Source organism: Euphorbia lathyris, chromosome 6 (genome assembly GCF_963576675.1).
Source record: "Euphorbia lathyris chromosome 6, ddEupLath1.1, whole genome shotgun sequence".
Taxonomy (NCBI): Eukaryota; Viridiplantae; Streptophyta; class Magnoliopsida; order Malpighiales; family Euphorbiaceae; genus Euphorbia; species Euphorbia lathyris.
Window position 1 is genome coordinate 72597006 of NC_088915.1, and position 72089 is coordinate 72669094.

The following is a 72089-nucleotide window of genomic DNA, read 5'->3' on the forward strand; positions in this document are numbered from 1 at the left end:
ATTGGAAGAACATCCATGTCTAATTGTGAGTGCTTCAGTTGATCTAACTGACACTCATATAATTCAGAAAAAAAGAATTGATATTCTAGCAATGATCAATGATTGCACAATGTCGCCAGAGATTAAACTCTGTAAGTTTAGTTTTAAAATAACAAATCCCTTGTTATATATTGTTTATTTGTTGCTCTGATACCAAATGTCACGTGGGTAACTCTGAATCGAGTCAAGGCCCCGTGTGGCGCCTCGACTTCCCCATGTCTCGGCCAGCCAACTCCTACCGAAGGGTCCCGTCAATGCCTCTGTCGGTATTCCATCCCGAAAGGGTCTCCCCATGGGGCAAGCCTCGCCCTAGAATGGGCTCGCACTATGGGGCACTCGCCGGCCCCCATAATGTCCATAGAGCTTGCACTCTATGGAGACATCCGCCTTCCTTCCCGAAGGATGCATGTCCGACTCTCATAGTCTCTAGTAGACTAGGGTGGATCACTTAAGCCAGTACCTACTACTGACCCTGGCGTTGAGGTGTCTTATTCAAATGCTATTTCTTTTGTCAACATTTTACAATCAGTCTACTGTCTTCTTTCAAATTTCATATAAACACACATGGAATAAAATAACAACATCTGCATTGATTTGATTAGAGAGCATTCTGCTTATTTGTTGCATTTATTTGAGAGCAGAGATGTTATTACCCTAGGAAGCAGTTACTACATTCCATAAGGAATTTTATGGATTCCTATCAGGGCTTCTCAAAACCTTCTTCTAAACTGATTTGACAACCAACAAGCTTTTCATGTTGTTCCATATCTATTCTCTGATAAGGGACGTCTTGGTCAAGACTAACCAAATCTGATTTTGTAAATCTGTTAGCTTAATATCCTGTACTTAGTTAGTGCATATCTGTATTTAGATTAGATAATATTTTCTAGCTTTCAAATATTATTTAGCTGTATCTTTAGATCATGTAATCTCTATTTAAGAGAACACAAACTCTTAATACAAATCAACTGAGATAAAAAATCTTCATGGTATCAGAGCCTCTTGAGGTCTAACAACCCTGATTTTTTTTCCCCTTCTCTCAGTTCACGATCTGCATTTTTCAATGGCCACCAATGGAACAGTTTCGGCAAATACAAACACCACCACACCCGCTACTCCTCTTTCTCACACCATCTCTCACCAAATTTCTCACAAATTGACATCCAGCAATTTTTTGTTATGGAAAACACAGTTAATGCCGATTCTAAAAGGCCAGGGGTTGGCACATCATATTGACCGAAGCCTCACCAACAAAGGAGCTGCCCACCGGAGCTATTAATCTGGCCTTTAAGATCTGGGAACAACAAGACCAACAGGTCCTTAGCTTGATCATTCACTCCTTATCAGTAAGCGTTTTACCACAGGTTGTTGGTGCTGACACGGCCCTTGCAGCATGGAAAAAGCTTGTGAAAGCTTACTCCATAAGTTCGCGATCTCAAATTCGCGATCTCAAGCATCAGTTATATAATCTCAGACGTGAGAATCAATCCATTTCAGACTACTTGCAATCTGCAAAGCGTATTAGTGATCAACTATCAGCCCTTCAGAGCCCCATATCTGAAGACGATCTTGTTGAGGCTACACTCGACGGGCTTGGAGTTGCATATCGCCCCTTTGTCCGTGCCTTAGAGGCTCGCCTTGAGTCTGTGAATTTTGATGACCTTACTGGTCTGTTATTCAGTGAGGAAAGACAGCTCGCTAGGGAGATTCCCCTTCAATCATTCACACCTTCTGTGAACTATTCTACTCGCCACAATAACAGGGGTCGAACTCGTGGTCGTGGAAATTACTCCAATCAATACTCTGCCCGACCAAACACATCATTTACAACTCCACTTGATGTAAGTACTCTGACTTGCCACAATTGCAAAGGTACAGGGCATATTGCTAGACCATGTCCTTCCCCAAAAATGAATCGAAATTCTCGAATGAATTATAAACCTGCTTCCAATATGGCTACAACATCTCAACCAAGTTCAACTGATTGGTTTATGGACTCTGGAGCGACACACCATCTGACTGCAGACTTAGGGAATCTACATGTTCACTCTGAATATGACGGCCCTAAAGAAGTTACAGTAGGTAATGGAAACACTATTTCCATCTCCAACATTGGCAATTCTAAATTCAAAATTTCAAATTCTTCGATTCAGTTTCGTGATATTCTTCATGTTCCTAGAACAGTTAATAATTTATTATCTGTTTCATCTCTAACCCGTTCTAATCCTATTTCCATTGAGTTCTTTGCTAATCACTTTGTTTTGAAGGATTTGGCGACAAAGAAGGAGATACATCGAGGAATGAATAAAAATGGACTTTACACCATGTCAATTCCAAAGTCACTGCCTTTTCGAGTTCAAGCCTATAATATTTCTCTTCCATTATGGCATGCTAGATTAGGACATGCAAACATGCCAATTGTTAAGAAAACTCTATGTTTGAATAATATTCCATTCAATGATAATAAAATTCATGAGTTATGTGATGCCTATTGTCTAAGCAAATCTCATCGTCTCCCTTTTCCAAAATCTGATTTTAAAGCTTCTGGACCTTTGGATTTAATATGTTCTGATGTTTGGGGTCCAGCACCCGTTGTTTCTCATGATAAATTTCGATATTACGTGCTTTTCTTTGATCATTACAGTAAATTTTCATGGATTTACTTCGTGAAATATAAGTCTGAAGTCATGAGTATGTTCATCAAATTTCGAACTCTTGTTGAAAAACATTTTAAACGTCCAATTAAAACGTTTCAATCAGACTGGGGAGGTGAATTTCAATCCCTAACTACATATTTGTCTCAGAATGGAATTAATCATCGAGTTTCTTGTCCATACACACCCGAACAAAATGGGTGTGCTGAACGTAAACATCGACATGTTGTTGAAACAGGACTATCCCTGCTAAATCATGCTAAATTACCCAATTCATTTTGGACATACGCTTTTGATTGTGCTATGTATGTCATCAATTGTTTACATGTTGCTAGTCTTGACTATCACACTCCATATGATAAATTGTTCCAACGAATGCCTGATTATCATATGTTTAGACCCTTTGGGTGTTTATGCTATCCGTGGTTGCGTCCTTATAATTCTCACAAATTAATTCCACGTTCTAGAAAATGCATCTTTCTTGGCTATAGCAGAGTTCATAAAGGTTATAAGTGTTTTGATTTAATTACTGATAAAGTCTTTATCTCACGTCATGTTGTGTTTAATGAACAGGAGTTTCCCTATTCAGAGTTAGAATGTGAAGCTCGCTCAAAGTCCGTAAGCAATTAGTTGAATTCTTGTTCCACTATTACCTTTTCATCAGTTAAGGAGCCATTTGTTGGAATTCCACCAGCAACATCACATTTACCAAATACAAACACAGCAACCAATCCTCAAAATGCACCAACCTCAATCCAAGATGTTATACCATTTGTACCACATGAGCAATTTTTCCGCACAATCACAGCAGCCCCACATTCATTACCACTGCCCAGAAATTCATTTTTTCATGTTGAGGATTTGTCTCAATATGCAGCACCCTCTACACAGCCATCAGCCCCCAATACTTTAAACATGAACTCTACAAACACATCAGCCCCATTAGCAGCACAACCCGTTATAAAAACTCGCAAAATGGTCACTCGCTCTCAAACAGGACACTCGCGTCCAAAGGTACTGCAGGCTGTTGTTGAAACCGAAATTCCTACTTGTCACAGTAAAGCGTTACATAAGTCTGAGTGGCGTGAAGCTATGAGTACATAATATAATGCATTGATTGAAAATGGTACTTGGGAATTGGTGCCTTGTTCTAATGCCACAAATATCATTGGTTGTCGCTGGGTATTTCGAACCAAATTAAATGCTGATGGTTCCGTTGATCGTTACAAAGCTCGGTTAGTAGCTAAGGGGTTTCATAAACGCCCCGGTCTCGAATTTGAGCAAACATTCAGCCCAATAATTAAACCGACGACAATTCGTGTTATTTTATCAATTGCGGTTTCAAACGGATGGAATATACGTCAGTTGGACGTATCAAATGCCTTTCTTCACGGTACCACTGATGAAATAATTTTTATGGAGCAGCCCCCTGGATTTATACATAAATGTCTCACAGTTGCTCTCTGTGAACTCGGATTCTTATGTTCCAATGCTGATTCTTCACTTTATTATTTTCAAAATAAAGGTATCAAATTGTTTTGCCTTCTATATGTTGATGACATATTGATTACAGGTTCAAGTGCTGATGCAATTCAAAAGTTAGTTACCATGCTTCAGTCTCGGTTTGCTATTCGCGACCTTGGTCGACTGAGTTATTTTCTGGGTCTGTAAGCAACATGGACAGACACTACATTGCACCTCAATCAGCAAAAATATATCACAGATCTTCTCACACGATCACAAATGCTTGGTGCCAAGGGCATATCGACTCCTTCATGTACTTCGAGCAAACTTATGGCTGACAGCGGTGAACCTTTTGATGATCCAAGTTTATATCGTAGCATCGTTGGGGGACTTCAATATGCTACCATAACCCATCCAGATATCAGCTTTGCAGTCAATCGTGTTAGCCAATTTATGCACAACCCCACTCTTGATCATTGGAAAGCAGTTAATTACGCTACTTAGATTCGACTACAACGGATGGGCTTACTTTTCATCAGAGTCGTTTATGGACATTTCAGGATTTAGTGATGCAGATTGGGGTGGTGATTTAGACGATCGCAAATCAACATCCGGTTATGCGGTTTATATAGGACCAAACCTTGTCTAATGGAGGTCTAGAAAACAAAGGACTGTGTCACGGTCTTTAACGGAAGCAGAATATCGGGCTCTTGCTTCACTTGCGTCAGAAGTTCTATGCCTTCGTATGCTGTTAACTGAAATTGGATATTACTCAAACAAATCACCTGTATTATGGTGTGACAATCTTAGTGCAACATATCTCACGGCCAATCTAATTTTTCACGACCGCTCTAAACATTTGGAAATCGACTTCCATTTTGTTCGTGACAAGGTTGCACATAAAGAGCTTAAGGTATCATACATATCGACTATTGATCAGACAGCCGATATTTTTACCAAGTCACTGTCAAAATCCAGATTTCTTGAATTACGGAACAAGTTGAAGGTCTTCCCCCGTCAACTTGAGCGGGGATGATAAGGGACGTCTTGGTCAAGACTAACCAAATCTGATTTTATAAATCTGTTAGCTGAATATCCTGTACTTAGTTAGTGCATATCTGGATTTAGATTAGATAATATTTACTAGCTTTCAAATATTATTTAGCTGTATCTTTAGATAATGTAATCTCTATTTAAGAGAACACAAACTCTTAATACAAATCAACTGAGATAAAAAATCTTCATTCTCAACTCATCTTTTGCTATTTTTCGATACCGAACCAGTCACATGATTTTCCTTGAATCACTTGCTTAGAATGTTAACATCCAACATATTTGCTTCAATTTTGTGTCATTTATTGATTTCAGTTTGGATGTGATTTTTTTCCTCTAATCTGAATTTCACCGGCTCCCCTCAATCTGTGCAGCCAGAGGATGGATAGAAGAAAAAGCTACTCATTTTTAAGGATGTTTTGACCATGGTTGTTTCATCTGATGCTGCTGGAGAGGAAGTTCAAATAGATTTGGACCTATCACTACATCTCTAGATTTGCAATTGTTGAAGAATTAGAAAATATGGGTTTGGTAAATCTGCGCCCAAGTCATGCATTATGCTATTACTGGTTCTGCGCTGATGAAGATGGACATTAAATGGCTGGGTAACAGATAGGGGGAATTTGTGGAAGCTATTGAAGAATTGAAGGATAACAAAAAAAGAGTGGATAAAAGAGTTACTTCTAAGAAAAAAGTGATAAGATGGAAGAAAGAAGAGATTTTGAAGTTGGAAATTGAGAAAGAGAATTTGGAGACTGAAGTTCAAGATGCAAAAGAAGAGAAAGAAATACAGTGTAAGTTTCCATTTGACAAAGACTATTTTAAGTTGATCAAATTTATCTATACATCTATTTTACATTAGATGCAGATCATGTAACATTATGGTTCTGAGACTAGCAATAATATAGTTCATGTTGTCATTATAAGATTCTTATATTTTGAGTTAATAAATTATTTAGCTATTCCATTTCCATTTGTTTTTGTATATAAAAGTACAAAACTGATAAGGATAATAGAGTAAATAGATACATAATTAAGATAACTATAGACTTGATCTTTAGACTATGTCATTGTTTATACTTTCACAAGCAGTAGAAATTATTTATTGAGAATCAAATCATTCATTATGTATAAGAGCTTCTTGTAGTTTAATAACTTTGTTTCTCTCTGTTCTCCTTGTGGATCTGCTGTCTCTTTCTATTTTTTTAAGTAAGTTTTATCTATGTACTCTTAATTCTGAAACAACCATACGTGTCAACGGTGGTACCTCAAATTTTAACATTGCTTCCTCCAATTCTCTTCCATTCACAACTCTTACTTCTCAAATCTCTCAAAAACTCACTCCCACCAATTTACTCATATGAAAAATGCAAATTCTCCCAATTCCCGAAGGTTAGAAATTAGTCTGTTATATTGACTCTATACAAAGTGCTCCCTTAAAACAATTGTCATTTCGTGCTGATAATCCTTAATTTGATAATTGGCAACAAATGGATCAACAGGTCCTAAATCTAATAATTTCTTCTCTCTCACCTGTTGTATACCACAGATTGTTGGTGCAAAAACAAGATTATTGAAGCATCATACTCTAGATCCTTTAATATTTTAAAAGTTAAATGTTATTTTAAGAGCCTTTAATATTCAAAGAGTCAAATGATATTTAATAGCCTATAATTTTCAAGAGCTGATAACGACCTCACAATGAAAATTTTCAAGGGTCAAATGATATTTTTAGAGCCTTTAATTTTTCATTTAGGTATTGTTTTTTATTAGAGAAAAAATTAATATTTAGAGAGAGAAAACTCCAAATATGATGATTTTGAAAAATAAAAAAATGGTTTCATAGTAAATATAATACTAAATAACTTTAGTTTTTTTAAAAAATTTATTTTGAGGTCGTTATTGGCCAAATTTGGCAAAGTAAAACCAACAAATTTTGCAAACCACATATTTGTGTTTGTAAAGAAAAATGTTACAGATATATATATACAAATATGTGTAACCACAAGGCATCTACTTGTAATTAACCGTTAAATACTTATAAAAATATTGTGAAAATAATATCATTTTCCTAAAAATTGAATTTTATTATACTTATATTTAAAGTGCTATTCTCGTATCTCTCTTGTACATTTCCTTTGTGGTTGGCCTTCATCCGTTATGCTTTATTTTCAATTGTAAGAATGAGAAACTGAAACCTCAAAAGTAACAAATAATAATAACTAAGAGTACATTGGCTAATTCACATAGAATCTTAGGCGCCACAAAATCCAACCAATGTCGTAATCCATGAGTACATCCACCAAAAGTTCTAATGAATTGAACACAACAAAACTCTAGACTTCACTCTTTCCATGTTTTACTAAGACAAGACAAAACATATAATCTAGAAAGGCTATTCCAATAACTATGTTCCACCCCCTAATGATACAAGACTTTCAAAATAAACAATTGGACTATTCCAATAAGAATTAATGTAATCCAAGACTTTCAACTCTGCTCCAAAGCCTTTTCTTTTAATATCATACCAAACAATATAATCCCTATTAAAATGAAGGAGAATCTTATCTCTTCTCTTTGAATGTCCCAAGTAAACTTATCAAGTTCATCCTTATTCCTCATATAAAACTCAGCCTCAGAAGGCCATGCTGCCCAAAAATAGCTAATGCAAAAAGGCAGCCTTCTAAAACATGCAATTTTATTGAAACTTCTTCCATTGATTTGATTACCATTGAGTTGATTACGCAAAGAGGTTGAGGCATTACCAAGAACGTCTCTTTTCTCATATCAAATGCCACAATCTCCGGTTTCCATCCATTTTGGTTTAATGTGCATAACCAGTGCACACTACCATGTGTAAAGTGACTACTTCCAGGAACAAAACCATGTACATACATGTTGTAATCGAGGTAAGGGAAATCCCGAGGAGCCCTTCTCCAATTATTTGATTTCAATCTATAAATCCAAACTTGAAATGCTAATTTAGGTTCAAGTTTTCGCTGAACTTGTACAATATGAAAAGCCTTGTAGTCATCATAACCCAAACCCCAACGAGTTAGTCTCTTTAATTCAACAGCAGCATGCACTTCTAAATGACGATCAGGAAGATCCCGAAACTGGCGGGTGGATGGATTCCAGAGAGCAAATCTGAATGGATAACTTCGAGACAAGAGAAACAAGATGAGGTTGGTTTCGGGAGAAGAAGAATCTCTTCTTTCAAATCGAGATTCATATCACAAACATAAAATAAATGTAGGTGAGAAAATCAGTTTGTGAAGATTGAAGTTTCTAGAAGACCTGGTGAGATGACAATTGACAAAATCAGGAGTGTCCATCACTACATATAAAGATGTGGAAAGATATTTGAAACGCAATACTGACTTCACCGGCAACCATAGTAGAATTTCAACGATCAAATCTTGGGAGAGTTGTATCATGGCTGCCGCTCCACTCTCATCAGAGAGGAATTTTAAATATTTAAAGGGTTAAAGGATTAATTGCATGAATCACAATAGTTATTTGATTAGATTTCCATAATAAGATTGTGTGGGAACTCTACAAAAAAAAAAAAAAAAGGGATTTTGTGTATAACTAACTTGAAGATTTCAATATCTTGGTTTAGAATGACAGTTTTTTTTTTTTATTATTATATATATAAAAGGAAATATTTCGAACATGAAAAATCATGCTTTTAAGGCAAATTTTCAAAATTATAAAACACGATATCATTACTTACTTTTTATCATTTTTTTTTAATAAAAACCCGTAACTTTCTAGGTAAGGGAAATCTGAAATTATCCCAAATAGGTTGGTACAAAAACTTATAGAACACTGTGAACTAGGAAAACTGAAAAACAAGACTCCTAAAACAGAACTAACAAGGTACCAAAGACAAAGTAAAATAAAACCGAAACAGTTTGTACGAGAACAACCTTTAAAAACAAATAATGAACAAAATGCTTGGTAGGAAGTCCACCAATAAAGGTCATGAATCTGTATTTTTTTATTGTGCAAAGCATTAGCCAGCCTCACTCCGTGCCCTCCACACTATAAATCGGGAGATCCAAGCCTTCGCCAAGAACCCACGGTTAGCTCTCAACTTGGAATGGACGAGCCATATAAGTTTTATCTTAAAAAAAATCCAACTTCAAGTGTTAACTATCAATTATAAGTTTTGAACCAAAGCTATAAATTTTTAGCAAATCAGTGCCGTTGCTGCTACTGGAGAGGTCATACATCACCTATAATCTTTGATCCTGGCATTTATTACCATCTTGGGGAATGGTTAACCTGAGTCTGCTAATGAAGCTGAGGCAATTGAAATTGTGGCATATACTAACTCATCTGGAATTAACTGACCAAGCATTGTTAATATTGTGGAGTGAGCTTTGTCTTTACATTGTCACACTACTAGGACTTCCCGAAGCTATCAAAATTAGAAGTTACAGTCCTGTGTGTGAGTTCATTAACCACTGATGCCTGACTTGCATAACCTGTGTGTTAGTTTATTACTTCCAGAATGACTTCCATAACGGCTCATCTTCGACACTACTGGATTCACTCCAAATTAGCTATTACATCAGTCATACATGGTCTGTTTATTGCATCTTAGGAATGAATCTTTATGATCCTCTGTTAATACGGTGATATGTAGCTCTAAAAAGAGGATGTGCTTTCATAAAAAATACCACATATTTATATTTAATATGTTAGTGTATGTTATAGAAGTAGGTGCAGTCCAATATAATGTAAGGTTAATTAAATTGAGTCTGGAGTCACAACATTAAAATGCTACTACACAAATAAATCTTTATAACATGATTATAGCAGACAACTCGAATTTGACACCCGTAACTACATCTCTAACTCTAATATAGTAAGAAAATGCAGCTTCTTTGGAATATCATGATGTTATCACAAAATGGAAATTAGCTGATGTTATTACATATGAGAAATATGAGAACCTAAACCAAGAACGAGAAAAACTCAAAGACATAAGTTAAAACTAGCAAGAAGTGATACTAATCAGTCTAGTAGAAAACCACGTACTTTATGTTTGAAAATGACTCAAATCACAAAGTTGGATATGTTTCTAGTGTGGACACATAAGGTTGTTTAGCTGACACAAGATGTCTAAAAACTTAACATGTGAATGTTCAATATGTGACCAAGTCAAGACATTAATATCTAAAACCATAGACTCCAAAAATGAGAAGGAAAGTAAATTCGCACAACACAATCTTAAGCATTTGACTCATATTTGTAAGCTCATTTTTTGCATTTGAAGAATTTCATAGAACCAAAATAAGCACATATTTTTAAGAATTGGATAGATATACCTATAAAACTCAACTTAGTGCGTTATAAGAATATACCTATGAGAGAAAATAAGGCGATAACACTAGATCAAAAACTGCCTATAGAGGCAGTTTTAAATGCCCCTACAAGGTCTAGAGGTGGTCTTAACGATTGTCTCGGCAAAACCGACCGGAGATACGAATACGAAAATTATCACCGACGGAGTAGAGTAAAAATCAGCGACCCATTTGTAGTGGCGATTTAAACCACCCCTACACATAATTCTAGAATATCTCTTTTGATTCTAGGGACGTTTAAAACTGGCCCTACATAATTTATGTATTATTTATTATATATATTGCTTTTCATATTCCAATTTGCTACATATAAAATTAATCAAATTTAGATGTACCACTCCAATAAAAAAGGACATATAATATAAAAAAATTCAACTTTTGATTACTAAATTCAATACATGATTTTAAAATTTAACACATAATACTAAAGTGCACAGAAAAACTTACGTTCCATTTCCATTTTCATTGTTCTAAACAATGTGTCGTCATTTCCATTGTTCTAAACTGTGCATATCTCATGCACTACATATTAAACATGACCTTAAAAACTTGGTTTCAGTACCATTTACAAAGTTAAAGTTGTTGAAACATATATTTTACTCTTCAAGCCTTCATTGTGTCCAACAATGATTGCTCTCTTCGCATATCCTCAGCAATATTAAGTTGTTCCTGTTTTAATTTCCTGATATTATCTTCTTTTCAGTTGTACTGCAGTTGTTGGAAACTACTGGGAATATCACCTCCACAACCTTCATGTAAAGAAGATGAGCAATGAAAAATTGAAAACATTAACGCAATAAGAACAAACAGCAAAAGACTTACATGTCGCCAAGAGCAAGGACCCCGTTTTTCTTTCCAGTAGAAGATCCAAGGCCATGAACACCAGCAACATTGTTTACATTGTATTTTTCATAAATACCTAAGCCCTTCAAACTTTCAGAAGTTCTAAAGACTATCTCTAGCATTTTCCTATAATGCACGGGAACTCTTCATGACAAGCGTTTTCCCGTTTCCGGCAGATGTGGGAAAGGGAAACTCTTGGAAACTGATACGAAACGCTTCCGGGCACGTTTCCGTAATTACTAAAAATATGAAACGTGTCTCTCCGTTTTTAAATGGTTTTCCCTACATATTTCGATTAAAATTTTGAAAATTCAAACTTTCTATTTTGCAGTTCCTGTTTAATCTAAGATTAGGAAAATTGAAACTTTGTATTTGGGAGATAATTACTTCCTTGTATCCATCAATTTAGAAAACTTATCCATATTTCTTTCTCCTATAATCCTTGTCTCTTGAATCTTGATCGAGTTTGGACTTTCTTCATCTTGTTCTTCAATCTTGTTTTTATTTAATGTATTATTATATTTTTAATATTTATAAATATGCCCCTATGTTTTTAATATTTACACGTTTCCCCCACGTTTCCGTTTCCTAGTATCGTTTCCGTTTCAGTATCCGTTTCCGTTTCCGTTTTCATGCAACATAGGCATTTTCTCCAATCCCCAGTAATTTGACAAAAGCCTGTTGAAAATACAGATTAGAATAAAAACTATTATTAGGACTTAAGTATTGATGTAAGTTTTTAATTAAATTGGTTTATTAAAACGTTCAATAGGCCTTAAAGTGGCCAATTGGCCTGTTCAATCAAAGTGACACTTGTTTCATTTTATCCCAGTCAACACTTTGAGGTGCCACATAGAACTTATGGGATAAATTATGCCACTTTAAGCAAGTTGAAGTGCTAATGTTACATTTTCTAAAATCAAAAAGAAAGAAGGGAAAGCTAGTAACCTGTTGAGGATATGATTATCAACTCCACTAAGAATTGCAACTACACCAAGCAAATCTTTTGTCAATGGCATGATCTGAGCAAAGGTATTGGGGATGTGCTGCAAGAAAAACCCAAGAATCTATTGAGAACATTAAGGGCTCGCAAGTCCCCTATATACATAAGAAGACCACAGGGCGACCATTAAAAAGGGATTATCAGGCTTCAAAAAGGAATGCCTATGCACATAACAAGGCATCAACTCAATTTTTTAATTAGTTGTTAGCTCTTTTGCTTTTTAAAATTTATAAAACAACAAAGTGAATATATCGTGGATCCTTTAAAGACACTGGCATCAGGAATAGTAAGAATGTTGCATTATCCTTCTAAACTTGCTTAATGATGATTAAGCCTACATTGCTAGGTAGTACCATAAGAGGGGATCTGAGCAAATTCAAATATGGACCACTTAACCCAAATTTAAGAGGTTAAAAGATCACTTTAGGTCAAAAAGATATTATATTAAATAATAAAGAAAATGAACCAAAAAAATAAGAAATAAGTAATCAATTTTTTATATATTAACTTGTATAAATTTACAAATATTAGTATATATAAAAATTTAGGGTTGTAAATTTATCAGAAAACACAATGACCCATTCAATAAAGCAAACTCTTAGAAACAAAATAAAACCAACTACTCACTTGCAACCTCGTGTTAGTAGTAATCCTTTTCGCCGGCCACATTCTGCAATCACTAGAATATCCTTGTTTACTTCCGAAGATGTTGACTTCTGTTTCTTCATCATTATTTTTCCTGCATCCATTCTCAAGTATAAGTTGTGACTATCAAAGAAGTTTTGCACAATTCCATTACTCTTTTCCTAAATACAGTTTTCTGGTTTGAAGAAAGTAGGTAGAAATCACGGTTTCTTTTTCTGATACAATCAAAATTAAACAAACAAAAAAAACATGAAAATATTGGTTCATTTTAAAACTGGAAGATCCCTCAACGTGGAATACCCAAATTAAAAAGGAGGGGAAAGCAAAGAGCTAAATGAAAAATGAATTAGAGATACTAAAGCCCTACTCTTCAAGCAGCCAGAGTGAGAGTGGCGGCATTTTCATCTTCTTCGCATTTTCCTCTCTCTCTTTCTAATCACAAGTAATATGTTTATTATATATGCTTGAAAAAAGTAACCCTAGAGAGCACAAGGTAAGAAGATCGCTATTGATGCCGGATCTTTAGTCATTTAAACCAAGCCCATTACTTAACTAAACAAGCTAGAAACCCTTTTTTGGTTCACCTTTTTTCGTAACTAAATTAAGCTTAATATATGTCCCAAAAATAAATAGTTACCGCTCAATTTATTTAAATAATCCAATTGACTCTATAAAAAATACTTATGGGGCCATTGGTTCGCGCAGAGATAAAGTATGCGTCTTTAGGCATTTCAAGCAAGCCCAATGCTCAAATAAACAATCTAGAAGCCCTTTTTGGGTTCGGTTTTTTCGCAATTAAATTAATCTTAATAAATGTCACAAAAATTATTGTTATCCCTCAACTTATTTAAATGGGCTAATTGACTCTATAAAAAATAGGGCAAAGTACGAAAAAAAATGTTCGTGGTTTACCTTATTTGCAAATAGAGGTCTGTGGTTTAAAAGTTTATAAATAGGGGTATGTGGTATGCTTATTTTACAAAACAAAGTATTTAAAATTAAACTTTTAAGCAAATTGATGACAATAAGCGTATTTTTTAATTTTTTTTTTCAATTATATTTATATATTGACAAAACACGGATCCCAAAATCAAATTGAACGGTGTAAAATGAATTTAAATATCAATTTAGTTCATAAACTGCCAGATTAGAAAAAAAACGTAAAATTCTACCATATTATTTATTGTTTCGATTTAGAAAGTTATTTTTTTCGGGGGTTATGTTTTGCTGATATGTAAGAATAAAGTTTTTTAAGATGAAAATGTCTTTAGTTGTAATCAGAACTTAACTGTTTAATTATAATACTTTGTTTTGTAAATAAAACATACCACATACATTTATTTGTAAACTTTTAAATCATATACCTCTGTTTGCAAAATGGGCAAACCACATGCATTTTTTGCGTACTTTTCCCTAAAAAATACTTGGGGGCCGATTGGTTCGTACAGAGGAAACTGAATGGAATCAAGAAAGGGAAATAAGGAGAAAAGAATGTAATGACTCTGAATTCTCTTGTTTGTTTGTTTCAGTTTCATAAACACAATGATATAAAAAAAATTGAGAGTTGTGCTTTTAACAATAATTTCTATACATATATATGTGTGCGCATTAATAAATTAATCTCATGCAAATATAAGAATGAAAATCAATTTTTTTTATTTTTTTTGGTAGAAAAGGAAAAGAAAAACGAATAACAACAAACTACCCAGGAATTAGCCTAGGGAAGCTAACCCCAATCCTATCTTCTAAGAGAAGATGAGAGATGAAACTAGGGGAAACAGAAAGGGTAGTAACGCCTAACGTCCCTTCATGGCCCGCCGCCGCCAAGCGATCAGCAACACGATTCTGCTCTCTAAAAATGTGTCTGAACTCTACGAACTCAAAGGAGGAGCAAAGCCTTATAATAGCTTTGATGAGGTTGCGATTGTTAAGACCCATAGAATGATTCTCAGAAATCATTTTGATTGCTTCCAAATTATCAGACTCCACAGAGAGCCTCTTAACACCCAGCCTTTTAGCAAGATTGATTCCAGTAAGAATAGCCCAGAGCTCCGCAGAAAAGGAAGAACCCAACCCTAACCATTAAAAGAAAAAGACGATGAAAAACAGAGGAAACTGAAATAAAATAAACGAAAGAAAATGCATAATATTTTAAAAAGAAAATAATCATTTTAAAATAATAAAAAATAAATACTAAAACTAAATAATATGAGAAAAGAAAAATATTTATCAAAATTATTTTTTAAGGTAAAAAAGTAAAAACAAATAAGTACGATGATTAAAAGTAAAATTAGTCTAAGAAAAAATATATAAATAAATAAATATAAGGGTTAGAACAAATATAAAAAAAGTAAAATATACTCAAAAATATACTTTTAGAAAAAAATAATAAAATATATAAGTATAAAAATATATGGAGTAAAATAAAATTAAAAACAAAATATAGTAAAGTAGATTATAGGTTCAAATTAGTAAGAGAGATGAAATGTAATGAAAAAACTTAGGGACATTTGGTTTAAACTTCGGAGTCAAAAATATAATCAGAATCTGGACGTCGTGTAATCGTAATCGAAATGACTATGTACTTATTATGTTTGGTTCATTCTGGATTTGGAAATTGATTTCCTTTAGAGGTATTTGGGTTTTTAATGAATAATAATACAATATTGTATAAACTTTTCATCAAATAGATCAAAATTTATTAAAATTATTAATACGTCAAAACTCAACATTAGCTTAATATATATATATATATATGCGAGCCAAAATACTAGTTGATAGCTACTGATTTTATCCTAAAATTGCAAGAAAACACTTTAAAACCGCAAATCTGCCTCACAATCCTTGGAGTCAGAAGTTGCTCCTATATATCTAGAGTCTACCGTCAAAATCCGAAAACGGTAGAGCTGCCTGTTTTAGTGTTGGATGGAAGATGGAGGAAAAAGGAGAGAAAATGGAGGAAGATGGGTGGGGGTTTTATTTTTGATTCCCAATGAACAAAATTGTGATTAAGGTCTGAATTCGTGCCTTATATAGGCAAATAATGAATTTGAATAATATCTATCTTTGTCCCCCAAAATCTAATTTCTTGTAAAACTTATCATAAACCTATAATTATTCCTAAAAACTTGCAAGTACCCTCTCCCATAACAACCCATTAATCCAACGAGTTTAAAACGAATATAATATAACCTAAGGTTCAAGGTATAATAGTAAAAAATTAAGGACATGATATCTACTTTCAAGTGAATGTGCATTTTCATACCATGACCCAGAACTTGTTATTCATTGTTAAACACAAAAATTAATACTTTCTGGGTTAGTTTGCCCAACACGTATAACCACCAAGCTTACATTTTAGGTAAATTACAGACCCCACAAAGTTCCTCTATCAAACTGGTATTATCAAATCCAATTGCTCCTCCAAGCTTTAACTTCCTAAGGCTTTCACAATTAACATGACCCAACCTCTTGTGCCAAACATGTAGATTGTTTGAAGCAGTAATTGACACATGACACTGCACCAGATTCCAATTTATAGGAAAATTTCTATTTCTCATTTTCACAGTGAGAAACTCACCACCGGAAGGATCAAGTATGACACAAGTTTTATCTTTGAATGCAAAGAGTAATTTTTCTCAAGCATTTGCCCAACACTAAGCAAGTTGTGACTGATCTCAGGAACTAAAAGTACATCTGAAATTATTTTTGTACCTTCAGATGTATGTACAGCAACACTTCCTTGCCCCTTTACTTTCAACATCTTGCCATCTCCAATTTGCACATTCCTGACGCTTGAACTTTCCAAATCAAGAAAGTTTTCTGCATTTGAAGACATATGATGTGAACAACCACTATCCACTAGCCATTCATCTTTGCAATTTGCTGCAACATAACAAGTAGCCACAAACAACTTCCCTTCTTGAACTGCCTCCACTTGCTCCTCTGCTACCTGAGCTTGTAAAATTGTTTGATTAGATTTGTTTTTGCAGATCCTCTCCACATGTCCATATTGTTTGCAGGCCCTACATTGAACTCCTAGCCTGACCCAACAATATTTCTCTAGGTGGTCAGTCCTCTTGCAATGAGAACATGGAGGAAAAACTCGTCTTTTGCTGGTGGATGTTGTCTTCTCCTTATCCTTCTTATCATTAGAAAATTTCTTCTTGAAGTTTCCTTGAGCTTTACCCTTTTGCTTAGCAAAGAAAGCTGCCTCTGTACTTTCTTCTTCACGAATCATTCTTCTTTGCTCTTGAGCTTGCAACGAACTCACAAGCTCTGCTAAGGAAATTTTGCTGAGATCCTTGGAGTCTTCAAGAGAAGAAATCTTAGCTTCAAATTTCTCTGGAAGACTTACAAGAACTTTCTCAACAACTCTTGTATCAGGTAAGTCTTCTCCTAGTAACCTGATCTGATTGACAGTGTTGGATATCCTATCAGCATAGTCTTTGATAGTTTCCACTTCTTTCATTTTCAGATTCTCAAACTCCCTTCTTAAGTTGAGAACATTAATTTGCTTAGTTTTCTCACTCCCTTGAAACTCATCTCTCAATCTATCCCAAGCTTCTTTTGCTGTTTCACAAGCCATAATTCTTGTGAATACAACGTCGGTTACAGCAGAGTGAAAAGCAGACAATGCTTTAAACTTTTTCGCAACCTCCTCTTTATGAAGTTTGATTTGAGCTATGGTAGGATCCCTACCCATAGGTGTAGGATCTGTTCCTGTTTCCACAGCTTCCCAAATATCGAAAGCCCTTAAATAAGCTTTCATTTTCACTGCCGAGATCTGATAGTTTTCACTAGAAAATGGTGGAGGAGAAGGAGCTGAATAGTTATTTGAAGCCATGCAGAGAACAAAAGAACTCACACAAATTTTGGTTTAGTGAAGGGATCCCTTTTTTGTTTTCTCTCACCAAACTCACATTCACTCACAGTCCCATTAAATCAGAAGCTCTGATACCATTTGTAAACCAAAGGATTATGGAAAAACAAAAATGGAGAGCAGGCTGAATAAACTGAAGAGCTTAACATTCATTACAAGGAACAAAAAATATATAAAGCTTACAAAAGATTGCTGTCACAGCAATAGCCAAAAAAGACAAAAAAAAAAAAACAGGTCACAGCTACAATTAAGGTCCCCATACCTCAAGTCCTTATAAAGCTGATTAACTACAGAAAATAAGAAATCACATGAAGAATAAAGACAAAAGCTCACATGCTAAACATTAAAAGTAATAACTTAAATATTAGAGACAGCCAGTGTGTCAACTCTTAACACACAATATCCAATAAGTTCAACAAGATGCTTATGTTGAACTGAAGCTATCTGATAGATCATTTAAGAGATATTGATGGCATTGTGGTTTTTTATCTATCAATATTGTCTTGTATATCATATCAGCATTATTAAACAAACCACGAGCTTCCTGGTATACACATTTGTCTTCATTTTTCTCTGCACAGTAATATGTATTATTATTATTATTTGTAGACAAATCACATCAATTGATCTCAACTTTGCAGGTTTACGGTATTTCATGGCTTGTGATCCTTGTAGTACTGCTATTAATGAAGGTAAATCGCAAAAATATTTCCAGTCCCATTTCTAATCATTTTCCTTCACAAGTTTAATCATTTTTAGTTAGCATACTTGGTTGTCAAAATCTAAAGTTTGGTTGCTTTTCTATTGTGGAGTGTTAGTGGATATAGTTGTAATTAGATTGTTTAGTGAACTTGTGATTCTTTTATTAGTTACTCTGTGTCAAGAAATTGTGATGTTTGTTTGTGTGTGGTTTACATGTAAAGTGCATGAATCAAGTAGTGAAAGTGCATTGAATTTATAGGTGGAATACAATTTCAACATTAATTTACATGTGGAATACAATTTTCATTTTTTTTTTAATTATATACAATTATCATCTTTAATATTTTATACATAGACCCTGAATTAGTACATCTTAGTAATGGTAATTAGTACATCTTAGTAATGGTTAACATGAGTCATTTTTTGAAATCTGCGTGCTTTTACTTTTTCTCTTTTTTTCCAATTCTTTTTATGATAAGTGATTGCTTGTTTCATTACATTAAACTGCAATTGATCCACTCATTATGTTCAAATGTATACCATAAAGGCTTCTAATGTTGTTATTTGTTCTTATTTTTCAGTAGACAATAGTTTGCTCTTCACAACTGTGAGATATATTCTCAATGTATAAGAAATATCATAGTCATTTAGAGCTTTCAATTTCTGACACTGCTATACAATTATCATTTTTGTATCATTTATATCTTATATAATCATGTGGAATAATGTACACAATTATGACACAGTAACCATTTGGACACCCTTATAGGCACCACAATTAGATATTTTTTGGTGTAGAGGCCGGAAAGAATTGAGGGATAAGAAGGTCGACAAAGACATTGTCATACAATTGAAAAGCTCAATCCAGACCAACAGAATCAGCTTGCTACCAGTTGTCCAACTCTCTTGGCGACCAAGGTCAGGTATATGGATTAACTGTTTTTAATCAACTTCTTTATGCTTCACGGATTGCTACCAGTTGTCCAACTCTCTTGAACCCAGTTTGAAAATTTTCACGTGCAGTCTGGTTACTAGTAGTTGTTATCAATTGACTGATTTTTGCTTATACATTTTGCATGGTAATCTTTGTTATGTAATTTTATGGTTTGTGTCTGTTCTGTATATATTAATATCTGACTCCTGCTATCTCTTATTTGAAGTTTGAACATATCTATTAGTTGTCAGCCATGGTTTTCTGCTAAGGCATTATCTAACAGTATCACAATGGACTTTGTCGTGTACTCTTTTTAGCTCTGTCTCCCAACTTTATTATTCATGTGATCCTTTTGCAATTTGCCTATATAGTTGAATTTTCATATTCTGGGTAGCCATTATTTTTGCATCTTCATATTTCTGATGTGTGTTGGGATCTTATATTCATTTACATCCATTCAGTCAATGATCTGCTTGCTTTGAGGTCGTTAGTTTCCCTCTTAGTAATACCTCAAGGTAGACTTTTGGTGCATTTCTTTAAGATCACTCCTTTCTTTAGCTTGAGTAAAAATGAAGCCTTTATTTTTTGCGAGCAACAAAGAGAGGGACACATTTCTAATCGAACTCAATTCTTGAGACTGCAGAGTTAATTAAAAATGAGCACTAAATTTCTATTCCACAAGAAAGGTAAACAAGAAAGAAAAATGCCCAAGTTTGGGTCACTAGCTGATTTGAAGATGCAGGGTCCTACAACTAGATCCAGATCAATGGCTGGTAACACAACCATAATTTTAAAGTTACCCTAGATTGATAGGGTTATTTTTGTTGAATGTATACTCTTGTTGGGAAGATTAGAGGTATCATGGACTTCCCATTTTAAGTAAGGTTTTCTGTTTATATGATAGTGAGTGAATATTGTTTAGAGAATCATGCTAATCATAAGAATAGGTATGTGTTCGATTTTAATTGGTTAGATGTGTTTTGATTGGATTTTACTCGGTTATAAGAACTCAAATGCTTCTGTAAATGTCTGCACTTTATTTAAATCATATTTTTTTTTGTTTTCTTGTGTCCATGATATTTGTTGGTTGTCTTCTGTTTGTTTTTTATGTTTTTATTTTACAGTTAAGGATTGAAGAGTTGACATCTACCGGGGAAAACATTGAGCAGATTGATGAAATACTTGGAGGCTCGTCATCTCATGGTAGGATAGGCCTCATGAAGAAAACAAAAGGTTATAGGAGAGTTGAATCTTTAACTACTATGAGTAAGAATCCCATGTTCGAAGATGCAAAAAAGCAATTCAAAATGGAAATTCGAGAGGAAATCAGAGACGAAGTGAAGAATGAGATTAGAGAGGAAGTGAAGAATGAACTATCAGCTCATCTTGAATTTTTTGTACAGAAGTTGAGCCTTATGAACCCATCACTCAATCTAAATTTGGATGGTGTTCTTTCTACAGTTCGTTCAAATAAACGTGACGATTGATTTATTTATGCCTGTGATGATACTTTAGGATTTGGGATTTTATTATTTAGGTACTGTTGGATGTTGATATTTAGGTACTTATGGATTTTGTCGCTTGTGGATGTTTATTTAAACAGGCGGTGCCTTTTGGATTCTAAATATCATCGTTGCCTTTATGTTACAAACATTGTTGCCTTCTACTCTAAACATCGTTGCATTCTAAACATAACATCATTGCATTTGTAAATGAAAATCGTTGCCATATTGTTACAAAATGTTGCATTATAAGAGAAATATCGTTGCTATAAATTAAATTCGTTGCCTTAGCTATAAACTTGTGTTGCTTTAGCTAACCAAAAACCATTGATAAAGAAAAACAATTGTTGCCTTTGACAAAAAAGTCGTTGCATTTGTATAACATTAGGAGTTGTGAATGGTTAAAAAGTCGTTGCCACCCCTATAAAATACCGTTGCTTTTGGACCCGAAATAGTGTTGCCATGCTTACTTAAGGCAACGACTAGTAATTGTAAAATCGTTGCATTTAGGTTCATGTTTCGTTGCCTTGAGTTGTATCCTTTAACTGTTGCACATGCTCAAAACTATAAGCAACGATATCTTCATTGTTGCATTTGAGAATATTTTCGTTGCCTTTGAGAGAAAAAGCAACCGTGAATTAACCAACAAAAATAAATTGACCAAAATCGTTGCCTTAGGCCATTTTTGGCCTCAACGCAACAGTTTTCAGTGCCTAACGTAACGAATCAGCATCGTTGCAATATGCATATGGTGTAGTGTATTGGTGCATTCTCAGAGGAGCTGGATGGTTTCCGCTATTTAGATGGAATAAAAAACCTTCCATGCCTCGAGAAGTTAGAAATATGGGGATCTGATTTTTTCGGTCCTAAAATGAGTTGTCTACCAAGCCAACTTCAACACCTCACTGTCCTGAAATCATTGAAGATAATGGGATTCACAACAATGGAAACATTCCCAGAATGGTTGACAAATCTTCAGTCTCTTCAGTTCATTTCTCTAGATTACTGTAGGCTTCTTGGGTGTTCATCAACAGCTACATTCATACAAGGCCTCTGCAATTTAACGCATCTCAGCATTAACTGCTGCCCCATTCTAGAGGAAAGTAAATCTGAATGGTTGCAGTCTTTGGACACCACAAGAATCAATGTTGAGTTTTCACATGTCTCAAGCGTGAGAGTCCGTTTGGGATATTAGATTGATGCATTTGATTCTGTTTGACAGTTCTTGTTTAAGGCTTTGAAATGTAATTATAGGAATACATTTTTGTTGTTCATAGTTTGATAAGGAAAATTTTGTATGATAAAACATTTTTCTTAGTTCATATTCATTATAGGAACTTGTAATTAAATGTCCAGAAAAAATATATGTGAATCAGATATAATTATGGTTCTTTCACTTGTTTGCAGTGAACTATAAAATATGAACAATTGTTTGCCAAAAAAATTAGATGAAATGTTTTCATATTGTTAGCGATATTTTCGAAATATACTAATTTTCAACCTTGTCACGTGTGGTTAGGGTGCGGGCGTGCCAGAGAAGATGATTTCTCAATTAAAAATGCTTAAGTTTATGGAATTTGCGCGCCAAAACTTGAAATCTAATCTAAGCGATTGACGAGGGACGCAAGGATTGGAAAAGTCCCTCTTGGGTCTCTCGCGCCGTTATAGAAACTTTGCGAGATAAATTATTTTTATTTAAGCTAAGTTGGATAAATTAAAGACGGAAAAATAAAGGAAATTAAAGTGCGAAATTGACACGAGATTTGGGAAAATTGGTATTTATTGATATGAATAAGTGTTTGAATACATATGTGCAAAGTAAGCATTAAAATGAAATGAATTACAATTGAGAAATCTTTATATTAAACATATAGGTAATCAATTGTATTAGAATAAACAAATCAATACAAAGAATTGAAATGCGATAAAATAAATTGAAATTCAACAACAAACTCGGAGCCACAATAGCTATCTCGGATTGACGTTGAATTTTGGCGTTGGTGCGAGGTTCTCGGAGAGCTGCAGCCGGTCGGGCCCGTACAGTATGTGCTATTGGCAATGACTAAACGTATAGTAGGCAAATGGGGCAGATTCAACCTTCAACTTCGGTAGGCTCGTTTGGATGCTTAAGAACACGGAATTGGACGAGTAAATAGGCTAAATTTAACTTCAGAACGTGGGAAACAAACTTCTATAAGGGATCGAAGGCTAAAACGGAATTTAAGTAGACGAAATTGGGAGTTGAAAATAACTGGACGAATCTGGGAAATTCTGGAAACAAAGTATCTAAAAGAATTTGAGCTGTAAAGATTGGCTTGTAACTATAGTTTCTGAATATGGAATTGGGAAAATAAATATACTAGATTGAAATTCAAGACGTCAGGAACAACTTTGTTGAAGGGATTGGAAGAAAAAAATGAATTTAAACGGACGAAATCGGGCTTTGAAAATACTTGGACGAATCTGGAAAATTAATTTGAAAAACAGAATTCTAGCTATGAATTGAGCAAATTAAAAGCTTGGGAATACTAAATTGAATTGAAAAAACATGGAAAGAGGCTATTGGAACTTGGATTAAAGCTAGAGCAAGCTAAAAGAAGGAATTAAAACTAAGAACTTGAAGAACAAAAAGAAGAACTTGAAGAGCTTGAAGAACTAAGAACAAAAGGAACTAGAGATTAAGCATTGGAGCTTTGGGAGGGGGTTTTTGTTGTGTTGAGTGTGTGTTATTATGAAGAATGGATGGCCTATTTATAGTTTTTTGGAGTGGCGTTTTGGTAATTATTTAGTGGTATTTTGGTAATTATTTATCAACTAACCTTTATTTTTCTCTCTAACCTTGCCCACTACCTTGCCACATCATCAACTTCCTCAACTTCCTCCAACTACCACTAACCTCCACTAACTTCCATGCCACATCACCCCACTACCTTGTGTTTAGAGAAAATCTTAAGGCTTGGACCTAGATGTGGGGATGGGGCTAAGCTTGTAGGCTAGCCCGTGGCTGTGTCCGGATGCGTTCTGAGAAATCGGTGACCGACAACGGGCTCCGGACAAGAACTGACCTCTAGTTCGTCGAGAGAAAGAACACGCCCCGTGTATGTCTGGCTACGCCCTGCGTAGTGCAGCTTCTGAACTTGGTGCGTCTTGTTGATGTGTTTTACGTGTGGCGTAAAGTAAGGTACGCCCCGCGTAGTGGAGCCTTTAAAGTGGAACGTCTTCGGATGGCTGGTATGCGCTTCGCGTATAGGAAGGCACGCCCCGCGTGTTTGTGCTTCTGATCCTGGAGCGCCTTGTCGATGCGTTTTACGCGTGGCGTATAGGAAGGCACGCCCCGCGTAGTGGAGTCTCTGAAGCGGAACGTCTTCGGATGGCTGGTATACGCTTCGCGTATAGGAAGGCACGCCCCGCGTGTTTGAGGTGAGTTTACGAATATATTTTCATTTTTTTATTTTATCATTTATTATTTTCTAGATAAAATATAAACTATATCCTAAAATCGAAACCCAAGTATTGTATATACATAAAATAAAATTTATTTATTTTGGGCGAACACATATACACACAAACAAAGTCTGCTATGTTTTTCTTCTAAGTATTGGCCATACTTTTAGTTCATATTCTTCAATTCAATTTTACATTATTAGTCTGATATGTTGGTCAATAAATTGGCAGAGGAAGGCTTACCCCAGTACACCCTTGTGGTGGGACCCCTTCCCGGACCCTCGCTCAGCGGGGATGCGTAGGTCGTCGATATCTATGTTCTATCGACAATTAGGTCGTTGATATCTATGTTCTGTCGACAATTAGGTCGTCAAAATCTATGTTCTATGGACAATTAGGGTGTGGAAATCTATGTTCCATAGAACATACACCCGAACGATTTCCTAACACCAGATGAACCCACATAAACCCTAACACAAGAAGAAGTAAACGAAACGAAAGATTCCTTCTCAAACCCAACAAATGTACATACAATACAAGAACCCACCAAATGTAAATACAATACAAGAGAGAATCGCAAATGTAAAGTCAAGTTATTTACCCTCTTTTTCGTCCTTCCTTCTGAATTCAATTCGTTGTCTGAGCTTCGTATTCTCGCCATGTCCACTCGAAGTTAGAGAGATTCGCCGGATGAAATGTACACATTCGCGCAATGAATCGCCAGAAAGTTAGAGAGAGGGATAACAGGGTGTTAGGTTAGAGAGATGGAAGATCGAAGTGTTAGAGAGCGGAATGTTAGTGACGAGGGCAAGCTTGGAATTTATTTAATGAAATATGTTAGTTTTCAAAAGGAGATAGAAAAGAAAACTAACACCTTAAAATATGCTAGTTTTGTAATTGTCCCTAATAAAAATAGTTGAATAGAAATCATGAGTTATTTTCTTAACTACACATTATAATGTTGCCACTCCTAGCGTAAGGTGAAATTGGTTATAATTTATAAAGGTACCCTAACATTTACCCTTAGATTTTGGGTAAGGAGCAATTTTCTCTTTAATGTTTAAAATAGTGCAATTTTATCCCCAACATTTGTAGCCAAGAACAATTTTACTCCTAACGTTGATAATTTGGATCAATTTGAGAAATAATTCATAAAACTATTTTCTTGGTCATGAATCTTATCATCTACACTTCACACGTGCATCATTTTATCAGTAACAAATCACAAACATATGTTGGGATGTGAAAAAAATAAAAAAAATAAAAAATTTACCGAATTTATAAATATTAACCTCCAATTCTATTATTAAATTACAAAAAATATGAAATCTTTTTTTTGAACGAATTGATATGCAATTCGTGCAAAATAAGGAACAAAAATATTTGTGTTTTATAATAGTATTTGAAATTGACCCAAATTATCAATGTTAGGGGTAAAATTATTCTTGGCTACAAATGTTAAAAGTAAAATTGTACCATTTTAAATGTTAGAGATAAAATTGCTTCTAACCCAAAACGTTAGGGGTATTTTTTGCACATTAATCCAATTTATAAAGTGTAATTAATAAATAGATTTTAAATATTAGAGAAAAAAAAGGATAAGGTATCAAAATAGGCCTAAGGTTTTTGGGGAAGTACCAATTTAGGCTCAACGTTCAAAATAGCACATATATAGGCTTAACGTTTACAACATATATCAATTTAGGCTTAACGTTTACAATATAGCACCAATTTAAGCCTCACGTACAAAATAACACCAATATAGGGAGGGATGGCAACGGGTAGGGTACCCACGGGTAATGCCAATCCCAAACCCTTACCCTTTGATTTTTTAATTACCCATACCCGTCCCATTACCCTAACGGGTATACTTTTTGCATCCCATACCCATCCCATTTAATTCGCGGGTACCCGCGGGTACCCTTACTCGTTAAGAATCAATAAATAAAACAAAAATATTACAAATTTAACAAAGTATAATTTTAATAAATCATCTATCTAAAAATTGAACAAATTGAACCTTAAATAATAAGAATAAAATAGGTTAGTAGTATTACTCAATGGTTAAAAAACAAAAGATTGAAGTTCAAATTTCACGTTTTACATCTAAAAAATAATTATATTTATTAATATATAAAAAAATTATGACGGGTAACGGGTACCGGATACCCTAGGGGGTATTCTCATACCCGTCCCATTACCGTAACGGGTAATGGTTTTGATATCATACCTTTTTATACAGGGTACAGGTAGTACCATTAGGGTCAGATAGTGTCGGGTACCTGCGGGTATACTACCGGTTGCCATCCCTAAATATAGGCTTAACGTTTACAAAATAATATGAATTTAAGCTTAACGTTTACAAAATATATACAATTTAAGCTAAACGTCATAATTAAATTAATCATATTATATTCTTTTCCTATTAACTTTATATGTTATCTTTTTATTTAGTTCTACATTTTTTATTTATTATAATATAATTAATTAGTATTCTTGCCCATTAAGATCTTGTATTTTGTTTTTCATCAATGATTCCATTACTACTAAATTTCATTGCTCATGTAATATATGCAAATAAAAGTAATTGAATATCCACAATATTTCGAACACTGATACATGTCAGTGTTCGAAATATTGTGGATAATCAATTACTTTTAGTTTGCATATATTACATGAGCAAATATATGGTTTTAATGGACAAGAATACTAATTAATTATATAATAATAAATAAGAAAATAAAACTAAATAAAAAATAACATATAAAGTTAATAGGAAAAGAATATAATATGGTTAATTTAATTGTGACATTTAGCTTAAATTAGATATATTTTGTAAACGTTAAACTTAAATTCGTATTATTTTGTAAACGTTAAGTCTATACTGGTGCTATTTTGTACGTGAGGCCTAAATTGATGCTATATTGTAAACGTTAAACCTAAATTGATATTATGTTGTAAAATTTTGAACGTTGAGCCTCAATTGGTATTTTTCTAAAAACCTTAGGCCTATTTTAGTACCTTATCAAAAAAATATGAAAACTTGATAAGTTTGACAGATCAAGATCAGCTGTCACTCTGTTCTTATGCCTACAAATTCAAGACCTAATTTAGTTTGTATCGAAAGAAAGAAAGTGTTTTTGAAGGGTGGGTCTTCTCTGCCGCCGTGCGATAACCCACCCCTCCTTCTCGCTGCCGGAGAACAATTAAGCATCTGTGTAAACTTTAATAGATGCGATTGCGATTGCGATTGAGTAGATGATCAACTGATAGTCATGAACCCATACAAAATCATCGGAAATCTCGCTAAATCCGGCCAGCTACTTCTTGGTAAGTAAATCCTTGTACTTCTGCTCTATTGGATTTCATGTTTTAATCGGAGTTCTGTGATCATGGTTGGGTTATTATTTATTTAGCATGGTACTTTATCTCTGGAACCTTTTAACACCCCCAAATTAAGTTTCAATAAAATGCATCAGAAGGCTAACTAACTTACAAGTAGGTGGATTTAAACATTCATTTCAGTCATTTTAATTTTGGGTTCCTAATATAATTTTAAGGTGAAAAAATTTGATTATACGACCCTCTGAATTTTGACGAGTGAATTTATAGATGAGAGGATTATATACATTTTATGTTCATTTATGTCTCCTGCTTAAGTTATCGTTCTTATCGAAAATCAATTTTAGTTGGTATAAATGTAGGACTAGCGGTAGATTTTGAAAATTAAAGCAACCTATTTTAATAAATATATGTATGCACCATTGGCTATTTGATAGTTCAATGTAATGATGACAATGTGGTGGTCGGTTAACTATTTTCATGCTCTGACAAATGAATATTTTGAATTTTACATCAAACCTCAGTTGTCAGAGTGAATATTTACATCAAACATTGATTGTCAAACATTTTTTTAAACTAGTAGCAGTGGAAAATGGCATTAGTTGTTTACAAAAGTGATGCAGAGTTAATTAGGTCTTGTTCTGTTACAAATAAATTGGCAACATTTTGTACCAAATTGGAAAATGCAGATAAATTTTTTGTTGCAAAAAGTTTTAAATAGCAAATTAGAAACCAGTTTTCCAAGATTTGTATTTTACCTTCACTTGGGAAAACAATTTTGTGATGTTTTCCACATCTTTAAAAGGAAAATATGGAAAAAAATAACGGAATTTTCCATGAAATCTCATAATCGTCTTTTTTATTATTTTTCGTTTTTAATTATTTTTACTATGTCATGAAAGTCAGATGATGCAATAATTGGTTGAGAACCCATTAGCAATCTTTTCTTGTTTTAATTTATGAAGATCATATTTTACGATTGGTTTTTTAAGATGTTTTCTTATTTTAATTATAAAATGGCTTGTTTATTATAATATATATCACATTTTTCATAATGTTTTATATATTGAATAAACAGTCTTCTTTACAAAAATGATGCAGAGTTAATGAGGTCTTAATTTACCTTAACTTAGGCCTTGTTTGATAAGCCACTTAATGACTTAAATTAAAATATTAAACACTTATTTAATTTAAGTGTGTTTGATAACAATTATTTCTCTACCACTTAAATTAATAAATTAAGTTAAAAAACACTTATTTTGGTAAGTCAAAATATTTAACTTAACATTTTAAGTTAAACATTATTAACTAATATTTTTTATAATAATTATATGATTCAATATTTTCAGCACTTAAAATTCAGTACTTATTTTTTCAGCACTTAATTTTCAGTTTTATCAAACAGCACCTTAGAAGGTAGAAGTTTACTTAATTTGTTTGTTAGCTTTCACAAAAATGACCTCCTAATTTGGAATTTATATTATATATAAAAATGCAGCTGCAGAAGATAGAAGTAGAGGGATGGAAAGAGAATCAAAGGCGAGTGAAACATTATTTGGGGAGGAGAAAATAAAAGAGATGGTTGGATACACTAGAGGAAGCGATTACGTTGAAGTTAAGTGTGGTTGCACCAGCAAAAGGTACGGAGACACCACTGCAACACTTCAACACTTCGAGTTTATGCCAACCGCCAATTTCTTCTCATCCGTGATTGCAGTTCCGCCTCTCTACGGAGTAATTTGCTAGTTCCTCTTGTCTTTCTATTTCTCTTTCTTGAAATTGAGTGAAAATGCATCATAGTAAAAATTGAATGGATGCAGTTAAAAATGCAACATATTTCACTTGTTTCTCAGTAGTAAGTATAAGTATGATTGTTTGAGCATAGTATATATGCAATGTTTGTCCTCTTTCCTTCTCATAGCTCTTCACTTGATTGAAATCGAATGGATAACTAAATGATGTTTGAATTCTCAGATATATTTTATTATCTTCTCGTTAAAGTACTATTTGATTTTGATAGTTGTTTTTGAGTTGAATAAAATGTCTTGTGTTATTATGGAAGACTTAAGCATAGAAATTACTTGTTGAGGCCAATGTTGCACAGGAATTTTGACTTCAAATCTTTTTAAGTTTCCAAAATGTTTCGGAATTTGAAATTCTCCGAAAACTTGTATGTAATGTTTCGGGTCATGATTCTATAATTTTTTTTTCATGAAATGTTTCGGGTCATGAATCTTCAACCCATGCCCCTTCATTCTCATTCCTATTTGTTCCACATGGTTACTAATAAGGTATTTCTACGAATTTTCATTAACTTGAATAAATTGTTTTGCATATTTTTATCACGTTTTATGGTGATTTTTGGTGAAACAAGTTGCCTGGCAATGGATTTTGAGTGGATTTTTTTTTTTGCAGCTAAGCAAGGATCTCAACCTTGAGCCTAAAAAGATCAATTTCTGGGAAATGAACTTAAGGAATCATCCAAGAGTTGAGGAACTGTGCCAATAGATGCAATGACATTGGTTGAAATGTTCCTAGATTTTCGGTAAATGAGAATAGAATTAGCCCCTGTTCTCATTACATTATATATGCAAGGATTCAATTCAAGAAATTTCTTTCGATTATGCACGGTAAATGGGTGGATCTCTTTCCAACAATTGTTACCAAAGCATGCATAATTCAAGTACTTGAAACTGGAAAATTAGGACACATGAAACTAAAACATTATGTAAAACAAATTTGGTCAGTAATATTCAGCTAATTTCTGGATGATATTACTGATGTGCTGCCATATCTTCAAAGTTCGGCAACTCCTTCAAGTTCGAAACTGAGATGCAACTGAGAAGAGCAAGTGTCTTTTCTATGTTGGCCTTAAAAAATGTATAAACTGTAGCCTTTTCACCGCATAAATACAAGTACCCAAGTGGTTCACATTGAACAGCTATAGATAGCCTAAATTCCTTACAATACAATGCTGAAATAACAGCATATAACCCACAGACCGTAGCCTAGCCTAGCATACTTTGTTCATTTTCTGATATTGATTTGGATAGATTCATCATAGTGAAAAAAATAGAGCATTATCGTGTTTCTTTTTTGATTTTTCTTGGATGACATTGTTTTGTATTGATAAGATATTAATGGGAAGGAAGATTAATACATGAGATTGCAACTGATTCATGTTTTTGATGATTTCAAATGTTATTAGCTGATATTAATCTCTACTTGTTATGTTGGTTTGTCCCCCTGTGCCTACAACTTTTGATTCTCATCTTTCCTTGTGTACTCTTCATATATTTATGGAATATATCATGCTCTGGAAATTTAATTATAGTAAACAGCTCCGTTTTTGAAATTTCGATTTTTTTTCTTCAACTATTCATTTGCTGGCCCTTTTTAAAATATGGCTTCCTTAAGGGTAGTAATTGATTTATTGGATAAATTCATTGGCTCCAAGACCCCTTCCGCCTTAGTTTTAATAACTATGTTCTATTGCTTGCTATATTAAATTCAATTAGAATTAGAGCAGGTAATGGTTATATATTGCGGTATGGAGGTTGATCAGTTTATCGTTATCGTTGAGTATGAACCAATGATCATGCGATTTAGGATTCTTGTGAGATATTAAAAAGTGTTCTAGTTATAAGAATATGAATTCTCAGTGATTGCTATTAATTGTAAAATGGTATATATACAGTATACAGTCCACATTACAGTGAACTACTAATCCCTATAATCTAGGCTAGAATCAAGGAAACTAACTGTGTTGTTGATACAGATAAATGATAAATCAACATATACCCTAATACATCCCGTAGTCGATAGGTTCTGAGGGCGAACATTTGAGACTATTGCGGAAATCATCAAAGAGTGGTGCTGGTAGTCCCTTAGTGAAGATGTCAGCGATTTGATATCGAGAGGGGACGTGAAGAACACGGACTTCTCCCTTATAAGAATATGAATTCTCAGTGATTGCTATTGATTGTAAAATGGTATATATACAGTGAACTACTAATCTCTATAATCTAGGCTAGAATCAAGGAAACTAACTGTGTTGTTGATACAGATAAATGATAAAACAATATATACTCTAATACTAGTTACAATATATGTTTTAATTGTGGTTAGCTGTTATATCTATCATTTTTTGTTTGTTTGTTTACTCTCGTGCTCTTGATTGCATATAGCTCTTGAGCTGATAGAGCATGTGCGGACGGACAATGGGCGAAACTATTAATGAATATAGCTCTGGGCCATGGCATGATGTGGTTATGATATGTATGTGTGTATGTGTTGGAAATGTGCCTTAGTTAATTTATTAGCAGATAATGTTTTATTTAATTATTTGAATTTAGGAGAAGTTATTCAGTTATTGCTTATGTTTAGGAGAAGTTATGGAAGTCATTGTAACTGATGTTTGTAATTCTGTATAAATTTTCTGAAGTTCAATAGAAGTTTAGTGTTGGTTCCAAACTATTTAGGATTGGTTCCAAACTCCTAAATGTTAATTACTACAAAATGGTATCAGAGCAAATTATCTTGAGGGATCTCTGAGAATGGAAGCATGCAGTATCTTCTAATCAGGTTGCTGCACCAGTTTTTTGATGGCCAGAATTAGCAAGCTTAGGATACTTTGAAGGGTCTCTATCATGGCAATGATAGAACAAGAAGAAAATGAGACTCTACAACAGTTTTCTGATAAACGGCGATAAATAAAAAGTTTGGGCATATTCAAAAGAATTGTAGAACCAAGTCTGAAGAAAGTGTCAAGTTGACACATGTTGCTGAAGAAGAAGAAACATTGTTTTGAAATTGGTGAGATGTGCACCAATATGAAGCAAATTGATGAGAAGTGCACCAATATGAAGCATTTGGAGACAAGTGCTCCAATTCTAGAATGGTGATGGAAAAGTACATCATCAAACCAAACTTTGAAACAAGTTGGGTGTTTGTAAATACTAAGGCAAAGAGGAGTTTGTTGGAAATGTGCCTTAGTTAATTTATTAGCAGATAATATTTTATTTAATTATTTGAATTTATGAGAAGTTATTCATGTTTAGGAGAAGTTATGGAAGTCAGTTGTAATTGATGTTTGTAATTCTGTATAAATTTGCTGAAGTTCAATAGAAGTTTAGTGTTGGTTCCAAACTCTTTAGGGTTGGTTCCAAACTCCTAAATGTTAATTACTAGAGTATGAATATATGTCCGTAGATTTAATAGCGTTAAATATGAATATATTACTATATTTAACAAATTTGTACAGTTGAAAACCTTTTGACACGACAATAGCTGCTCTAAGCTAAGAGCTAGACTATGTTCTCTTCGCCTATTGAAAAGAAACCATGACGTCATTCTATTATTTTTGTATTTTGCTGATGTTTTTACCTATGGTCATTTGAGTGCTGACAATTAATTCGATTTATTCATTAAAAAGGAAATAAACTATAAAACAAAAAACACAGATCCAAAAAAAACTGAAAGAACCATAATTAGATCTCATTAACATGGGTGGGATGGGTGGTATCAGAAAGACAGCTTTAGCTAAATTGGTGTGTGAAGAAGCAGTAAAAATGAAATTTTTTTATGTTAGAATATGGGTATGTGTTTCTGAAAAGTTTGATGATCAAAAGATTTTAGGAGAAATGTTGCAGGCTTTGAATGGAACAATGGGGGGCTTAACAAATAGAGATGCAATTCTTGAAGAAATCGAAAAAGCTTTGGGAAGGAGAAAATTTATTCTTGTTCTTGATTATGTTTGGGATGAATCTTGTCATTTACTCTTTACACATGCGTCATTTTATCTGTCACAAACGTATGTTGGGATGTGAAAAAATAAAAAAAATATACTGTCTTTTGTACGAATTAGACAAAAAAATTCAAAAAATTAACAGAATTTATAAATATTAATCTCTTTTTTTTTTTGGTAGAAAAGGAAAAGAAAAATGAATAACAACAAACTACCCAGGAATTAGCCTAGGGAAGCTAACCCCAATCCTATCTTCTAAGAGAAGATGAGAGATGAAACTAGGGGAAACAGGAAGGGTAGTAACGCCTAACGTCCCTTCATGGCCCGCCGCCGCCAAGCGATCAGCAACACGATTCTGCTCTCTAAAAATGTGTCTGAACTCTACGAACTCAAAGGAGGAGCAAAGCCTTATAATAGCTTTGATGAGGTTGCGACTGATAAGACCAATAGAATGATTCTCAGAAATCATTTTGATTGCTTCCAAATTATCAGACTCCACAGAGAGCCTCTTAACACCCAGCCTTTTAGCAAGATTGATTCCAGTAAGAATAGCCCAGAGCTCCGCAGAAAAGGAAGAACCTAACCCTAAATTCTGGGAGAACCCAGAAAGCCAGACGCCCCCTACATCTCTAAGCACACCTCCAGCCGCAATCTTACCGTTACTGAGGCAGGAACCATTAGTATTCAGCTTCACAACCCCCTCTCTTGGCCTGCTCCATCCCACGAGATGGACATCACAACACTGAGAGGCTCTGGCAAGGGACTCTCCTTTGAAACTATCGATAATAGAGAAAAGTTTTTTCGAGAAGAAATCAGCTAAGTTTGTCATAAAAACAGTTTTATCTCCAAAAATCTCCTCGTTTCTCCATTTCCAAACTTGGTGACAGATAATAGCAAAGAAAATGTCACCATGCTCCATGTATGGAAGCAAGTTTCCTCTAACACCATCAGAGAACCAGTCGACCTCAGAATGTGCCATGAAGGAAGAGAAAATATGGTGTGGGAGAATTTTCCTCCAAACCTCTTTACTATTAGAGCAATCTCTAAGAGCATGGCACAAAGTCTCAACATGGCCTCTGCATCTACTGCAAGCTCCAGAATCAGCCAAGTGCCTTCTGTGCCTATCCGAATTAGTAAGAAGCCTGTCCTTAACGCCCAGCCACAGGAAACTCCTAATACGGAAAGGAACTTTAAGGGTCCAAATCGACTTCGATCTAAAGAGAGAGAAAGCTTCAAAGGCCGATTTGCAAGAATAAACTCCATTGTTAGTCAGCGCCCAACAGTGCCTATCCAAGTCTTCCTCTTGATTACTCACCTTCACTCCCCGCATTCTAAGGAGAGTCTCAAGGCTAAAGAAAGTATCAAACTTTGACCAGATCCAGTCCCCTTCCGAGTCAACCATCTCTAATTCTACTATTAAATTACAAAAAACATGAAATCATTTTTTAGAACGAATTGATATGCAATTTGTGTAAAATAAGCAACAAAAATATTTGCGTTTTATAATAGTGTTTGAAATTGACCCAAATTATCAACCTTAGGAATAAAATTGTTCTTAGCTATAAATATTGTAGGTAAAATTGTACTATTTTAAATGTTAAGGGTTAGGGATATTTTTACACCATAGAAAATGAGGAGAAACATAAAAGACGCATAAGACGAATAAGACGAAATAGTAGCTAAAGTATGCGTTTAACTTCATTTGATGCCACTTATAAATTTGCAATGGATTTCCTTCCTAATATGTCTAATCTGCAATTTATTTCTTTTGTAATATGCTACTTAAATAATCTGCAGTTTTCCTCCTCCTCAGGTACTATTATCTGAAATTGCTAGAATCTTTTTTAAATTTCTGAAAGTTGTTGTTTGGCTCTTTTGTGGGAAATTGCAGGCGTGTTAAAGAATTATAGTATTCTCGAACTATGAAATGATATTGAGTGCGTCTAAATAACTTCTAATTATCAAACGATTGTATGGAATAAAGAAACCGTAAAATTCAAAAGGTTCGATTATCAAAACGATACCGACCTTACAGAAAATGGTTGAACAACAAATAAAATAAAAATGTAGTGAAAGCTTGAATGAACTTTGCACTTGAAAATTAAATCTAATGGAACAATCGAGAATTGTAAAAATGCTGAAGTCGAGAGATAATTTGCTAGAGTTTTGGGTAGTTGTGTTGAGTTGTTGATTTGGTTGTTGTCATCATGATTCCTTCCTTTAATAGATGTTGGAGGTAACTTCTGCTTGCTTCCACTTATCTACGTTCTCCACCATATTGAGTAACCTCCACTTTGACTTCCACGATGGATTGATATGTATACTTTCTGATTTTTTCTGCTTTTCAATTGGCTCATAAAAAACATGTTAAAATATTAACTAGCTCTTGGTTCTCCTAAGTTTACTTCAAGTTTCCCCTGATGTCCACTATAGGAAGTTGGTTTCCCACGAAGTACACTATACACTATGATTTCCCCTAAGTTACACCATGGTTTCCCCTAAGGTACACTACATAGGAATTTGGTTTCCCCTGAGGTACACTGTATAGGAAGTTGGTACACTATTTTAGATGTTTCCCCTGAGTGAAACTGAGGTTCACTCTAGGAAATCCTAAGTGAATGGAAAATATGAAAAGTTTTCCGAAATGAAAAGTTTCCTAAAGAGGCCTTTTAAGAAAAAGTTTCCTAAAAAAAAAGTTTATCCCATGAAAAGAGTGAATCAGGGCATGCAATAAAAAAAAAATTATTTTTGGTGCAAACAGTTGTACATTTATGTGTCATATTCTGTACTATTCAAGCTTTAGGAACTAAAAGTTGCACCTTTCTAAAGGAGCATTATTTCTGAACTTTTTGGGAGGTCCGGTGCACTAAGCGTCCCTGCTAAGCGAGGGTCCGGAGAAGTAGGGGTGTGCATACCGAACCGAACCGATTGAATTCGGTTTTTCAGTTTGGTTTTTTTGATACTTCTTTTCGACGTCTGTTTTATTTTTTAGTGTATTTCGGTATTCGGTTCGGTTCGATAAAAAAAAAATATAAAAAAGTCTCGAACTAAACTAACAAAATAGATGCTCAACTACCTGCACTTCATTCATAATTCCTTTGATGCCACTTATAAATTTGCATTGTATCTCATTTGTTAGCCCTTCTTAATATGAACTAAGCGAACTTCTGAAATGGGTTTGTTCAATCATTTTAAGCTTATGTAATGTTGTTAATTAGCTCAAGCATTGAAAAAACTAATTACCAATATTCTGATTCAGATTTGAGCAATTTTCTGCACTTCAGATCTGAGTCTGCCCCTCAGGTACTATTTTCTCTTCACAATCTCAAGATGTTGTCTGTAATCTTTTTATTTTTTATTTTTTAAGTTGGACATTTCTTTGTCATCAGATTCCATTTTGCTCAAGATTGAGGAACTGAAAGTTATTTTGTTCAAGCATTGGATGCATGAGGTTGTTTCCAGCATTGAGATCATTGTTTATGAGCCAGATGGAGAATTTGACAGAATGGAGCTCTCCATCGGATGCCAATAAGGCTGTTGTGTTTCGTTGTCTCGAAAATTTGTCCATTCAATCTTGTCCTAAATTGACAGGTTTTCCAATGAATGAACTGTCTGAACTTTTAAAGCTAGAAAGCAGAGGAACTACGGGTCTTAAGTGACAGGCAGCAGTCCTTTGGCTTTCTTACAAGTCTATCAATTGCTGGATGTTCAAAACTAACTTATCTTCGAAATTGGCTTCTATCTGACATTTGTTTCATGGAATTGAGTGTGAGAAGACGTGAATGGCTGACGTTTATTCCAGATGATTTAACTTCCTTAGAGATATATTGTTGTAAAAGATTGAGATATATATATCATTCCTATTTATTATGGAATCGAATGGGATATAGTAATTTCACTTGTTTGCAATGAAGTGTTAAATATGACCAACGAATGTAAAGCTCGTATCAATCTAGCTATGGATTCATGAGTCATGTCCTTGACCAAAAGATTACAGTAGTTGGACCGCCGTAATAGGTGTTTATGGTGGTCGGACAAGATTTGGAAAATAAAATATTCCTGCACCTTGCCATATTTAAAAAAAGAAGACACTTATTTGGTTTATCCCATATGCATACCTCCTGTCCACGGAGCATTCAAAACTCATCGTCAACACGGAGTATTCGAAAATCATCATCAACTTCTTAAAAACGATGGTGCGGCATGAACATTATGGATATATACATATACAGTTGTCTACATGGTGCGTCATGAATATATACATATATAGTTGTCAACAATGGTGCGTCATGAATATAAATATATAGTTGTGGCAAATAACGAGCAATCAAAAGTATAGATAGAAGTGTCCTAAATTCAACATCATTGCAAAATAGCTATGTAATAAGACATAAGAAGTCATTATTATCATCAACATATATCATTAATACAAAATTAATTGCAGCTGAAGTTATCATTAATACAAGGAAAGATGAAATCATCAAAAACATGAATCAGCTGCAATCTCTCGTATCTGATCAATACAAAACATGAATCTCTCCAAATCAATATCGGAAATGGGGGAATTTAGGCTCCATTATTATATTGTAAGGAAATGGGGCAATTTAGGCTATCTATAGCTGTTTTCATGGTTTCATTCCTTAGGCTTTCATTAGGTAGACGATGACGACCAACTACCAAGTCCATAGAATGTCCAACTTCTACCAGTTCAATGCGAACCAGATAGGTACTACTGTACCAGTCCGTATTGCATAGTGACTGGGTTAAATATTGCCCGGTCACACTGAATATAGCCAAGAAAGCAATTGAAGCAAAGAGAACACCAATGACTGTTACCGAATTCGTGGTACTTTGGACAGCGTCCCTGTGATTTTTCCTTACTTCTTTCGCTATACTAGAAACTCTTCTATTAGTTTCTGAGTGGAGCTCGTGCTTTATGTTGCTTACTTCATTCAGTCTGCAAGACCTTTCTTGACTTTGAATGCTGACTCTCCATGTTGGAGTTTATCTGCCAGATCCATTGCAGTCTCCTTGATTATTGATGGCGTTGACATCTATGGATGTATAGCACATCAAAACGTTCACTCACCGTGTTTATTTTGCATAATGTTCCAGTTTCATGTGTCCTAATTTTCCAGTTTCAAGTACATGAATTATCCATACTTTGGTAACAATTGTTGGAAAATTTCACCGAATTGAATCCTTGCATATATAATGTAATGAGAACTAGGGCTAATTCTCACTTACTCACCGAATCTAGGAACATTTCAACCAATGTCATTGCATTTATTGGCACGGTTCTCTAGATGATTCCATAAATTCATCTCCCATTAGGCTCAAGGTTTAGATCATTGCTTAACTGCAAAAATATCCATTCAAAATCAATTGTCAAGCAACTTGTTTCACCAAAAATCACCATAAAATGTGATAAATAATATGCAAAACATTTGTTCAAGTTATTGAAAATTCGTAGAAATACCTTATTAGTAACAATGTTGAAGAAATAGGAATGAGAATGAAGGGGGCATGGGTTAAAGAATAATGACCCGAAATATTTCATGCAAGTTTTCAGAGAATTTCGATTTCCGAAACATTTTGGAAACTCGAAACACTTTGAAATCAAAATTCTTATGCAACGTTGGTGTCAACTAGTGATAATTTTTATGCTTTAGTCTTCCATAATAATAAAACATTTTATTCAACTCAAAAACAACTATTAAAATCAAATAGTACTTTAACGAAAAAACAATGAATATAGAAAATGTCATACCCATATCTATAGAAAATGTAGAACTCAAATTGAAACTTGTTGGACTGAATTTGAATTCACTTGGGATCCCTACAAGGACAAGAATCCCAGCAGCTTTCAAAAGTGACAAGTATTGATAAAATGGGCGATCACCAGATGATGTGTCCACTATGAAATCAAACGATTTTGAAATAGCCTGCGTATACATAAACGATTGTTTAATATTTTTCTATCTTGCATGCCAACAAGAAAAAAAGAAGTGCAATTGTACCTTCATCTGTTCTTGATCGGATGAGAGAACAAAATTGTCCGCCCCAAGCAAACCAATGGCTTCCTCTTTCTTGGACATGCTTGTGCTAATAATAGTAACCTTGAGTCCGAAGGCCTTCCCGAACTTCACTGCCATGTGACCAAGACCACCTATTCCTATCACTCCTAGAGATTTACCTGGTTGATTCATCCCATGTCTCATCATTGGATTGTACAAAGCAATGGTGCTGCTGAGGCCATAGGATAACCCTCTAGTATCTTAAAGCAGAACCTGCAGTTTTAATCGTCATCACCAGCGTAATAACATCTGACTCGATTTCCTAAGTATCAGCAAAGAAATTATCGAATAGTTAGTTTACCTTTCATGGACAACAATGAAGCTAGAATATCCTCCTTTTGTTATTGTTCCATCCATATCAATGGCATTAAAGGTCAGAACTGACACTTTTATGCAATTATATTCTTCCCTATCATTACAATACTCACAATCTCCACATGAGCTAACATACATGCCTACTCCAACATGGTCACCAACCTTGAAGTGGCTAACATTTGAACCAACTTCTTGTACGATTCCAACAATTTCATGCCTGCAAATGCCAAATCATGAATTCCTTAATTCATGGAGATGAGAATTTTGTGAAATCATAGAAGTATGTTACCCACCCTGGCACCATGGGATACTTTGAATTTTCGTGCATATTCCTACTCCAAATAACATCAGCATAGCATATTCCACAATGTGTAATTTTCAGTGAAACATCATCCCCACCAACAGACCTAAGCAAGTAACATTCAGAAAAAGACACTGTTTTAGCATTCTAAAAACATCTTAGGGAGTGCCAAGGAAGATGCATCAAACATATATATATATTAAACTTATAAGGTGATAAAATTCCAGATGGATCTCTAGCCTTATGATGCATTTTATTAAAACTTAATTTGGGGGGTTTAAAGATTTCTGATGCTAAATAATAACCTAACCTAGGTTCTCTTCTTTAATTTCCAATTTGACATATCCAAATTACTTTCTGATGCAATATAAGAATTCCGATTAAATCATAAAGCCAATAAAGCAAAAGTACAAAGAATTACTTACCCAGAAGTAGCTTCCGGGATGCACCAAAATTCCGAATGATTTTGTATGGGTTCATGACTATCAGTTGATGATCGACTTAATCGCAATCGCATCCTATCAAAGTTCACACAGATGCTTCGTTGTTCTCCAGCCGCGAGAAGAAAGGGTGGGTTATCGCACGGCGGCGGAGAAGACCCACCCCTCAAAAGCTCTTTCTTTCTTTGGATACAAACTAAATTAGGTCTTGAATTTGTAGGGGTAAGAACAGAGTGACACCTCATCTTGATCTGTCAAACTTATCCGATTCTCTTTTTTTTCTTTTTTCTTTTTTTTTCTTTTTATTTCTCTGATATTTAAAATCTGTTAATTACATTTTATAAAGTGGATTGCCCATTTTATTTTTTAAACTCAAAAACTGAAATTCTCTTAAATTTCTTCGAAATTCAAAAACCTGAACAACATTCATGGGACTTAAATACGATAAAAGAAAAAGACTAATAATTCCCCGGATAAATATTTTTATTTGAAAATCAAATCGAAAATACGAATTTCATCTCCGGATTCGGGAAAAAAAATTCATCCAAAATGTACTGAACGGATGATTAACACCATTTCGCCTAGGTAGAAACAGGCGGATCACCCGTTTCTTCCTAGGTGGAAATGGGTGACAATCATCCATTTCCACCTAGGAAGAAACGGGTGATCCACCCGTTTCTGCCTATCCGTTTCTACCTAGGCGAAATGGTGTGAATCACCCGTTTAGCACATTTTCGATGAATTTTATATATATATTGATTAAATCGGTTAGTTTTTGCAGACGAATTTCAATGAGTGTAAATAGGAACGGTGGTTATTCGATTTTCTCGACATTTTTAGGTCCATTTTTCATACATCTCAAAAAGAAAATAGGATTTTATTGCCATTTTATATGTAGGATCCATCATTGTGATCCGTATCCAAGTTTGGATACCATCTAGAATTGGATACAACACTTTCTTTATTTTCTAATGGTTAAATACACATTTTATATTTTGTATATTTGCAGATTAATCCTTCTCATAAACCACTAAGAGCAACTCTAATTATTGGAGGATTACACACCCTCCAACCATTCCACCTCACCCATTTCTAACAACTTTCTCTTTAAAACAACGCTATGAAAAATCATCTCTAGTGGTTAGTCACGGTCACAACTATTTAATGGGTCTCACATGTTATAAATTTTTTTATTTTCTTTATTTTTATTCAGTTAATATTTTTTGTATTTAGAAAATAGTTGATTAAAAAATAAATACTAATTAAATAAAAAAATATTGATTATTAGTTTATTACTAATTAAATAAATATTAATGATACTTTAATCCATGTATTAGAAAAATTGCAATCCAAAAACCAATTGAGGTATCATTAATATTTATCCAATTAAATTGAGGTATCATGAAAAAAAATTGAGATATAATATAAAAAATAGTAAATTATTTACATTTTTACATCAAAATTTATTATTTTGTCTGTTTATATATTTATTTGTAATTAATTGAGATATGAAATAAAAAAAATAAAAAATTGTAGTTCGAAAGGCAATTGAGATGTGGTCCAACAAACCTTCGTATAATGGAATTCAGACGCGCCTTAAATGGCTTCTCCACTCACGCAACCTCTTATTAATGTCTTTTTCCCCAAAAGTGAATCACACACACTCCCAATGGAGTGTCTTCTACTTAAACCAAGATGAAGCCAAGCAAGTCGTTAGGATTGGCGACTCGCTAGAGTTCAGAGACTTCAAATGGATATCCTCTGGTGGTTAGCAGGTCTTTTACAATTTTCAGAAATTGCAAATTGGTCCCTGCCAATGACCACTAGAGATGCTCTAAATTTGCTCTAATGATGTTTTCAATTGATCCAAGTAAATTGATCTTAATTGTCAATATTAATGGTAAAATTACAGCATTTTAGGCCATAAATAAAATTGCTCATAGTTATTAATATTGTGGATATTTTTCTGATGGTTCCTGCCTCAGTAACGGTAAGATTGCGGCTGGAGGTGTGCTTAGAGATGTAGGGGGCGTCTGGCTTTCTGGGTTCTCCCAGAATTTAGGGTTGGGTTCTTCCTTTTCTGCGGAGCTCTGGGCTATTCTTACTGGAATCAATCTTGCTAAAAGGCTGGGTGTTAAGAGGCTCTCTGTGGAGTCTGATAATTTGGAAGCAATCAAAATGATTTCTGAGAATCATTCTATGGGTCTTAACAGTCGCAACCTCATCAAAGCTATTATAAGGCTTTGCTCCTCCTTTGAGTTCGTAGAGTTCAGACACATTTTTAGAGAGCAGAATCGTGTTGCTGATCGCTTGGCGGCGGCGGGCCATGAAGGGACGTTAGGCGTTACTACCCTTCCTGTTTCCCCTAGTTTCATCTCTCATCTTCTCTTAGAAGATAGGATTGGGGTTAGCTTCCCTAGGCTAATTCCTGGGTAGTTTGTTGTTTTTCGTTTTTCTTTTCATTTTCTACCAAAAAAAAAAAAAAAAAATATTGTGGATATTTTTATACATATCCTTTTATTAATTGCAACGTTTAAAGTTTCATTAATCAAAATAAAAATTAGATTAAAAACATGTAATAGAAATTTGTTCTCATATGATGAATTTTTTTTATAACATTATTGATCAAATTTAAGTCAATAATTATTATGAAAAGAGTGCTAAAAAGCATTAGTTATTTTTCTTAATTTTTTTTAGTAGGCAAAAGTTTAGGTAAGGGTAGGTCTACCCACTCCCAAGGTCAGGGTAAACCACAGACCTCGATGAGGGTTTACACTGGAATTTATTTTTCTTAAATTTTATTGAATATAAAGTTCGATGTTTTAGAGCTAAAAATACTGCTCATTAATATTATATTTCCTTGTAAGAATGTGAGAAATCTAATCAATAAATTAAGTAAGACGTTTTTTCCCTCTAGTATAATATATCTCCATAAATTATGATTAATTAATATAAATAAATAAATTTTTTTTATTAAAGGAAGAGGAGGAATATCAAGGAGCCGAGACATCCCAACTAGATTGACACCCCTCGGTTGCCACGAGACACGAACTCAAAATATATAAATAGGAGAAAAACTACAAAGTAGTCCAAAATTATCGTACGTCCTATACAATTATCAATAATAAAAGAATTAAGAACCGACAGATGAGAATCCCACCAGCATGTTGAAGTGTTATTTCGTCCCAAATTAGCCAGGAAATCGACAGCCATATTGCCTTTCCAGAAGACGTGCGAAACCACGAAGTTCATTGTGTCCAGAAGCGAGATGCTCCGCTGCCACTAAACTCTTTGTTGCCATGGGATCAGTCCAGGATATGATTTTAGCAGGGAGACTACGTAAGATGAATCACTTTTTAACTAGAGGGACTTCCAGCCGTGAGAATGAGCAAGGTGGATGGCTTGTAAGGCTGTTTCCAATTCAGCGAGGTGAGCATGTGCGTAGGACGAAGGGAAAGCGGAGGACCCGATGGAGATGCCTCTGTCATTTCTAATGATGCCCCCGCCTCCACCTGACCCTGCAATAACAGATGCATCTGTGTTCACCTTTGTCCAAAACAGAGGGGGGGTGCTGCCATCGAACCAGAATCATCCGTGGAGCGTGTCGTAGTCTCGGGTGTAAGCGCAAACTGTGTAGAATTCCAAGTTCCGTTGTGGAGTTCCACACTGAACCTTTCACAACAACATCAGCTCTTCTAATTTGCGCCCACTAAAAGACGCAATGACTTATGAATAAATGGCGTGATATTTTCAAATAGACTGTCATTCCTAGCCATCCATATAACCCAGACTCCATGTATCACGACGGTAATTCATAGCTCGAATTTGTGAACTGAATCTTTGTGTTATCACTCTCTGCATAAATTCTTGAAAATTAGTGCAGAAATCTATCCTTCGACCAAATAACATGCTAATACTCATCCAAATTTGCCTAGCAAACGGACAATCTAGGAGCAAATGTTGCAGGGACTCGTTGTTACAAAGGCACATGCAGCACCGAGACACGATTGGTATGCCTTTTAGTCTCAGTTGGTCCTGAGTCGTTAGATAGCCAAATAAATCAAAATCTTAAACCAACATTGGACTAACAAATATGGAATTATCTTAAGATAAATCAATGTGAAATTACGTGAAATGCATGAAATATAATATTTTTCTTTTTTTATTAATTGCACGAAATTCGTAGTTCATATTCGTATTGCTGTGACTGCTGTTGGCATAGACCACTACACGGTTCAGTTTCGTGTTGTTCTGATATGGTGTTGTTTTCCTCGGGAAATCGAACTGGAATGGGGGCAATTGTGTGTAACTCCACTGGTACGTTCTTTCATACCAGAACTGATTCTGTAAATTTTCAAATGGATATTAAGGAAGGGGAGGCCTTTGCGTTGCTGCAAGAAATTAAATGGGTTCGGTGGTTGGTTTTGATCAGGTTGTTTTTGAGGTTGATTCCCAACTGACTTGTGATGCTTTTAGTTCATCTAATTTGGATTTTTCTGAATTTGGTGATATTATTTCTGAATGCAAAAGGTTAGTGGAAGTTAACAACGGTTACTCAATCCGTTTTATTAAAAGACATGCAAATAGTGCGGCACATGCTTTGGCTAGGTCGACTTCTCAAACTGCTAGTCTTACTTTCTATGATATTGTACTGAGTTTTATTTCTCCTTCTATGTTGAACTTTTGTTGCAATTCTGATCATTAATAAAGTTTAGTTTAAAGAAAAATTATAATTATAGTTTAATTCTTTTTATTTTTTTCAAATAAAAATTATTAAAAATTGTATTTTTTTATATATAAATATAAGTGGATTGGGTTTGAGATTTATTTTTCTTACTTTAACCCAACCCGACCTAATTTCCCCATAATTATATATCAAGCCCGATTAGGCCTGACCTTGCCCAATCCATAAACAAGTCTATTTACAACTATGCCATATTAAACGAAATGTGGATTAATCAAATTTCCTTCAACCATAAAATTGAATTCATTGAATTTAAACCACTAAATTTGTTTTAATTTTTTTTTTTTTGGTTTAATAATTACACTGTTATACATATATATTTTGACAAATAATTAATATCATATTTATACCATTGTCTCCTTAGGAAAATGAGTTATTTCCATATACATGTTTTGGTTTGGTGATAATATCCAATTACTATATTATATATAATAAGGAAAATGTCAATTTGTCAACCTTAGAAAATATGCATGAATCAAAATTGAATTCGTTGCATATAGACCATTAAAATTGTTTTGGTGATTGTTCCACTATTTTTAATTTCTTTTATGTCTTTAAGATGGAAAACTGTTGGATTATATACTTACACTTAGAGATGTATTGAAAGTGCATTTTAATCCTTAAATAAAATGACATTTTAATGTTACATTAGGATTTAAATTTCTTCTTTAATCCATTAATTGCAAAAAAAAAAATAAATAAAACTTCAAGAATAACCTAATTGAATTGTAAATAATGAAAGTTTGAATTAAAACAGACAGTAAATTTGAAAGAAGAAGAAATCTAACTAGACTGAAAATCATTATATGTTTCATCAATTTTTCTACGAAAGATTAAGATCTCAAATTCCACCTGTTCAGTTCGGTTACGGATGGAAGAACCTAAAACCCTAACTCATAAAATAAAGTCTATTGAATCCAGTATAATCATCGGATTCAAAATCCTTTTTATTGAATAAACAAACATACATACAAGATTTGATTGGCTGGCAAAAAAAACAATAAAAAAAACTTGATTTGCTATTTAAGAATGGAAGAATAAAAAAAATCTATTCAAATAGGTACATCAGAAACGGAAAAAAGAAAGAAGTCCAATACTAATGTATTCAGTACTCTTTCCTTCCCATAAACTTTCTATGAATCCAACCTATGAATCTGGTTTGTTGATTGATTTTGTTTGAATCTGCAACAAGAAAATAACCTTGATAACTGTTAATTTTATATACTCAAAACCTTGAAGATTTATAAATATCATTCTGCACTCAAACAAACTACAACTCACCTTGGTTTTGGCTCCAGATTTGATTATTGAAAATGGTCGTCCTCAGATCTGTTAAATTTCACCAAATAAAGACTACTCTAATGGCTAAAATTGCACAATGTCGCCGGCGATCAACTATAGCTAAGGGAGGAAACACCTCCTCCTTCTGTTTGGTTGTTGCCGGCGACATGTGCAATCTTGGCCAGAGTAGCCATGGAGATAATTTTCTCTTCTCTTTTCAACAAGATGTATAATATACATTGAACACCATCACTCATCAACCTCCACTGTATATATAGATCTAGTAACCTTCACCTACTCCCAATGTATATATGGAATCTAGACCATTATTTAAAATTCATAAAATTAATATTATTATTTTTGTTTGTATATGTAACTGCTTAAACAAATTCTGAAAGTAGCACCATTTTTCCTAAAAAATGAAATATTATAGTTTTGTTTATCTACAATTTACACAAAATGATATTTAGTTTCAAAGAGTTGTCCTTCGTATTTTTGTTATACGTTTCTGTATAAATGAATCTTGCCTCTATTTTGTTTTATTACTTTTTATCCATTTTTTTTCTTTAATTTAGGGTAATTAATTTATTAGTCCCTATATTTTGACAAAACACACTATTTAGTCCCTGTATTTTTAAAAACACACGATAAAGTCCCTAACGTTTTTCTCGGTGAACTGTTTAGTCCCTAACGTTTTTCTCGGTGAACTGTTTAGTCCCTGCCGTTAGATTCTCATGAAGATTCTGTTAGTCAATTTGGATTTACGTTCTTCTTTTCCTTTATTTTCATTTCCTTTAAACTCTAATGCATCTGAAATTAACTTTGAATGTTCTTCTTCTTGATTTTCTTCTTAATCGTTCAAATTCGTAAGCATTGGGTCTGTTATTTTTCTTGTTCTCCATACAAATAGCTTCTTCTTCTAAATTGGATTTCCTTTTCTGAAGTTTGAAGGTAAATAGTAAAGGGTAATTTAGTAATTTCCGAAGTCATAAACGGTAAAAAAATCTAACAAACAGGCGGAAGGACTAAACAGTTCGCTGAGAAAAAGGTTAGGGACCTTACCATGTGTTTTTGAAAATACAGGGACTAAACAGTGTGTTTTATCAAAATATAGGGACTAATAAATTAATTACCCTTTAATTTATAAAACAAAAAGACTACATACATATTGAATCCTTTGAAATGTCCATAAAACTAGTTGCTACATGTTATTGTAAGAATAGATTTGAACAAGTTGAAACACATACTACTTGAAATATGTTTAGAAGACCAACAACAGTTCACTTCATCGTAAGGACCGTTCAATTAGTTTGCCACATCAACGCTTATCAATTTCATTTATAAATACCTGCACTTTTCAAATTATAGTTAGTTCATTGCATTTTTTTTGCTTAATACATTTTTATTCTCATGTATTTGTTTAAAAAATTCAACTGTCCATGTATTTTGAAAAAGTTTTATTAACCCTGAATTTGTTTAAAATGTTCAATTAAATTTTTGAAAGACATAAATAAGCCCTTTGAATATTCTTAAACTGATATATTGGTCCCTAAACTTTCTTAAAGTGGTCAATAAGTTTTTCAGCTCTAAATTCAAAGGATCCATGATCCATATTCAACCTTGTGGTTTCATAAAAAAAATATATAAGGGACAAATTTGATTGAACATTTTAACTAACTGAGTAAATCGTATAATTTAATTTTCCTAGCTTCCTATCTGAATATTCAACAACATAATTCGAACGAGTAGCATGTGAAAATTCGAAAACACATATATATTTTATTAATGAAGAATTGTGGTTACAACAAACCATCTGAGAAACATAATAATAAGAAAGAAAGAAAGAAGTATTATTTGGAGTGACTAAGTAATTTAAAACAAAAGCCAAAAGAAGTAGGCCTCATGTCCCAAAACAAGGCAATCTCATCACCGGGCTTAACCGACCTGGTAAGAAAAACATCCATCAAACCAACATGATAGGTATTCCCTGAAACCTCAACATAACAATTCTGAAAAGTTTTAGGCCTTCTATCTTCAGTGTAATCAACCAAAACCACAAGGCACTTATTACCTTTAATAACATGCTTTGCAGAGTCAAGTTTCCATGACTTAAGTACATATTGAAGCATTTCTTCCTCAGACAGAGTTATCTCACCAGTAACCACTTCGTTTCTGGTTATAACCCGCCTTATCTCCCATTGGTTTGGGTTTGTCCTGTCGAATCCACTTTGGTTCCAATCTCTTATTTCTATCAGACTCCTCCCCACCTCATGCCTTGCTTCCTCTTCTGCCTTTGTCGGAAAAAAGCTGTAGAAGAAGGTTTTCCTCATCATTATCATGGCTGCTGTCTGTCTATTTTTCTTCTCATAGATTAAGGGTTCTCTTTTCTTTTCTTCTCTTTTCTTTTATAATGTCATATAAAGATTCTTATTTCATTTAGCAGATGTACTTGTTTTTATCTTTCCTTTTTTCTTCACTATTTCTCTATATGGATAATACCATGTGTACATTACTTTCTTTATGTGTGTACAAATTAAAAATAATTGGAGAATAAGAACTTAACAAAACATTCCTAATATACATATATTATTTATTATAAAATATATTATTTATTATAAAATTGTTATGGTAATTTTGCCCAATATTGCTTATTTATTTTTATTTCTTTAATTTTTAATTTTTTCACCATATATATATTAACATTTCAAACATTTGTTTTTTTTTCTTTAATACAAAAAAGATATATTCACTTCATGAAAAAAAACAATATATAACTCTCTTAACCTCCAATGAAATAGAAAAAAGTTTGGATGCAATGTTTTTGTGTTTAATAAAATGGAAACACGAACTGACAGGGATGGAATTTAATTGTATCATGAATAGTGAAGGAGAAGTGAGGGAATTTGATGGAGGAAGTGGTATTTTTGATACAGAGCAGATTGAAATGTTTTGCTAATCCTTCGCGCTAAACAGATGCAAGCATCAATAAAACCAAAGGAATTCATTTTTCCTAATCCTTGTCATTTCCATAATTCTCTCTAAGATTGGAAATAAAATATTCTCATTTATGGTTATGGTGCAAGTACATTTTTTATTCCATTAATAGAATATTGAAAATCATGTATAAATGAATCTCATTCATATTCCATATTTGTTAAATGAATTTGAGATTATGAATGATTTTTTAAAATTTTATATCTTTAGGTTTTTTTTATATGGTTGTAAATCAAATGTACCTTTTACATATCATCCATATATATAACTTGGTTGAATATATATAACCTAGTTTTTAATTTACTTATTAGTTTGAAAACATGTGATATAGTTTACCAATAAGTTGAAAACATGCGAAGAAAAATAAGTTTGAAAAATGTTGAATATAGAAGACTAATTTAAATAAAACACACTTTATTATTGTTATTATATGATATAATCATTCTTTGTTATAATATTATTTTACATTTACGTCACAAACTCACTTTTTATTATTTGTAGACTCTTCATTCAGTTTGTGTGTTTGTTAATTTTTGTTTAGTTCATCTAGAAAATATAGGGACAATTACAAAACTAGCACCTTTTAAGGTGTTAGTTTTCTTTTCTAACTCCTTTTGAAAAACTCACCAAAACTAACACATTTCATTAACTAAATTCCAACTTTGCCCTCATATCTAACCTTATTATAACGTTGTTTTTCCCCCCTTCTTTCTCTTTTTCTCGCGCGCGCTCTCTCTCTCTCTCTAAAGAAGAAATCAATTTACAGACTACGAACAACAATCAATCCAACCCACAGTTTGTGCTTCAAGATTTTATACAATCATGTAAGTTTTTCATTTGTTTTTAGTTCCATTTACAATATTTAAAGCTTCGCCCTATTCATGGTTAAGATGTAGCATTTTGTTTCTCTAAAACCCAATGTATATTGTTGCTGTTGCCTTTTCATGTTATTCCTGTTCGTGCGAATCCCTAAAAACAGTGACATTGTTGTAGGAAGATGCATTTGGTTTGGAACTTCACTCTGCGATTTTTTCCCGATAGTGTTGATATCCGTCGATATCTTATGAATATCGACAGACATATCGGCGTCGATAGCTGATGAAAATCGACGTATATCGACCTCGGTTAAATGTGATTTTCCATTCTAAATCATAATATTCAAACACAAAACACATAAAACATAGATAGGAACAATAATATTTTTATATTATAATAAAGAAAAAAATACATAAAACATCAAAAAACGAACAAAAACACAATAAAACATAAGAGACAAACACAAAACACATAAACAAAAGAGAAACAAACACAAAACACATAATAACAAAAGTACATAAACATTAAAAACAAAAAATACATAAAATGAACATTCAGATACTCAGGACCCAACATAGCGTCAGCGTAGTCCATCTTGGACTTCTCAAACTTCCTTTTGAGCCGCCTAATTATCCTCCTGAGCCGCCTGTTTTTTTCCTTAACTGACTCCAGATGGTCAGTCATGGCATCTGCAGCGAAAGACATTGTGTGCGTCGTGCCCCTCATGAAGCGGATTATTTCGTCTGTGTCCCCTTCACGGAACGAACCGCTGAACAAAGCTATTAGTTCTTCGAACTCAGGCAGAGGAGGTGGTGGTGGTGGCGCTTCCATTTTTGGCTCTAGAGTGATTAAGAGTTTACTAGAATGAATAAACTATGAACAGACAAAGCGTCTATTTATAGGAGAAAGAACTGTAATGTTCATAGGCAATCTCAACAGACAAGACTCATATTTAATTGATAGAGTGATATTCGAAGAAGAGTGAAAGTCAAAGTGATCATTACCTGCATTTAATGCTCATTGACAGATCATTCTAGAAAAACGTCTCTTGATCTTCCGTCGATATCTGTCGATATATGATCAATATTGACAGCTATCACGAGAATGCATCATAGATATATGTCAGATATCGACGGATAGGTGTCGATATTTATGTTGTATTGACATATATCGACGTATCTTATAGTTTGAAATGTGTATACCATGATATGTTTCGGTAGCTTTCTTCGTTAAGTTACAAATAATATATAATTTACTTCTGTTTTTATGATAATGCAGAAATATGTCCACCCTGAATACTTGTCTGTGTATGCTTTCGTGGGATGGAGAATGGAAAAAAGAGGGGCCCATGGACACAATGATATACGTTGGTGGTCAATCGAAGGTGCTCCATTTTTCAACGCCAACTGATTATCAAACTTTGAGAGATAGAATTCACGCTGATGCTGTTGGAATTTAGTGTCCTAAATACAATTGTTTTGCATATTAAATATTAATGAATAAATTGTTTATTTGGTCATTTGTTTAATCAGATATATAGCATTAATATGTAACTATATATAAAGGCACAAATCTTTCGCAAAGGAAGTAATCCTAAGTTTATTCAAGTAGTTATAAAGTGTTGATACAAGCATGAAGTGAGACTATACTTTATAATAGACTGATAGACTTAAAGTAAACCCAAGTCAAGTAATACGTTATAGGGATTGGCATATTGCTGTTGAGACATGCATGTAACAGTGTTTTCTGTCGAGACAGAAAGCTGATCTCACAAGCTTTAGATATTCTGATATCTAGACAGTTACATGGATCTGATGAAGGAGTTCATTAGGATTGGGACCCGACTTGAGATAACAGAATGGAGTGATTTATCTAATGTGTCAACTGTTCATCTCATCGGTATTAGTAGGTATAACTAATCCTCAGACTCAAACATTCATTAATTAGTAATTCTGGATTGCGGAGTCTGATACTTTGATTCTGTGCGAGCACGATCCAATAGGTGAGAGCCTAGGGTGGGTGAGAGCAGGGTTGGGTATCACACGAAGTAATTACAGAATGGTTAATGTCAGATTGAGCATTCGTCACTCCCGATAAATGGGAGATATATCCAAAGGGCCGCTTGTGGTGAATTGACTGAAATTCTTGCAAGGTGATACAGTTAAGAGTAGAAATAAACATTTCACTTAACTTATCTTTTAGAGTGAATTCAACCTGTATAAGTAAAACCGGACTCTTCGTTATATGTAACCTTGACACATTCCATGGTTATAAGGAATTGACCAGCAAGATATAGTTGATGAAGGATCGTATTATACTGTACCTAATACAGAAAGGTTAATGTCAGTTATCAACCTGACTTCTTAATTTCTCTGGGGAATATCATAGGTTCTGATAGTAACAGCTCTCGACGGTATTCCGTTATATATATGTTGGAATTAATCGTAATGAATAATTTCAAATGATATATACGGCTAGTGGCAATAAAGAACCTAATGGGTCGCATATGGGACTTGGAATCGGAAGACGAAAATGTAATTAGTGGGACATACACATATGGGCCGAAATTTGTATTGATTTAGGGATAAATTAATTTGATTAATAATTATAATTTGATTATAGTTATCAATTAAATTAAAAGATTATCTGATAATATTAATTAGAAGTTTTATGTGATTGAAACTCTATTTAATTATCCCTAACATTAATTAATTATTAATTTGATTAATAATAATTATCTAGATATAATTTAGATAATAGTAAAGTGTTTATTTAATTATCTAATTAGGAATCCTATTCCGAATAAGATTCCAATTATTTAATTACTTAACACAACTGGGATTAGGGTTAAGAAAAGTATATAAATAGACTCCCCTAACCCCTAAATTTCGACACACACACATAAAATAGGAGAGGAGGAATCGTTCCGTCTTTCGTCTCGGCTAATTTACTTTATTTTTTACTCCCTCTTTGATCTCGTATCGATTTCTGTTAGAGGCAATCATTGCGATTGCTATTCATTGAAGGTCGATCACTGATTATCTTTTGGTTTTGTGTTGAATCAAACGTTCGTGGTTCACGAGTTGATAATAACAAGTTGTGGGCACTTCGTTTGCAATGGTAGATAGTTCATCAATAAAGGTATTATTATCTATCCTTCTTTATATGAAATAACAATTTAACAGATCTTGGAAAAGGAAAATAGATAAAATAGATAAAATTTTATTATTCAGCTATGCCTAGGCTTGTCTATTTTCCTACATTGGTATCAAATATGGATATATATTGAAACCAAAAACATATATGTATATATGTAAATCAACCAAATTAAACCTTAAATCAACATAATCAAGTAAAATATGAAATTCACATAGAAGCATAATCAATAGCTTCATTTGAACCGTAATTTCACAATAAAAAACAAAATCGTGTAAACTCCAAATTTTACAAAATTCCTGCATAACCCTAAAATATCAATTTCTGAAACTTCTTTGATTATATATATATATCTGTATATATAAAACTCAAAATATAGTTGATAGTTACTTACCTTGGCTACTAATTAAAGACCACAAACCCGTTCAATTCGCCTCTAAACTCTGTCTAAGACATTTGCCTCCAAACACTGCCGAAACTTAAAAACTCTTCGGCTAGGACTTAGATCTATACATAAGGATGCTATGGTTTCAATTTCGAGTGATTTGGACGGTTGAATCTCCGTAAATCGAAGAAACGGTGGAGAAACGGTCGAAGAACGATAAAAATGACGAAGAAGATGAAGAGGCAGAAAGAAAAGGAACAAAAACAAAAAAAAGGAATAAAGATGATGATCATCACCGTTTCTCGTCATATATATATATCCAAATGGAAAAAATCAAGTTTGATCCTCCATCTTTATATAATCTTTTAAAAATTATCTTAACTTTTAATTTACACATAAAACCCTCAAATTAACTTCAAACTTTTCCTATAACACCAAATAAAAATCATCCACCTAATAATTATAATATATATTACTATCAAGGTATAAATTCTAGAAATTTAGACCCGGATATGACAATCGGTCATTTCGAATTTCGAAATAACCGTTGGAGGGAAACAGCTACCTGTCGTTGTCATCCTGACTTGCTCAGAGCTCTCGGCCAATCAGAATTGTGTATCTTCTGTCCTCGGTCAGCTCAGCAGACTGTCTCCCCTTTTATGGTAAAGTCAACTGGACAGCATATTGTGTCGTCTGAACTTTACCCAAAGTAGAAATACTTTGTCTGGAAATTTTCATTAGCCAGCTGCTGTCTTGTACGCTTTGTTGAGACTACTCAGCAGCTTCATCTTGAAGTTGTTCCCGAAGGTCTTCTAGATCCTTCTCTTGCTGAGTTGCGTTTTGTCCAAAGCGACAACGTTTTAACAAACGCGGGCCGAGTTGTACTGAGTTGTTTGACTTGGGCTTTAACACTTGTATTAGGCTTGGGCCTTTTAATTCTTGTGTCTTATAAACAATTTAACTCAACATTGAACAAACACATTAGTAGAATAAATCAAAGCATTTAAACTTAGTGTGTTTAGAATATGTATTTCAATTATACTTAAACAATTTTGTCAAATCAAAATTATGTGGAAAGGTGTTTCAACAAACTCCCCCATTTTGATGTTGGCAAAACTATTCAGCGAAGAACTCAGTATTGAGCTCCCCCATGATAGTTGACCTATTGCAACTTAGCAAACTCCCCCGTAAGGGTTGAGCTACTGACTTAGTTTTACTCTAAACATTTAAAGGTTTAATTCGAGTAAGTCTAAGGTCAGTTTTTCAGATATAGGTCAGCTTATTAAACATATTCTATTTACTCAGTATTAAGCGGAAGGTATAATCATATAGAGTGCGCTGAGTAATTTGTTGTTCAATGAGTTCTTAACAGACAATGTTTTATAAGCACATAAGTCAATGTCAAACATGTTATCAGCATTTGATTCAGTCAATAAGATTTATAAGTATAAAACATAGCTGATTTAATTGAAAATACGTAATGACTCTGTACATAGTAACATATATTAACATATATCATAACTCAGGAATAAAAGATGCAGATATGATATATTGATAGTAGTCAGTGGTTACACAACAAAACTTATAGATAAGGCATATAGATTACATCTGACTTAGTCTATACTGAGCTAGCCTATCTATTTCTTTTTCTTATGTTGAGACTGACTTCGCTCATGCTGAGCTCTAGCTGCTTGTTCTTTCTCCCCCGTTTTGTCAGCATCAGGAGGAGGAAGTCTGAAAGCATCAGTTAAGACAGCTCGAGTCAGTTCTTTAGACAGCTCCTTAAGTTTCTCAGCGCTTTCGTTGACGTCGTCAAAAATTGCAACTCCATCAGCTGATACCTCTTCGGGTACTTTGAGTTCAGCAGCACTGAGCATGTTTACGCTAAACGCTTGAGCTTTGCCTTGCCAGATGAGAGCTTCAGTAAGACTAGCAAAGATTTGGTGAAAGGTCTTTAAAAGGGATGTGTCGTAATACTGACGTTGAATATTGTTATGACGAATGTGGTTGAAGGTTTGTTGCATGATAGACTGCATCTCATTCTGTTTTATTGCGTCAGTATCCATCTCTTGCTTATTCAGATTAAACAAGCGAATAGCCTCACCAATTTTCTCTACTGAGCACTGATTATAAGAAACCATTTGCTCGTTGGTCTTGAGTTGCTCAGTGTGAAGCTGAGCAAAGAGCATCTTGACTTCAGATGAAGTGGCATGGTTGGGGTTCACAGCTGACAAGTTCTGGATCTGTTATTGTAAGGAGGTCAAGTACTGCACGGTTGTCAGCTGGATCTCAGCTAGTTTGGCGATTGAATCCTGCTTAGCTTGTTGTGCTTGGAAGGTAATGATTACATTCAGCAAGTCCTTGAGTCCCTTAACCTCGTTGAGAAGTTGAGTGACCTGGGAAAGCTGAGTATTCTCAAAAGTTAAAGACCCAGCAGCAGCAGGAGTGGACTGTTGAAGGTCTCTGATCAATGCTTGCACTGAGTCAATGATCTTTTTGCCGGACTCAGTGGCATTCAGATAGCTTTGTGAGCCTTCAGGGACATCAGTGTGACCTGAAGGAAGAGGAGTGAAAGGAGTGACCTGGTCAGTGACTGGAATAGCATTTTCAATCTGCACTTGAGTTTTAGGTAGAGTTGAGTGATCGGCAGAGAGTTGAGTTGGAGAAGTGGTAATCCGAATACTGTCTGTGCTGACGGCAGAAGTGTGTGTAGTCAGCACCATGCTTGAAGAAATAGCATTCACAGTAATCGGCTCAACCTGACTGGTTGAGGTGGCGGAAGCATTTTGGTCGGCATGTTCCTGTTGAGAAGAAACAGAGGCTTGCTTTTCTAAGGACGCTGAAGCAGTAGAGGGTTGTTGGCGTTTGAAAAATGTCAGCTTGACTGTAGAGGGGTCCTTAGTTGTCTTTGAGATGACAAAGTCAGGAAGAGTTGGTGGTGGCACAAAATCTTCACTGACAGGCTTCTCACTTGCCTTAACCAACTTTCTTCTTCTACGAGGTGGAGTGACAGTTTGACTAGGATCTCCTGAGTGAGAAGGAGAATATTCGTGTTGCTCATCATGAGGCTGGTCAGCTTGTTCTTGGACTGGATCAACATTGTGTTGATCAAGTACTTGCTCATCTCCAGCAGAAAACCCAGCATTGGCCTGCTCAGTCTCATGTTCACTGGCTGTCTCTTCAGAGTCCTCACCGTCGTCCTGACCGCTGGCCTCTTCTTCTTCTTCTTTGGTACTGTCACCATCAAGTTCTTCCTCAACTTGTGAGATGAAATGATCATCCAGTTGTACCTCATGTTCTTCGGACTCAGCTATTGTACCTTGACAATAGGTGAAGTGAGAGTCACCCGGTACAACAAAGTCAGTAGGTATGGCGTTGAGGGGAGTCGGTGTAGAAGGTTTCTGCTTCTTCTGAGGTTGCTCAACAGTTTCCTTAGTTCCAGGCTCACCTTGCCTGCTTCGTTTCTCAGCTGACTTACCAGCTGACTTCTGTCTTTTTACTGGAGACTCAACATTTTTGGAAGGAGTCTCAGCAGTTTTTCTTTTGCGGGAAGCTGGGGCCTTAGTCCTTCGCCCTTTCTTTGGCTCAGCATTTCCCTCAGCTTATCCAGCAGCAGCAGCAGCAGCAGGTTTACCTTTCTTCAAGGGCTGTCCAAATTTTAGTGCTCTCAGCGAGGCCGCTGTGATCTCAGATCCTCAAGTCTTTTCCTCACCTTCGAGATCAACTTTATGGTCGATGAGGATTCTTGTAATGATTGATCCTAGCCTCAGCGTACCAGTGTTGCGTAGGAAGCCAGCGACAAGAAAGACTGGCATATTGATTGGAGTGTACGTCAGCATATGCCATATAAAGCATTGCTCGAAGTTTGTTGCTGATGTAGTGCAGTTGATCTTCGGGTAGATAAAGTAGGTCAGCAAGTAATGAGCCATCTTCTGGTGCTGATCCATCGATGGAGCTGAGACTTCTCCTGAGTGGCCCTCAGATTTGCAGAAGTTGTCTGCATACCCAGTGCCATCCTGATCTCCAGATCTTCTCAGCCTTGCTCCCTCAGTTTTCAACTTGAGCAAATTTCCTAAGTAGAGAGGGTTGATGAAGATGGTTTTCTTTTTCACCAATGTGCACAGTAGTCAGTGTTGTCATTTGCAACTCGGAGGTTGTGGTAAAATTCCCTTACCAGGTCAGGGTAGGTGTCATCCCTAACTGAAAACAGCTCCGTCCAGCCATTTTGTGAAATCTACTCACAGAAGGGTTGTTCGTTTTGTACGAAGTTTTCTGATACCCATCTTGAGGGCTCAACTTTCCATTCGCGGACGTTCTCAAAGACCTTGGAGTAGGTCCTGACTTTTACAGGCTTTCCCTGACCAGAGGTTTATCCAGCTTGTCCTTTGCTCGGCGAGGTTACTTTGGTAGGTTCCGGCACAGAGGTTTGCCTGGAAGTGTCATCGGAGCTGGGCTTAGAGTGGCCAGCACCGGAGATGTTGTAGGTAACCTTAGTCATTGTTGAGGATGGGAAAGCTTAGAGGGATTTTTAGAGAGAAAGAATTTCTTTGCCCGAGTATTCGATAAGCGTAAAGAATAAAAATGGGGAATTACCCATTATTTATAGAGGTGAGAAATGGATCTTATCGAATCCATGTGTCAGTTTTGCCTTGGGATTGTGAACCGACAATAATCCTGGCATTTATGACACATTCGGCGCGTACGTCATCCTAGGCGGCTATACGCGTGCTTTTGCAATGATTCTAACGGATATAACACTCAGCGTTTAGAATACTAATCGTTTGATATTCTGAGTGGTCAGTATTGCATAATGGGATGATTTCTAAGTTTAAGTTTAAACTAACTTACTCAGTGTGCAAGTTTACTCAGTATTTGCTGTTTAAATGAGTACACAGCAAAAACAATCATTCAGCATAGTAATTCACTCAGCATGCATTCATTTAGTTCAGGAATTTACTGAAGAGGATTAAACATACCAATAGCTTCTCTCAGTATGTTGAACTGCTCACAAGCCAGTGGCTTCGTGAAGATATCCGTAAGCTGTTCGTCCGTTGGGACCAAGGTCAGCTTGATCTCACCTTTGAGTACATGGTCTCTAATGAAGTGATGTCTGATGCTGACATGCTTCATTCTGCTGTGTTGAATTGGGTTCTTTGAAAGATCAATTGCATTTTTGTTGTCACATTTGACTTCAATTGTCTTCGTTTGAACACCATAGTCTTTAAGCTGTTGCTTAATCCATAGGACTTGAGCAACACAATGACCAGCAGCAATGTACTCAGCTTCAGTGGTCGACAAGGCTACTGATGCCTGCTTTTTGCTGAACCAGGATACCAGACAGCTTCCTAAGAAGTGACATCCTCCAGAGGTGCTTTTACGTTCCAGCTTATCCCGTCCATAGTCAGCGTTAGTGTATCCGATGAGTGTAAAATCATGAGTATTGGGATACCATAAACCTGCGTTCACTGAGCTTTGCAAATATCTAAGGATTCTTTTTACAGCAATGTAATGAGATTCCTTAGGGTTAGATTGATATCTAGCACAGTAGCATACTGAAAACTGAATGTCCGGTCTACTGGCTGTTAAGTAAAGTAGAGAGCCTATCATACCTCGATATAATTTGCTGTCTACTGACTTACCATTCTCGTCAGTGCAGAGGACAGTGTCAGTGCCCATAGGAGTGGATATTGGCTTGCAATTTTCCAAGTCATATTTCTTTAATATCTCCTTGGCATATTTGGCTTGACTGATGAAGATGCCATTCTTTTCTTGTTTAATTTGAAGACCAAGGAAGAAGTTGAGTTCTCCCATCACGGACATTTCAAACTCAGTCTGCATTTGTTTGCTAAACTCCTTGCATATTGATTCGTTAGTTGCACCAAATATTATATCATCAACATAAATTTGGGCCAGCAGGGTATCTTTACCCTTTCTCTTAATGAATAAGGTTGTATCAGCTTTACCCCTAACATAATTTCTAGTCAGCAGGAAACTGGTCAGCCTCTCATACCAAGCACGTGGTGCTTGCTTGAGGCCGTACAGAGCCTTTTTGAGTTTATAAACGTGGTTAGGGAATTTATGATCATCAAAACCTGGAGGTTGATTAACATAAACCTCCTCGTTTATAACTCCATTAAGAAATGCACTTTTGACATCCATTTGGAATAATTTAAAATTCATGTAAGATGCATATACACATAGAATTCTAATTTCCTCTAGCCTTGCCACTGGGGCAAAGGTCTCACCGTAGTCAATACCTTCTTGCTGAATGTAGCCCTGAGCTACAAGCCTTGCTTTGTTCCTGACTACATTCCCTTGTTCATCCATCTTGTTCTTGAAGACCCATCTTGTTCCAATGGTCTTTTGACTCTTTGGATGTGGCACTAGCTCCCATACATCGTTTCTTCTGAATTGATCGAGCTCCTCTTGCATTGCGTTCATCTAGAATTCATCGTACTCAGCTTCAGCCAAATTCTTTGGTTCTTGAACTGAGACGAAAGCAACATTGCTGAGGTACTTCCTGAGTTGATTCCTCGTCATCAGGGTATTCCCAGCACAATCAAGGATTGCACTTTCTGAGTGCCCTCTTGGGATCCTTATCTCTTTAGGTAGATTCATGTCTTGTGCTGTCTGTGTTTCAACAATCTCTGCAGAAGTAGATGGGTCAGTAAAAGTAATCTTAGGTTCACTCTTACTCTTGGTCAGCCTTTTCGTGAATGACTCAGTAGCTGGTTCTTGGTCAGCGGTGGTTACTGAGTGTGGATCATCTTCGGTCAGCGGCTGGTATCTACCTGCAGGGTTAGTTTCGTCGAACTCTACATGTACTGACTCTTCTAAAACTTGAGTTCGCTTATTAAAAACTCTGTATGCTTTGCTGTTTGTTGAGTAGCCCAAAAAGATAGCCTCATCAACTTTTGAATCAAACTTTGCTAAGCTATCTTTGGTATTTAAGATAAAACATCTACAACCAAAGGCACGAAAGTATCCAATATTGGGCTTTCGTCCTTTCCAAAGTTCATAGGGGGTTTTCTTTAATATAGGTCTAACTAGAGCCCTATTAAGAATATAGCATGCTGTGTTAACAGCCTCTCCCCAAAAATACTTTGGAAGCCTATGCTCATCCAGCATTGTCCTGGCTATTTCAACCAGAGTTCTGTTCTTCCTTTCTACAACACCATTTTACTGAGGTGTTCTAGGAGCAGAAAAATTGTGGTCAATGCCGCTGGCTTCACAGAATTCAACAAACTTTTGGTTTTTGAATTCTCCACCATTATCACTACGGATGTGAGCTAATTTTAGGTCTTTTTCATTTTCAATTTTTCTAACCAAATTTGAAAATGTCTCAAAGGTTTCATCCTTGCTGGTCAGCAAGATGACCCACGTATACCGAGAGAAGTCATCTACAATGACCAAGGAAAATATTCTTCCACCCAGACTCAGCGGCTGGACTGGACCGAAGAGATCCAAGTGTAGTAACTCTAACGGACGCTTAGTTGAGACAATATTTTTGTTATGAAAAGATTGTTTGGTTTGTTTTCCAGCTTGGCAAGCGTGGCATAATTGATCTTTTTCAAATTTAAGTTCAGGCAGTCCCTCAACCAATTGCTTTCTTGCTAGTTTGGCCAGGAGGTCCATGCTTACATGACCAAGTCTCATGTGCCATAGCCAGGAATTTTCTTCCTTTGATACTAAGCACACAGTTTTTGAAAACTTTTTCTCTAAGTCTAGCATAAAGACATTATCTATTCGAGGGGCAGTTAATATTAACTCATTTGTTTTACCCTCGTATATTTTACATCCAGTAGCATCAAATATAACTTTTCTCCCATTGTCACATAGCTGAGCTACGCTGAGTAAGTTATATTTGAGTCCGCTGACTAGGGAGACAGATTCAATAGTAGGATTACCTCTGATGGTTCCTGACCCTACTATCTTTCCCTTCTTGTTGTCTCCAAAACTTACACTTCCTCCTCGTTTACGTTCAAACGTGATGAACTGAGTTTCATCACCCGTCATATGCCTTGAGCATGCGCTGTCAATATACCACATCTTTGACTTCTCGGCACATCTCAGGCTTACCTGCATTGTAACTAGTTACTTTTAGGTACCCAATTCTTTTTGTGTCCTTGCTTGTTAGGTGCAACAGGTAAAGCATCATATTTCATTTTATGGCGACATACATGGACAGTATGGCCATTCTTTCCACAGAAGTCACAACTGACCTTCTGTTTAGGATGTTTCACTGACTTGTCAGCACCCCAGTGCTGAGCGTGCTAGCACACCTTAGTGGTGTGTCCTAACTTCCCATAAAAGTCACACTGGACTTTTCGCTGGGGATTCCATCTCTGCTGAGTACCTTGGTACTGAGTTCTCAGAGGACTGTTTCTTTTATTTGGAACCTTTAGTTGGTTCTGGATAGTTGTGACGTCCTTTGTCAGTTTCTTTGAAACTAACTGGACTTCAGAGACAGACTCATGTATGATCTTCATGTTATCATGCAAAGTTGTATTGTCCTGAAGAAGGAATCTGAGGTCACTCAGTTTGACCTCTTCCACTTCGTCACAGCGCCTGCTGAGTGCTCTAACTTTCTTATTACACTTCTTTACAAGTGTGTAGAGATCACTCAGGGCATTAACCATATCGTTTCTGAGCTGGGGAAGAGAAATTACCTCATTTGATTGATCCTTGTCATCTGATGCGACGGATAGGTCAGCATGCTCAGAGACGCATGGCTCAGCAAGTTCGTCATCCATGAAGCATATCTTCGCTGACTCGGTGGCCTCAGTTTCTATGGATGAAGACTCATCACTGTCACTCCATATAGCCACCATTGCCTTTTTGCCACTCTTCTTGTCTTTCCTCAGTGTGGGGCAGCTTGACTTAATATGGCCGATTTGATGGCACTCAAAGCATGTAATCGGCTTTGAGCTGTCCTTTTTGTATTTGCTGTCGCTTGAGTCAGCTTTATACTTATCAAACTTTCTGTAAGGCTTCTTAGAGTATTTGTCATTTTTCCTGAATAGACTTTTCATCTTCCTTGTGAACATAGCCATCTCCTCATCATCAGTTGAGCTCCCGTCAGTGGAGTCAGCTTTCATGACAAGGGATTTTTGCTTCTTGTCTTCAGATTTTTCCTTCACCTCGAAGTTCTTCATAGATATCTCATGGGTCAGCAATGAACCGATGAGTTCGTCATATTTGTAGGTGGTTAAATCCTGAGCTTCCTCAACTGCTGTCTTCTTTGCTTGCCAATCTTTAGGAAGACTCCTGAGTATCTTTTTGACTTGTTCTTCCTCAGTGAAGATTTTTCCAAGTCTCTTGAGCTCATTAATGATGTTGGTGAACCTTGCATTCATGTCTGAAATGCCCTCATCACTGTTCATCTCGAACAGCTCGTACAGTCTCATCTGCTGATTCACCTTGGACTCCTTTACTTTATTGGTTCCCTCGTAGGTGACTTCCAGCTTTTTCCAGATCTCTTGTGCCGACTCACAACCTGAGATTTTATTATATTCTGCAGCATCGAGCGCACAGTGAAGCATATTGATAACCGAAGCGTGATTTTGAAGCTTCTTAAGATCATCCTCTATCCATTTGGCCTCAGCTTTTACAACTGTTTGGCCAGCCACAACTTCGACAGGTACAAATGGGCCTTGGACTATAGATAGCCAGGCACTCATGTTTGTAGCCTGAATGAAATTTTTCATCCTATTCTTCCAGAAGGTATAGTTTGACCCGAAGAATAGGGGAGGCCTAGTAATGGACAACCCCTCAGGCAGTATCTGAGTTGTTTGGTTTCCAGGGAGAAACCGAGTGCTGTTTTCGCCCATGGTGGGGATCAGCTCAAGGTTGTTAGACCTTTTACAGTGAGCTTTTAAGCTCCGATACCACTTGTTGGTCCCTTGTAAGGTTGCAAGTATAGTTCCAAGGGGGGGTTAGGAACTATTTAAACTTTTTCGCAATTAGGACAGACTTCTTTTTCTAACGAAAAAGGTTTTAACAGCGGCGCTGAGTAAACAGCAAGATACTGGCTTAGTCAACTGGTGACTAGGTCAGTTTCTTAGCTTGAGTCAGGAGATAGCACTTAGAGTCTATTCCTGAGCTCAGACGTTTAATGCGCACAACTCAACTTGACCTCTTTACTTGGTCAGTTTTTGGTTATTTTAAGCAAGCAATATAAATAAGGAGTTAAAGGTAAGAAATACTTTACTCAGCAGATTTATCCAGGTTCGACTTCTTCTAAGCCTACGTCCTGTCCCCGGAACACGTTCCGAGATTTCGAATCCTCTACTGAGCTCTTTAAAGGTAGAGCCTCAAACCTTTTACAATCTTAGCAACTGAGTATAACAAGAGTACCTTCCTCTATACCTCTACTCAATCCTAATCTCTCGCTGAGTACTATAACCGAGTACTCAGCCTCTCCTTTCTATCTTCTAGAAATGATAAGTATTTGTCCTATACAAAGATTTGCTAAGACACTTTATACGATTGAAATAATCACTCTAGACTTTTACACAGATATAAGAATTGTAGTGTAAGATTTGCTTTGCTTCTTTGCTTGTAGAACTTGTGTAGAAATTTGGTCAGCGTAATGGCTTGATCAAGTTCTGTGTTGAATGAAGCTTCTGATGGCACTATTTATAGAGACGTCTGGGCATCGGTCATTTCGAATTTCGAAATAACCGTTGGAGGGAAACGGCTACCTGTCGTTGTCATCCTGACTTGCTCAGAGCTCTCGGCCAATCAGAATTGTGTATCTTTTGTCCTCGGTCAGCTCAGCAGACTGTCTCCCCTTTTATGGTAAAGTCAACTAGACAACATACTGTGTCGTCTGAACTTTACCCAAAGTAGAAATACTTTGTCTGGAAGTTTTCATTAGCCAGCTGCTGTCTTGTACGCTTTGTCGAGACTACTCAGCAGCTTCATCTTGAAGTTGTTCCCGAAGGTCTTCTAGATCATTCTCTTGCTGAGTTGCGTTTTGTCCAAAGCGACAACGTTTTAACAAACGCGGGCCGAGTTGTACTGAGTTGTTTGACTTGGGCTTTAACACTTGTATTGGGCTTGGGCCTTTTAATTCTTGTGTCTTATAAACAATTTAACTCAACATTGAACAAACACATTAGTAGAATAAATCAAAGCATTTAAACTTAGTGTGTTTAGAATATGTATTTCAATTATACTTAAACAATTTTGTCAAATCAAAATTATGTGGAAAGGTGTTTCAACACAACATGCTCTTCACGACGAAGGTTCCTCCTACAAGCTCCAGCAGAGTGACCAATGGAATGACAAATGGAGCATAAGTCTGGAAGTCTTTCATATTCAAGAGAAATCCAATGCATTGAGGTGTCAGTATCCACTCGTAGCTTGTAAGATACGAGCATAGTGACCCATTTCACCCTCCACAGTATTCTTATCAAAACGAAGGGGCACCCCAATCGCTCTTGCAATGCTTGCCATGATCCGCTTATCCCAGAATTCCCGAGGAAGATTATAGAATCGGACCCAGACTTGAGCAGAAGTAGATTTGTGAGAGTCCGGGTTAAATCCCGGACTCCAAGGAATGAAGCGCATAATCCCTAGCTTAAGAGCAATGGCACCACGACTCCAAACAGATTGGAGAGTCTCTGCGGACGAAAGAATGATATGGTAAAAACCTCTACCCAGAGAAATCAATTTCCAATTAGGAGAACAACCCCAAATAGCTGAAAGTTTGGCCTTCAAGTCCGGCTGCTTCCAAGGAGATTCCCTTTTAGCAAGAGTGATACGCCCGATAATAGAATGTTTACAAAGATTTATTCTTTCATTGTAAATATCCTGTTGTATTTTGACGGCTTTAAAACCGCCTTCTTCGGATATAAGAGATCGATCCACAGGGAGAGAAACATCTGGAGAAATATCTGCGGAAGTAGTATTACCAACAAGTGTAGCCGCATAGGACCTAGGTCCAGCAGAAGACCCTGTTCTCAAAGGAGGGTTACTAGACTTAGGCAATGCATTTTTCAAAAAAGAGGATCTAGAAAAAAGATGAGCAATTGAACAATCCATCTCCATCAGATCAGTTAGAACCGACCAAGCAACTAGCCTCACAAACCCTAAAAAACACGGATCCAAACCCTAACAAAGCACATTTCTCGATAAAATCACCAATTAGATTATCTCCAACATTTCACAATCTACTTTGATCAATTTCTTTTAATATTTATACCTTATGCAATGATATTTTACTTTTCTTTTAATTTTAATATATCAAGAAAATAAGAAAAGATTTTAGGTCCTGCACATTCCAAGCAATATTTTTATAGAACCGACAACACCGGCGGCAGGGCGGAAAGGCCGACGGCAGGCGGCGGCGAGCGGTCCGACGACGGCAGCCGCGCGCACGACCTTAACAGATCCGCGACGGACGAAAGCAAAACGACGCCAGACAGAGGTGCGGACGGCGGAGATGCACGACGGAACGGACAGATCCGCGCAAAAGGGTCGACAGATCCACGAAGGATATCAGATCCACGGCGAGCGGAACACACCACAGAAACGGAATAAGAAGGGCGGAGCGGCGGCGAGACCAAGCCACAGAGCGACGACGAGAAGCGGCGGTGCGGCAAAGAAGGGGCCGGCGGTGCGGCTAAGAAGGGGGCGGCGGTCATAAAAATTAACTTTATCTAACACATTATTTAGTTTTTAGTTTTTATTCTATTCAAAGTTTAATTCCTTAAATATTTTAATTATTATAAAATTTAAAAATTTTAGTCTCTCTATAAAGGAGTAAACATATATTATTATTTTTTTTGGTAGAAAAAAGTTTAGGTAAGGGTAGGTCTACCCACTCCCAAGGTCAGAGCAAACCACAGACCTCGATGAGGGTTTACAGTGGAATTTACAGATCACCTACCAATGAGGGCTAAATTTTATAAGAATACATAAACTTCATAATTTATTAAATAAAAGTGTAGGGACTAACAAATCTTTTTCTAAGATTTTGAATTCTAGTTAGCAGTTCCATCCTAATAAAAATATAATTTAAATGAACATTTCATGGTTCAAAAAATTTACAATAATATATGTCTTCACGGATGAAAATTCAATAAAAATGATATATGTACCAAATATGTTGCATATGCATAACCAATTATGAAAATTTAAGGCCAAAAAAAATATAATTAAACATGTTTTAAGAATGAAACTTTTCATCAATTGTTTTTTCACATTGAAATTTTAATCATTGATTTTGTTATGGATTCGGTTCTTATTTAACTTTTTTTATCGAGTTTGGACGGCACACATTGTTAGGGCGATTTAGTCTATTGACGTGGAAAAATAAAAATAAGGATTTATGAAAATTTAAAGTAAAAATAATTACGGAAATCAATTTCCAACAGGTTCTTTCAAATTCGATATTCTCCTCTCCCATTTTGCGATATTTAGCATTAGAATCACCAAATCCATCTTTTTCTTTCCCAAACTCGTCCGAAAAGTTAAATGAGAGTTAAATCAATAAAATAATGAATGATCAAGGATTAATGTGGAAAAATAATTGATCAAGACTTGATCCTTAAAACATATAAAGACCAGGAGTTAAATTATTCTTTTTTGCCAAAATTTAATTGGAGATTCAGATCATGTTTATTTAGACATAAACCTAATTTATTGAACATTATTTATCTAAAAAAGCATTCTAAGTGCTTAAGTTTTTTGTTTTTCTTGATTGAGGCTCTCATCTTTGAATTTGGCATATTAAATTCTCGAATCGATTATAATTAGTTGAGTTAGATGAATTTTACCCATTTCATTTAGCCATAAAGAACTAATTGGCCCCTGTAGTATCTAATTTTTTTTTATCATTATGGTACTATTTTGTAACATTTACTCCTTGTGGTATTGTTATATGTGACATTTAACCCACGTTGGATAAAAATTTATTTGATTTGCTAATTGTTCTTATATTACACAACTTTTAACATCTGGCATGAATATGAATCAATTGTTTTAATTATTCTTTTTTATATAGACTTTATATGAGGATAAATAAGAAAAAAATGAATTCCTTATTTTATCCGTATATATTAAGTGTATATGGAAAAAAAAAATTAATCCTCTTGATCTGTTTATTTTTTTTTTCTTGATTGAGCCTCTAATCTTTTTGACATATTGAACCCTGACACATATGGTTATCAAAATTAGTTAGTTGTTAACGTCTAATTTAGTTAGATGAATTTTTAATCATTTCATTTAGGTAAAAGCTATGGTTATGTCTATGATCTTTCATTTTTTGTCTCATTAAGCCATTGTTGTACAAAAAAAAACTGATTTGAACATAAAATTTGGTTAACAGACTGTTATTGAAACTGATCAGGGACGCCTAATGATGTTTTTTTTACCTTTCATTTATTGAAACTGTTTTATAATTTTTACATTTTCAAATAAAGATTGCTTTCGAACGGTTAAATATGTACAATTTTGAATCCATACGAAATGACACCCAATTAACTGAGGTACATATTCAAAGTTGATTTTTTTTTGTAAAAGTGAATGAGATAATAGACTAATGTCTAATTACACATTTTTAATTCTCATTACTTTCAAATATATGATGCTTACATATTTATGTTTTGCATAGGTTTGCTTAACAAGAAAACCAATACACTAAGTAATTAAAGAACACAAGGACAAGTGACATGTGGTGCCAATCCTGCCATTGATCTTAGGGTTTCGGTTTAATGATGATGATTTGAAGAATAAGAGATTGGGTGAGATGAGACATAGGGTAAGTATGATAGGCAGCTTCTGGAATGTGCCATTTGAGGATAAAGACTAAGTTGCCTTTGATGGCTGCGCAAAGACCAAAAGATCCTTGGAAACTGAAGGGTCCAACTCAGAAAGATAAGAGGGGATGAAGAGTCAAAGACTCTTTAGTTTCGAAAACTTTGGATTTTAGAGAGGGACTGTTCGTTTTCTTCTTCTTCCTTTATTGTTTCTTTCATATGTAACGTTTTCTTTTGTAAATCATTTTCGTCTTCTTTTATTGTGATCATTCTTCAGCCCTTAGTTTGTTATTTTTTAATAATCAAATGCTATGTAATTTGACAAATGTGAAATTAAAAGAGTAGATATTAGACAAAGATCGAAGCCTTTGCTGGAAATCTTCATCTCTGACACCCTATTAACCCAGTTATAACACTTTGATCACCTTTGAGACTACTCATTTCAAGGAAAACATGATATAATTACATTTAAGGTCCTTATGGGCAAAGCATATGAAGCTGTTAAAATTTGGTTTCTCTGAGAAGTGTCTGGATAAGTAAATGGCAAAACAGTTATTTAAATGAAACAGTCAAATATATCAAAAATTAATGATTTGACAATTTATAATAGAACTAAACAAGCTTATAAATAAATTATTTAGCTAAAATAATATTGATAAAGGGGCAAGATAACATATATATTAGATTAAGCAAGTAAAGATTGAAAGAAAACTACATCTCAGATTTGCTAATTTCTGAAAGATCTACAAACAAAGCACCATTATTTATTTATTTGATTTTGAAGTAGTAAGGAGATGCTAGCTTAAGGTGAAGGGGGAGTGAAGGGGAGGGGCGAAAAAGGAAAAGGGAAAGGAGGGAAGTTAGGAAGTGGAGGAAGAAGATTTGGGATATCAATTGGAGGTGGAAATTGGAAACTTGGAATATTAGGAATGTTTTGTGGATCAAATGGTGGAAGATTTTCCATTGCCATTGGGATTTTAGTATCATCAAGCTTTCCTAATTTTTCTTTGTTATTAGGCTGCTGCTGCTGCATCATCCGGGCATCACCAAGACTGGTCATTAGTAACCCAACCAACACCACCACCTTCCACCACATTTCTATGTTTTCTTTCTTTAATATTCTCTTACTCTTCCTCAATTCTAAGCCACCCTTACGGTTATATAGATCATAGATTGACTATGGCTATGGTAGCTGCCAAAATAGTTTGTTCAGCTGATGTATACATTACCTAATATTTATATTTCAGTTTTAAAAAACTCATTTAGACTATCCTTTTTATAATGATAACTCATAAATTAGTACTACTATATAATTTACGTTATAACACTTATTTAACCCCTAAATTAAAATTTCAAAGTTAATTAAGATATTTAAACAATCAAAATCATTAAGCAAGTCTTTGAACAAAGGAAAAATCATCAATTGAGATCATATCCTCAAAATAAAAACTCTAACTATTTTACTTTGACGGTAATGATCTATGTGCTAGTTCAAATGGGGTTATGGAGGAGAGTTTAAAATTGTTCAAATCAATAATTTTCGATGAGGTTTCAATTGATAATTTTTTATTAGAATGATGAGTGAATTGATGATTTTTGCTTAGCTCAACTTGATTTATGACTTTGATAGTTTAAGGTCCTAACATGTAAAATAAAACAATTAATTTTGTAATTAATATCAATTTTACCCCTACATTACGCAAAAAAAAAAAAATCTTGATAGTTTGACTATTACAACAAATCTTTCAAATATTAATTATAAATAAAATATTTAGTGTGTTACTAGAATAATTATAAAAAACTTGTGAAGCTAACAACTGATACACTCAAGTTGGCCATCAAAAAAACGCTTAAAATTTTAACAATTTGAAATTGTAGTTCAACTTTCCAATGATAAATATTTAATTATATGTTAGACGAAAAGTTGACCTTAACTACCAAGATAAATGGATAAGTTCCAAATTTGTCTCTATCATTTTTGAAGAAGTGTATATGTACCTTTAACGTATAAAATTGTGCAATTTTAGATTTATGGTTTTTAAACAAGATCAATTTTACCCCACCTGATAGAAGATTTAAAAATATTAGTTTATTGTTATTTAACTCTTTATGTAATTGTTACATCAAACATTTCAAACATTAATTATGTATAAAATATATATTATGTTACTAACACGGTTACAAATCCACCAAAATGTCAATATTTAAGTCTAGTAGATACAAATTATTCATGAAAAATATAAAAAATGTTTATTATATTATTAAAACTGTTATAAACGATATTCCAAAATATACGAAACTGCTTCCGTTTATTGATATATTTGTTTAAAAGATTTGATATTGTAGTTAAATAACTGAGAAATAAATATTTTCAAATTTTTGGTTAGGTTTGAACAAAAAAATTAATCGTGCTTAACAACGTAAAAAGTAATATTGTTGAATTTATATTCAAAAAATAAATAGAGACAAAATTAGTGGTTTCTTTCTTTCTTAATAAACAATATTTATTTAATAGTATCTAATTTTGTCCCTATTATTTAAATTTGAAACATTTTTTTGGGTGAGAAAATAATTTGTTAAAATCTTTTGAAAAAGGGGAATACATAAATAATTAACATTCATTAAATTTGTTGACTTTCATTGAATTTATTGAAACTTATTATAAAAGCTCTTGGTGGATGTGCCAGTTTCATAAAAGCAACATTGGGAGCACAAAATTTTGTTGTAACAGCCTTACAGAATTCATGTAGGACTATAAATTACTGTGATTTTATCGAAAAAAAAAAAACTAAATTAGATTTTTTTTTTAAATAAGAAACCTGGAAAAGAGCATAAAACAGCAGCAAGCAAAGGTAAAATAAAAAAATAAAAATAAACATAAAGGCTTATTTAACCATCCAAATCATTTTTCCATCATTATTATTCATAACATTTACTTCAGTTCATATTTCCATCAGTGAAATTTAATTTATTTTGGATAAAAATTTATCAAATTCGTTACTTTTTCTTATATAACATAATTTTTGACACGTGAAATTAACATATGATAATTATTTTAATTATTTTTTTCATATGTGGATAAATAAGAAAAAAATTAATAATTTTTTATCCATTCATATGTTAAGTCTATATTGAAAAAAAAAATTTACACACATATCACGTGTTAAAATATGAGTCATGTAGTAAA

The 72089-nt window shown here is 34.7% G+C and overlaps 1 protein-coding gene and 1 pseudogene across 1 annotated transcript; one reads left to right on the forward strand and one right to left on the reverse strand.

The window, feature by feature from the left end:
- Positions 1 to 27665: 27665 nt before the first annotated feature.
- On the forward strand, positions 27666 to 31034 carry LOC136234019 (uncharacterized). Its single transcript, XM_066023774.1, has 3 exons — positions 27666 to 27870; positions 29381 to 29616; positions 30298 to 31034. The coding sequence occupies exons 1-3, from the start codon at positions 27816 to 27818 to the stop codon at positions 30388 to 30390; spliced, it is 384 nt and encodes a 127-aa protein (XP_065879846.1). The 5' UTR covers positions 27666 to 27815; the 3' UTR covers positions 30391 to 31034.
- Positions 31035 to 38001: 6967 nt separating this feature from the next.
- Positions 38002 to 40941, reverse strand: LOC136233047 (probable cinnamyl alcohol dehydrogenase 1; annotated as a pseudogene).
- Positions 40942 to 72089: the final 31148 nt, after the last annotated feature.

Excerpts from the sequence above, each read along its gene's own strand:
- LOC136234019 (XM_066023774.1), top strand. The coding sequence starts at position 27,816 with ATGAACCCATACAAAATCATCGGAAATCTCGCTAAATCCGGCCAGCTA. Across the intron at positions 27,871-29,380 it reads ATCCGGCCAGCTACTTCTTG|CTGCAGAAGATAGAAGTAGA; the intron begins GTAAGTAAATCC and ends ATAAAAATGCAG. Across the intron at positions 29,617-30,297 it reads CAGTTCCGCCTCTCTACGGA|CTAAGCAAGGATCTCAACCT; the intron begins GTAATTTGCTAG and ends TTTTTTTTGCAG.